Source organism: Triticum aestivum, chromosome 1A, assembly GCF_018294505.1.
Source record: "Triticum aestivum cultivar Chinese Spring chromosome 1A, IWGSC CS RefSeq v2.1, whole genome shotgun sequence".
In the NCBI taxonomy this organism is placed as follows: Eukaryota; Viridiplantae; Streptophyta; class Magnoliopsida; order Poales; family Poaceae; genus Triticum; species Triticum aestivum.
Window position 1 is genome coordinate 103,147,448 of NC_057794.1, and position 72,089 is coordinate 103,219,536.

The 72,089-nt window shown below is 46.1% G+C and overlaps 2 protein-coding genes across 2 annotated transcripts; one reads left to right on the plus strand and one right to left on the minus strand.

Moving 5' to 3' along the window:
• Positions 1-15,938: 15,938 nt before the first annotated feature.
• On the plus strand, positions 15,939-19,174 carry LOC123038853 (probable GTP diphosphokinase CRSH1, chloroplastic). Its single transcript, XM_044462280.1, has 4 exons — positions 15,939-16,431; positions 17,068-18,000; positions 18,417-18,695; positions 18,808-19,174. The coding sequence occupies exons 1-4, from the start codon at positions 16,030-16,032 to the stop codon at positions 18,943-18,945; spliced, it is 1,752 nt and encodes a 583-aa protein (XP_044318215.1). The 5' UTR covers positions 15,939-16,029; the 3' UTR covers positions 18,946-19,174.
• Positions 19,175-30,038: 10,864 nt separating this feature from the next.
• On the minus strand, positions 30,039-30,817 carry LOC123038864 (ubiquitin-40S ribosomal protein S27a). The gene has a single exon (XM_044462282.1). The coding sequence runs from the start codon at positions 30,713-30,715 to the stop codon at positions 30,248-30,250; it is 468 nt and encodes a 155-aa protein (XP_044318217.1). The 5' UTR covers positions 30,716-30,817; the 3' UTR covers positions 30,039-30,247.
• Positions 30,818-72,089: the final 41,272 nt, after the last annotated feature.

Below are 72,089 nucleotides of genomic sequence, written 5' to 3' on the forward strand. Positions count from 1 at the left end.
CAGAGGTAGCAGGACTGGGGATTGACGCAGTTGACTTGCGAGTTGCCCGCCACCCCGCAGTTGAAGCAAGGGGGGAGACCAGAGACGAGACCCGGAGCGGTAGAGGAGCCCAGGGCAAGCGAGGGGAGCACAGCCTGGTTGCCCCGGCCCTGGCCGTGACGCTTCTTCTTCTTGGCCGGACCTTGGCGGCCACAAGACGGGCCGCCACCCGGGGATGTAGAGCAGGCCGGGGCCGAAGGAGCAGCCGTGTGGGGCGGCACGTATTTCCGGGTCGAAGGAGCTGGTGGTGGAGCTTGAGGACAGGGAGAAGGGAGCGATCCGTGTGGGTTGGGGATGGGGAACGGCCATGGCGAGGGGCAAGGGAAGGGGAGCGGCACCGGGGGCGCCAATCACCCGACCCAGCCGGGAGGGGGGAGCAAGACCGGCCCCGACGGTCGTGGCGGTCCGTTGAGCGCCGGTCATCCCGGCGGCCGTCACGGAGCTCATGAAGCTCGCGTCGGAGCTCATCTTCGCGGCGAAGAGCATCCGGAGATGAGAGGGGAGGGTCGCGACGGTCCTCGACACGTCTTTTGCACCGGGCCTCGTCGTCATCCCATTCGCGGGGCATGGCTGGCCACGGCGAGGGAGGAGGGGGTGCGGCAGCGCCGAGCGGCCGGGCGGAAGGAGGAAGCACCGGTTCAGCCTAGAGAGCGGGAGAGGGGCTGGACGGGGTCGGGGTGGGTGCGAATGGAGGATGGAGCACTGCAGAGGCCGTGCGGTAGCCAAATCGATGGCACAGGCATGGGGGGCCTAGGGCACGGGAACAGCCCAGCCGTAGCAGGCCGATCCGGCCCAGGTGAGAAGGGCCCAACCGGCGCCATGGGCTGCTAGGCCGGGCAACGGCCCAGGATGCCACGCTCCAGCGGTGCGCAGCCTAGGGGGAGGGGCGGGATCGACACCCGTAGGGTTTCCCCACGCCGGGCGGGATCCGCCATAGCCGCCGCCGTCGGCAGGGCACCGCCCAAGGTGGCAGGCCAGGATCGTGGGAGGGATTGAGGCGCGTGGAAACGGAGGGAGGAGGACCCAAACGTTGCGATGAACAGTTGGAAAGGGGACGATCGTGCAATAGGAGCCGACACGGCGGAGGACGGGCGAGCCGACGGCGATGATAGGGCCAGCGGAGAGCAGAGCTCGGCCACCGGCCGACGCCACGATGCGCGGGCCCGTCCCAGGTCGGAGTGACCAACCACTCCCCAAGCCCGGTTGCAGCGGCGGCACACAGCACCGCCCCGCAAGGAGGGGCCTTGCAACCCAGCAGCCTGAGCGAAGCTCGAAGGCGGCGGCGGCGGCTGCTGCAGCCGCGAGCCGGTGGCAGAACCCCGCACACGGGGGGCTGAGCCACCTGCCACGGCAGGTCATGCCCAGCGGCGGGGAGCCGGGGAGCAGGGGAAGGGGCACGGCGGAGGGGGAAGCGGCATCGTCGGCGACAAGGTCCGCCCACCGGACCCTAACCGCACCGGCAGGGGTGGGCGAAGGGGGTGCAGGCAAGGCCGGCACGACCGGAGCGGGCGCCGCAGGCGGCGGGGGGAGGGGCGGGGTCTCCGGCACAGAGCATAGGGAGGCGGGTGCGGCGGTGGCGGCACACGCCGCGGGAGGGCGCGAGTCGCCCGCACCATCGTCAGAGCCTTCCATAGTTCCTCTTAATACTCATTAACCAAGACATGTTTTGCCCAACAAAAAACCAAGACATGTGTTGACCATGTGATCAGACTAAGAGGTGGGATCAATGCCTCCTCATCAAAGAGGAAAGGGTTTCATGGCTCATGTTTAGGTCAGAGGTTCTATTTTAAACTAGGTTTTGGAAATAAGACCGCCATGAGGCAACAAGGAAACAATTAGGTTGAAGCAGACATATAATTGTTGGCAACAAAGGTAGTGATGATGAGGCCCAATGAATAATGTCTAGTGATACCGGTGAGAAAGGTTAATGCTTCCGTATATGGCAATGGTAGCCATCGGAGAAGTCGGATGTGTTAAATAGGTCTAACGTGATATGTACATGTATTTGTACGTATGTAACTTGTATGTGCTGGTAATTATATATAGAAGGATGTGGAGAGGCTTTGTCCCATGGGAATCCCTAAACCTATTCTTTTAACTTGGTAACAGAGCCTACCTAGCCGCCTCCACCACCTCTCCCTCCGTCGCCGCAGGGCCATCTCGTTGTTGTCGTGATGTCGACTTCCACCACTTCCGCGCTCACCCTCATTGTCTCCGCCCCAGTCATCGCTCCATCCTTGGCGTCAGCACCCATCCCCGTCGTTCCACCCATCGTGGTCTCTCTGGATCACAGCAACTTCATGTCGTAGAGGGCTCCCACCCTCCCCAACTTCACCGGCGTGCGCCTCCACGGCTTTCTCAATGGCTCGGCAAAGGCGCCGGCCCCGACCATGACGACAGGCATCGGTGATGCCGCTCAGATCGTCTCCAACCCCGAGTACGAGTAGTGGTGGACTCTGGATTAGAAGGTCCTCGAGCATCTCCTCGGTTCAATGCACGTGGAGATCTCCTCGCAGCTGATCAGCTGCAAGACGGCTGTCGCGGCATGGGCAGCCGTGCACACCATGTTCGCCGCCAAGAACACCGCCGGCTTTCATAATCTCCAGCATCAAATCCAGATGTTGAGGAAAGGAGACAAGCCCGCCCCCGAGTACATGCAGAAGGTCAAGGCGCTCGCTGATGCCATGGCCGCTGATACATCTCCAACGTATCTATAATTTTTTATTGCTCCATGCTATTATATTATCTATTTTGGATGTTAATGGGCTTTATTTTACACTTTTATATCATTTTTGGGACTAACCTACTAACCGGAGGCCCAGCCCAAATTGCTGTTTTTTGCCTATTTTAGGGTTTCGAAGAAAAGGAATATCAAACGGAGTACAAATGGAATGAAACCTTCAGGAACGTGATTTTCTCAACAAACGTGATCCAGGAGACTTGGAGTGGCCGTCAAGAAACAAGGGAGGAAGGCACGAGGCAGGGGGCGCACCTACCCCCCTGGGCGCGCCCTCCACCCTCGTGAGACCTCTGTTGCTCCACCGACGTACTTCTTCCTCCTATATATATCCACGTACCCCCCAAACATCCAGGAGCACCACAAAAACCTAATTCCGTCGCCACAACCTTCTGTACTCGAGAGATCCCATCTCGGGGCCTTTTCTAGAGCTCCGCCGGAGGGGGCATTGATCACGGAGGGCCTCTACATCAACTCCATGGCCCCTCCGGTGATGCGAGTAGTTTACTTCAGACCTACGGGTCCATAGTTATTAGCTAGATGGCTTCTTCTCTCTCTTTGGATCTCAATACAAAGTTCTCCTCGATCTTCTTGGAGATCTATTCGATGTAATCTTCTTTTGCGGTGTGTTTGTCGAGATCCGATGAATTGTGGGTTTATGATCCAGATTATCTATGAACAATATTTGATTCTCCTCTGAATTCTTTTATGTATGATTGGTTTATCTTTGCAAGTCTCTTTGAATTATCAGTTTGGTTTGGCCTACTAGATTGATCCTTCTTGCAATGGGAGAAGTGCTTAGCTTTGGGTTCAATCTTGCGGTGTTCGATCCCAGTGACAGAAAGGGAATCGACACGTATTGTATTGTTGCCATCGAGGATAAAAAGATGGGGTTTATATCATATTGCATGAGTTTATCCATCTACATCATGTCATCTTCCTTAAAGCATTACTCCGTTCTTATGAACTTAATACTCTAGATGCATGTTGGATAGCGGTCGATGTGTGGAGTAATAGTAGTAGATGCAGAATCGTTTTTGTCTACTTGTCTCGGACATGATGTCTATATACATGATCATACATAGATATTATCATAATTATTCGTTTTTCTATCAATTGCTCGACAGTAATTCATTTACCCACCGTAGTACTTATACTCTTGAGAGAAGCCACTAGTGAAACCTATGGCCCCCGGGTCTATCTTCCATCATATTAATCTTCCAATACTTAGTTATTTCCTTTGTCATTTATTTTACTTTGCATCTTTATTTCTATTTATCATAAAAATACCAAAAAATATTATCTTATCATATCTATCAGATCTCACTCTCGTAACTGACCGAGAAGGGCTTGACAACCCCTTTATTGCATTGGTTGTGAGGTTCTTATTTGTTTGTGTAGGTGCGTGGGACCTGAGCGTGATCTCCTACTAGATTGATACCTTGGTTCTCAAAAACTGAGGAAATACTTACGCTACTTTGCTGCATCACCCTTTCCTCTTCAAGGGAAAACCAACGCAGTGCTCAAGAGGTAGCAAGAAGGATTTCTAGCGCCGTTGCCAGGGAGATTCGCGCCAAGTCAAGTCAAGATTTGACTCCCACAACGAGTCATTTCTGGCGTCGTTACCAAGTCAAAACATACCAAGTACCCATCACAAACTCTTATCCCTTGCATTACATTATTTGCCATTTGCCTCTCGTTTTACTCTCCCCCACTTCACCCTTACCGTTTTATTCACCCTCTCTTTCCATCCGCCTCTTTTTCCTTCCTACCTTATGTGTGCTTGTTCTTTTTGCAATCTATTGCCATCATGTCTGAAACTGGGGAGGTTGTCGTTGATAAGGATAACAATATGGGAAATTTTGATGCTTTTGATGACCCTCCTGAAAATCCTACTATTTTACACACTAAAAAGTTTGGGATTGGTAGCAGTAATATTATTGGGAAGGGAATTATCCAAGATTTCTTTAGTTGTGCCGGTGCTTTGCCTTCTATGGGTAGTTCTATTATTCATAAAACTAGTAGTCTTGCGGACGCTATCGCCATGCTTGTAGTTGAACTTGAAAGGCAATTTATGCACATCCATCCTTGCATATAAAGGATTTTCCTAGAATTTTCTAATATTGAGCATTCTTCTGTTAAGCATGCCGCTACTATCTTTTTGGCTCATGAGTTCAGATTTATAATAAAAGAGGCCAAAGAAATATTTGCGCACTATAGGATGGACGTTGGCCGTCCTCCCATAGAGGCAATCCTCTTTGATCAAGAGGAAACACTGTGTTTTCAATCTTTAGACTATGTTGCTTTTAATGAGAACCTTAGAAAAAAGGTCCCTGCCAATGTCCTAGTTGATAGAATTTCCGAACTTAATAATGATTTTGCTATTCGAAATAATGAGCTAGGATATTCTCTCGAGTATAGGCTCACGAAGTTTTGTCAAAAGAATGCTTATAATGATGAATTGGTTGTGCAATATGAAGGGCCAAAGGAAGAACCTATACCTCCCAAAATTGATCTTGGGGACTTCTGTCCCATTAAATTTAGACATTTTGATTACTTTTGCTTGCCTCGAAGAAAACTTGCTGCTGAACATAGAGAATATGAAATGAGTTTTCGTGATTTATCCTATTATTATGGCAATACCTAGATCTATCTTCGCTTTTATGCCTAGATAGGGGCGTTAAACGATAGCGCTTGTTGGGAGGCAACCCAAATTTATTTTTATTCCTTCTTTTTACTCCTGTTTAGTAATAAATAATTTATCTATCCTCTGTTTTGGTTGTGTTTTTTGTGTTTAATTAGTGTTTGTGCCAAGTAGAACCGTTGGGAAGACTTGGGGAAAGTCTCTTTGATCTTGCTGTAGAAAACAGAAACTTTAGCGCTCAAGAGAATTGCTGCCATTTTTATTTGGAAGGTGATATTTAGTTAATTCTTTTTGCAGATGATTAATAGATAAATTACTCATGTCCAGAAATTTATTTTAGAAATTTTGTGGTTCCAGAACTTGCGTTAGCTACAGATTACTACAGACTGTTCTGTTTTTAACAGATTCTGTTTTTCTTGCGTTGTTTGCTTATTTTGATGAATCTATGGCTAGTAAAAGAGTTTATAAACCATAGAGAAGTTGGAATACAGTAGGTATAACACCAATATAAATAAAGAATGAGTTCATTACAGTACCTTGAAGTAGTGTTTTGTTTTCTTTCGCTAACGGAGCTCACGAGATTTTCTATTTTGAGTTTTGTGTTGCGAAGTTTTCAAGTTTTGGGTAAAGATTTGATGGATTATGGAACAAAGAGTGGCAAGAACCTAATCTTAGGGATGCCCATCGCACCCCAAGGTAAAATTTAAGGACACCAAAAAGCCTAAGCTTGGGGATGCCCCGGAAGGCATCCCCTCTTTCGTCTTCGTCTATCGGTAACTTTACTTGGAGCTATATTTTTATTCACCACATGATATGTGTTTTGCTTGGAGCGTCTTGTATAATTTGAGTCTTTGATTTTTAGTTTACCACAATCATCCTTGCTGTACACACCTTTTGAGAGAGACTCACATGATTTGAAATTTATTAGAATACTCTATGTGCTTCACTTATATCTTTTGAGCTATATAGTTTTTGCTCTAGTGCTTCACTTATATCTTTTAGAGCACGGTGGTGGATTTGTTTTATAGAAACTATTGTTCTCTCATGCTTCACTTATATTATTTTGAGAGTCCTTTAGAACAACATGCCAATAATAAAAACTTTCATATAAGTGCATTGAATACTATGAGAAGTTTGATACTTGATAATTGTTTTGAGATATGGAGATGGTGATATTAGAGTCATGCTAGTTGAGTAGTTGTGAATTTGAGAAATACTTGTGTTGAAGTTTGTGATTCCCGTAGCATGCATATATGGTGAACCGTTATGTGATGAAGTCGGAGCATGATTTATTTATTGATTGTCTTCCTTATGAGTGGCTGTCGGGGACGAGCGATGGTCTTTTCCTACCAATCTATCCCCCTGGGAGCATGCGTGTAATACTTTGTTTCGATAACTAATAGATTTTTGCAATAAGTATGTGAGTTCTTCATGACTAATGTTGAGTCCATGGATTATACGCAGTCTCACCCTTCCACCATTGCTAGCCTCTCTAGTATTGCGCAACTTTCGCCGGTACCATAAACCCACCATATACCTTCCTCAAAACAGCCACCATACCTACCTATTATGGCATTTCCATAGTCATTCCGAGATATATTGCCATGCAACTTTCCACCGTTCTGTTATTATGACATGCTTCATCATTGTCATATTGCTTGCATGATCATGTAGTTGACATCGTATTTGTGGAAAATCCACCGTTCATAATTCTTTCATACATGTCACTCATGCATCATTGCACATCCCGGTACACCGCTGGAGGCATTCACATAGAGTCATATTTTGTTCTAAGTACTGAGTTGTAGTTCTTGAGTTGTAAGTAAATAAAGCGTGATGATCATCATTATTAGAGCATTGTCACAAGTGAGGAAAGGATTATGGAGACTATGATTCCCCCACAAGTCGGGATGAGACTCTAGATGAAAAAAAATAGAAAAAGAGAAAAGAGAAAGGCCATAAAAAAGGAAGGCCCCAGAAAATGAGAGAAAAAGAGAGAAGGGACAATGTTACTATCCTTTTTCCACACTTGTGCTTCAAAGTAGCACCATGTTCTTCATATAGAGAGTCTCCTATGATCTCACTTTCATATACTAGTGGGAATTTTTCATTATAGAACATGGCTTGTATATTCCAATGATGGGCTTCCTCAAAGTGCCCTAGGTCTTCGTGAGCAAGCAAGTTGGATTCACACCACTTAGTTTCTTTTGTTGAGCTTTCATATACTTATAGCTCTAGTGCATCTGTTGCATGGCAATCCCTACTCACTCACATTGGTATCTATTAATGGGCATCTCCATAGCTCGTTGATACGCCTAGTTGATGTGAGACTATCTTCTCCTTTTTGTCTTCTCCACAACCACCATTCTATTCCACCATAGTGCTATATCTATGGCTCACGCTCATATATTGCGTGAAGATTGAAAAAGTTTGAGAACATCAAAAGTATGAAACAATTGCTCGGCTTGTCATCGGGGTTGTGCAAGATTTAAATATTTTGTGTGGTGAAGATAGAGCATAGCCACACTATATGATTTTCTAGGGATAACTTTCTTTGACCATGTTATTTTAAAAAGACATGATTGCTTAGTTAGTATGCTTGAAGTATTATTATTTTTATGTCAATATTAAATTTTTATCTTGAATCTTTCGGATCTGAACATTCATGCCACAATAAAGAAAAATTACATTGAGAAATATGTTAGAAAGCCTTCCACATTAAAAATTCTTCTTTTATCATTTACTTACTCGAGGACGAGCACGAATTAAGCTTGGGGATGCTTGATACGTCTCCAACGTATCTATAATTTTTGATTGCTCCATGCTATTATATTATCTATTTTGGATGTTAATGGGATTTATTTTACACTTTTATATCATTTTTTGGACTGACCTACTAACTGGAGGCCCAGCCCAAATTGTTGTTTTTTGCCTATTTTAGGGTTTTGAAGAAAAGGAATATCAAACGGAGTCCAAACGGAATGAAACCTTCGGAAACGTGATTTTCTCAACAAACATGATCCAGGAGACTTGGAGTGGCCGTCAAGAAATAAGGGAGGAAGGCACGAGGCAGGGGGCATGCCTACCCCCCTGGGCGCGCCCTCAACCCTCGTGGGCCCTCTGTTGCTCCACCGATGTACTTCTTCCTCCTATATATATCCACGTACCCCCCAAACATCTGGGAGCACCATGAAAACCTAATTCCACCGCCTCAACCTTCTGTACTCGAGAGATCCCATCTCGGGGCCTTTTTCGGAGCTTCGTCGGAGGGGGAATTGATCACGGAGGGCCTCTACATCAACTCCATGGCCTCTCTAGTGATGTGTGAGTAGTTTACTTCAGACCTACGGGTCCATAGTTATTAGCTAGATGGCTTCTTCTCTCTCTTTGGATCTCAATACAAAGTTCTCCTCGATCTTCTTGGAGATCTATTCGATGTAATCTTCTTTTGCAGTGTGTTTGTCGAGATCCGATGAATAGTGGGTTTATGATCCGGATTATCTATGAACAATATTTGATTCTCCTCTGAATTCTTTTATGTATAATTGGTTTACCTTTGCAAGTCTCTTCGAATTATCAGTTTGGTTTGTCCTACTAGAATGATCTTTCTTGCAATGGGAGAAATGCTTAGCTTTGGGTTCAATCTTGCGGTGTCCTTTCCTAGTGACAGCGGGGGCAGCGAGGCACGTATTGTATTGTTGCCATCGAGGATAAAAAGATGGGGTTTATATCATATTGCATGAGTTTATCCCTCTACATCATGTCATCTTCCTTAAAGCATTACTCTGTTCTTATGAACTTAATACTCTAGATGCATGCTGGGTAGCGGTCGATGTGTGGAGTAATAGTAGTAGATGCGGAATCGTTTCGTTCTACTTGTCTCGGACGTGATGCATATATACATGATCATACCTAGATATTCTCATAACTATGCTCAATTCTATCAATTGCTCGACAGTAATTCGTTTACCCACTGTAATACTTATGCTATTGAGAGAAGCCACTAGTGAAACCTATAGCCCCCGGTTCTATCTTTCATCATATTAATCTTCCAACACTTAGTTATTTCTTTTGCCGTTTGTTTTACTTTGCGTCCTTATTTCTCTTTATCATAAAAATACCAAAAATATTATCTTATCATATCTATCAGATCTCACTCTCGTAAGTGACCGTGAAGGGCTTGACAGCCCCTTTATCGTGTTGGTTGCGAGGTTCTTATTTGTTTGTGTAGGTGCGTGGGACTTGAGCGTGATCTCCTACTAGATTGATACCTTGATTCTCAAAAACTGAGGGAAATACTTATGCTACTTTGCTGCATCACCCTTTCCTCATCAAGGGAAAACCAACGCAGTGCTCAAGAGGTAGCAGTTCACGAAGAAAATTCTTCTTCACGGTAGAAGTTATGGCGGCCTCTACCCCATCCCGCTTAGTCGTGCATCGTCTTCCTCCGCTCGCCAAGCGTCTCTCGACGTCAAGATCACCTCGTCCCGGTGGCATCAGCGTCTCGGTCACCCCTCCAATAATGTCGTTCGAAATATTGTCCAAAATAATGATTTAGTGTGTTCTTCTGAAAGTCAGACTTCAGTTTGTGATGCTTGTCAGCGTGCTAAGAGTCGACAATTGCCATATAATTTATCTCATCGTGTCTCCACAATGCCTCTTGAGTTGATTCATTCTAATGTGTGGGGGCCTGCTATTGCCTCTTCTGGAGGTTATAAGTATTATGTTAGCTTTGTCGATGATTACTCTCATTTTTGTTGGATATATCTCCTCAAGCACAAGTATGATGTTGAGCAAGTGTCTTATGCCTTTCAGGCTCATGTTGAGCGTCTTCTTCACACTAAAATCATAGCCGTTCAGTCGGACTGGGGTGGCGAGTATCACAAATTGCACCGTTATTTTCAGCGCACTAGGATTTCTCACCGTGTGTCCTGCCCACATACATCTCAGCAAAATGGGGTTGCTGAACGCAAACATTGTCATCTTGTAGAAACAGGTCTTGCCTTGCTGGCTCACTTTTCTCTCCCATTGTGTTTCTGGGATGAGGCGTTCCTTGCTGCGTGTTATCTCATTAATCGCATGCCCACACCTGTTCTCCAACAAGATACACCCATGTATCATCCTCTCAAGGTACAACCTGATTATAATTTCCTTCGCACGTTTGGTTGTGCCTGCTGGCCTAGTTTGTGCAAATATAACGCACACAAGTTAGCTTACTGCTCCACCATGTGCGTGTTCTTAGGGTACAGCCAGATGCATAAGGGGTATAAGTGCTTGGATCGCTCCACGGGGCGTGTGTGTGTATATATATATATATCGTGACATCGTCTTTGACGAGTCCGTTTTTCCCTACTCCACTCCAGGTGTCACCGTAGATGTCTCCACATTGGCTTATGTTCTCTCTTTTCCTTCCAATGAACCGGCTACATGTGACAATTTGCGCAAATATGACATGTCCTATTTGTCTACTCACTCGCCTGTTTCAGGCAGTTTTCCCGTTGTGCAGGAACCTCAGGTCACGTGTGCTGCCTCTCCGCCCCACGTGACCAACGACGTGATCGACGTGCATGGCGCATGCACATCTCCTGTGACCCGCTCTCCCGGCCTCTTGGTGCCCTCGCCTCACGCCTCTGGGCCGCCTCGCCCATCCCATCCTCCGCCCAGGTGCAGGCCGATGCTGGCCCATCCTCCACCAAGGTGCGGGCGGATGATGTTCCGTCCACGCCAGCTGCTTCGTTGACGCCAGTCGAACAACCCGCATCGCCTTCTATTGAGGGTACTCCTGCTTCCTCGACCGCGATGCCCCCGGCTGTTCCCAGTCACACTATGGTCACGCGCACCCGTGATCACACCCGGTGTGCGCTTGTTTCGACTAACAGGACCGTGCGCTATGACCCTCGCCAGCGCGCGTTTCATGCGATGCCCCTCTCTCATCGTGATGCTCTCCGTGAGACTGCCTGGCGTGCAGCGATGCTTGATGAGCTTGTTGCCCTTCATCGCACCAACACATGGGTCCTTGTGCCTCGTCCGCCTAGGGTTAACGTTGTTGGGAGTAAGTGGATCTTCAAGACCAAGCATCGACAGGATGGTACTATTGACAAATATAAGGCACGACTGGTAGCTCGTGGTTTCACCCAGCAGCTTGGCATTGACTATGGTGACACGTTCAGTCCGGTTGTCAAACCGGCCACCATTCGACTGGTTCTCGCTCTTGTTGTGTCTCGCGGATGGAGCCTTCGGCAGATTGATGTCGGTAATGCTTTTCTCCATGGTTACCTGTCTAAGGATGTTTATATGCAGCAGCAACCTGGTTTTGAGGACGCTCGGTATCCCTCACATGTGTGAAAGATGCAGTGGGCTCTCTATGGTCTCAAACAGTCTCCTCGTGTGTGGTATGCTTGGCTCAGTGCACGTCCTCTTGAACTGGGTTTTCACTCCTCCAAAGCAGACACGTCTTTGTTTTTCTTTCTCCACCGTGATGTTCAGATCTATATGCTTGTTTATGTGGATGATATTGTCATTGCCGGATCCTCTCAGAGAGTTGTTGATGGCCTTGTTCACTCCCTTGCGGCCAGTTTTCCTATCAAGAACCTTGGGTCGTTGGAGTATTTTCTCGGTTTGGAAGCGGCATACACTTCAGGGGGGCTGACATTGACTCAACGGAAGTATGCTTTGGATCTTTTACAACGTGTGAGTATGGAGAATTGTAAGCCCACTTCCACACCGTTGTCTACTTCGGATCAGCTTGCACGAGTGTCTGGTCAACCCCTTAGTGTCGCAGATTCTTTTCGATACCGTAGTGTCATTGGTGGACTGTAGTATTTGACACTCACTCATTCGGATATTTCGTTTGTAGTGGAGAAGGTATGCCAGTTCCTTTCACAGCCCACTGATGTTCATTGGGAAGCAGTTAAGCGTATTCTGCGCTATGTCAAAGGAACATTGCACACAGGACTGAAGTTTCATAAAGTTGTCTCCACTAGCATTAGTATTTTTATTGATGCAGATTGTGCAGGGTGCCCTGACGACCGCTGATCCACAGGAGGCTTTGCCATCTTTGTTGGACCGAACCTCATTTCCTGGAGTTCTAAGAAACAGCCGATAGTGTCACGAACCAGTACGGAGGCTGAGTACAAAGCGTTGGCAAATGGAGCTGCTGAAGCCATTTGGTTAGAGTCACTACTCAATGAGCTTGGTGTTTCTCGGCAGCGTGTCCCCGTTCTATGGTGTGATAATTTAGGAGCCACATACCTGACTGCCAACCTAGTTTTCCATGCACGCACCAAGCACATTGAGATCGATTTCCATTTTGTGCATGAGCATGTTGCCTCTGGAGCTCTTGAGGTCAGGTTCATTTCTTCAAATGATCAGCTGGCCGATGTGTTCACCAAACCAACTACTCGACGGATGCTAAACTGTTTTAGTACCAATCTAAACCTTGTACAGAGTAGAAGTTCAGATTGAGGGGGAGTGTTAAATAGGTCTAGCGTGACATGTACACGTATTTGTATGTATGTAACTTGTATGTGATGATCATTATATATAGAAGGACGTGGAGAGGCTTTGCCCCACGGGAAACCCTAAACCTATTCTTTTAACTGGGTGTGACAACACTGATATAAAGTGTTCGGATGTGGACATGTGGTACAGATTCAACATGAATTTTGCGATGATAGTCACCGAAGACGGGTTGGAAAGTTGCATACGAAATATGAGGATGCGAAGGAGAAGAGGAGGCAAAAGTGGCCAAAACATCAAAACAAATGTGATGAAGAATTATTTATACCAAATACTTTGGCACTCTACATATGTACTCCATTGAATGAAGTTAATTTTGTTTTCATGGCGAGAATAGCGAATAATATCTAGGGTCTCAACTAATCCTACATGGCAAAGTCGTCAAAATCCTACATGGTGTTGTGTTTTCCCTCTAAGTCACAGACGAAGTTCTTCTGGATGTTGAGAGAAAATCACATGCGGTAGAGTCAGCTTAACTTATTCCTTAAGTAAAGTTATCGCGTGAATTTGAAATTCGACTATTGGACAAATGTTAGATGACCATTGCATGAGGCAGGCCCCAATTGGTCATTTTGCACCTTGGAACTACTCCGGCTATAAATAGTCATCCCACCCCCAACCTTCATCGTTTGGCTGGTCCATTTGATCTGACAAGAGTTTGTCCGAGAAACCACTCTATAGTCATATTTCACCAAGAGAAAACCCCAGAGCCCACATTTAGTTAAGTGATTGAGCATCACGAAGAAACAGGTCTATACGAAGCTTGTGCCTATTATTGTTGTGAGCTGCAGACTCACTAGACGGTTAGGCGTCGGTCCGAGCAACCAAGAGTAATTGTGGTTTACCAGGGACAAAGTTTGTGAAGGTTTGGAGTTTACCTTGAAGAATGTGTCGAGAGTAAATCAACTAAAGTTCGAGGTTCTTCATGTTGAGGAGAATAGGATGAAAGAGATTTGTTCATGTGTTCAATCACAAGTCCCTCCAACCAGATGTGCCACTTTGGCAGAAGTGTGAACTGATAGAAAAAATCACTTGTCGCCATCAAGCACCACTGATTTCCTCTCTACTTGATTTAATTTCGGTATTTCTATCTGTTGGGTTATTCCTCTCTGTGATTGTTCACTTTGATCATTTCTTTGAAACTAAATAGCATTTCCCTCTATGTTAGTTCACAATGTTTCTGTTTGTATTCTCTCACACAGTACTTAATATAGTATGCATGTACCGCAGGTTATCCCTCTAGTGCTACTTAGTTATTCTTCTCACTTATGTTCGGATAGATATCTCTTAGTAGCCCGTTTTAGCTTTCCCTCTAAGTCGTTCATTTTCTCAGTTTTATCTCCATTAAGTTTCCGTCTTAGAATAGTTTTTCATTTGCTTGTTTGAAAGAAACCCTTCTTAATGAAGAATTTTTAAATATCCTATTCACCCCTCTCCCACCCATCTAGTCGATTCCTGATCCTACAAAAGGGTGGGAACAGGCTGGAGGGAGGCGTCGATCGGCTAGAGAGGATGGGAATGCACAGGGTTTGGCACGGAAACAATGCAGATGTGGCCAAATGCACAGGCTACGGGTGGGATTTTGGGTGAGCCGGGGTTGTCAGAGTCCTACTTGGCGGAGGTTTGAACTCCCGCAAACCTCCCCCAACTTTGATTCCGGTTTACGAGTCCATTGATGTATGTGGCACCGTGTTGGATGGCAAAAATGGTCCACACGCGCCAATCCAAATGTTTGCAGGCGTTTTGTGGCACGGCATTGGAGATGCGTTTAATCACGGGGTGGTTCCCTCCATACATGCCAAGAAGTCATGCAACGAGCATGCGGCAACTCTTGTTGACTCAAAGTTTCCTCATGGAGCTCCAAGGTTCCTCTCTCCTCAAACCTACAGATTTTGCCACAATTTTAACCTCTCCAAGAACAGTATATCCAGAGAAAAAACAGCCAGCAGACAGCAACCCAAATAACCAGGTGAATCAATCAATCACATATTTGGCGTGATAAAAAAAGACCAAATAACCAGTGTTGTCATTGGGGTCGCCCGCCAAGCAAAAGCACCTCATCTCGACACACGCATGCCCACGAACACTAGTGAGAGGATTATCTCGGTGTTGTTTGGGAGCTGGTTGTCGAACAACAAGAGATCGAAGGCGAGACAAATGGTAGAAAGAAGGACGATGGTTCGCAACATATATAAGGAACTGTCTGGAAAGAAGAGGCAAGTAACATCGCTGCACGTACAATGTACAGTTACGGTGTGACGAGCGACGAGCTTCATCCCGTCATTATGGTGTCGCCGATGGTTTTAGGTCGGATGCTGGAAGACGATTGAAACGTGCTGCAAGATTAATGAGAGGATGAACATTGCAGGCCTCTTATACATGCTTTCTCTCGATTCGTGTGGTGTTTCACAATTTTCAACCCGACTAGCGAGAGGGCATGCAGCTCAGCATCTGGAGCAGCAGCCCAGAAATTGGGCCGACCATGGCGTGCTGAGTACCGACTGGCGCGAAAACTAAAGAAAAAGTGACGATGAGGGTGAAAAGAACGATTTGGTGTGTTTGAGAGGACAGTCGTACAGCTGACTACCATTAATCACCGTGGAAAGATGTATGTATTGTAGTTTCACAGTTTTTTTTAATGAATCTAAGTATACATTTTATGTCAAAACTTTAACACTGAAAGTCTGACGCCCTCAAATATGTCGAGTCCAGATCGAACGCATTGCACCGTGACAAGTTTACTCATAACCTTTTGCATCACGTGGCCATTTTCATTTTAGACATGGCAAATCTTACACAACAACATTACAATTTTATCTAATTTCATATGACAAATGTAGACGTTCGCTCAGAAATGCTAACATTTGCTTTTTTTATTGATACGCATGTTTATGCGTATTGAACGAAGGACTTCCGGAGAAACTCAGTTTTCCGATCAAAACCCCGTCTCTTCCCGCGCGGAGATGGCAAATCCTACGTGGCAAGGCGCGAGCCAGTCGCCACCTCATCACAATCACCACATCACATATCCGCACAGCGGCTGCCACAGTGCCACGTCGCCTGCAATCCATCCCCGGAGCGGGCCCCACCCATGGCGACGGCAGCCACCACCGCCGCGGCCGTCCCCGCCGGCCGCCACCAGCACCGCCACCACCCAGGCCTGCGCTCACGCCCCAACCCGCGTCGCCTGCACCGACTGCGTCTCCCTGCCTCCGTTGCATTTTCTTCCCCATCCGCGCCGTCCACCTCCTCCTCCTCGTCGCTATCGGCCCCGGCGACGCCGCCGCCGGAGGGAGGAGGGCGGCTGGTGGCGGAGCTTGTGGGCGTGTTCAACGAGCTCACGGGTAGGATGGGAGAGGGCCTGGCGACCACCTCCTCGTCGCGCCTGCTCTTCCGCGCGCTCAAGCTGGCCCTCCCCGCCCTCCGCGACGGCGACGGCGGCCAGGCCCTCACGCGAGCCCTCGCGGTGGCCGCGACCTTAGCCGACCTCCAGGTGCTGAGCCAGAGCCTCCTCCCCTGTTCCGTTTGCGTAAATAGGATTATATCGTTCGATTTTGGAGACTGGGGGTGGGTTTTCGTGTTCGCATGAACAGGTAGAATTTAATAATTTTTGGCCTGTTACCTGTGGGTTCCTGGATCAAGTTCGCATCAACAAGAATTGCATCAATTAAGTAAACGATGAGTAGCTCAATATGCCGAATTCTGTTAAATGCGTAAGTTCAGCATTCCTCGTTTCACAGTCACACTTCAGTTACACAAACTATTAAGCTCAGGCTTAAATATGATTATTTAGTTTCATGTCACTGATCGCTACTCTTTGGTTCATACTTTCCATTGAATTTCTCATTTATACCATAAGTTGAAGGCAATATAATCTGACAGTATTGATGGCCAGAGCCTTTCTTGGACGAGTAAATCGTCAAAAACCATCAGAAGTTAACCCATGTTTACGATTAGGCTCTTTGACCAATTTCTAATCGCTCCATTTCCCTGCAAGGTTATGGTGATTCATAAGATATTTGCACTGCTTTGTATGATAACGCGGTTAAGCATCATTGGGCTTATTTATCCACTCTTAAGCTCTCATGTTAACAGGGATTTTGAATTCTTGTTGTATGCATGACGGCAGATGGATGCGGAAGTTATTTCAGCCGGCATATTGAGGAAAGCGCTTGATGCAGGGACTATAAGCATGAGCGATGTAGAAGCTCAAATTGGGACTGGCATAGCTGATTTACTGCACGAGAGCTTAAGGCTTAAGGTTGCTCCTTCAAAGGTCGACGTATTGGATGATGAAAGTGCGAGCTCATTGAGAAAGTTTTTCCTTTCGTACTATGACATCCGGGCAGTAATCTTGGAGCTTTCTCTGAAGCTCGATACGATGAGACACCTTCAGTACCTCCCCAAGCATCTTCAGCGAGTAAAATCTCTTGAAGTAATGAAGATATATGCTCCACTTGCTCATGCTGTCGGGGCTGGTAATCTGTCGCTAGAGTTGGAAGATCTTTCATTTAGGTACTTGTTTCCTCATTCCTATGACCATGTCGATCAATGGTTGAGGAACCGAGAAGCCGAGTGCAAGCTCTTGATAAATGCCTACAAGGCGCAGTTGCTTCAGGCACTGAAATCTGATGATGAGCTAACCGAGATTGTGCAGGACATCTCAATTGAAGGGCGGTACAAAAGCCGCTTCAGTACTATGAAGAAGCTAGTAAAAGATGGTCGGAAACCAGAAGAAGTAAATGACATACTTGGTTTACGGATAATCTTGGACCCTCGATGTGATGGTGGCTCAACTGATTGGGGCCCCAGGACCTGTCACAGGACACACGAAATCATTCGAGCTCTGTTGAAGGAAGTGCCAGGTAGGACAAAGGACTATGTGACACAGCCAAAAAGAAATGGCTATCAGAGCCTGCATGTGGCAATCGATGTAAGTGAACCTGGGAAGACGAGGCCACTAATGGAGATACAAATACGCACCAAGGAGATGCACAGAATTGCTATTGGTGGAGAAGCGTCTCACTCTCTCTACAAGGGTGGTCTTACGGATCCCGGAGAGGTGAGCCATCTACTTAATTCCAACTCTCTTTCTTCCTTTGAAGTACATTGAATCGTCTGGATTTATCAAGGCACTCGGGTATCTTTCAAAACATAGTAGGTAAGTTGTTTTATCGAACCAAGGGCCAAAACATGTACAGACATAAGTTATGTAAAATGCTGCTTGCTACAAGATACGCCTAAATTTCATCCAGCATGTGAGGCTTCTTACTGAAATTATCACTGGGTTATAACAGTTAGTTCAGAGCTCACAGCTGAGATGGTAGTGACCTAGTTTGGTTTATGTTCCTAATCTGCTGACTTCATCATGACATCGTTTTATCTTGAAATTAGCATTCTTATACCTTTTCTGAGACTGAACTGAAAGATTATTTTGGGGGCATGACTAAGAATCAGCATTCCTTGAATATTCTCCAGGCTAAAAGACTCAAGGCTATTATGTTGGCTGCGGCAGAACTAGCAGCTCATCGCCTTCGAGACCTCCCAGCCAGTGATCATCGAGGAGGTGAATGCAAGAACCAGGCTTTCTGCCTTATAGACAAAAATGGTGATGGGAGGATCAGCATCGAGGAGCTCACGGAGGTGATGGAAGATCTCGGTGCCGAGGGCGAGGATGCGATGGCGCTCATGCATCTCCTTGATGCAAACAGCGATGGTTCCCTGAGCTTCGATGAATTCGAGTCGTTCCAGAGACAGGTGGGTGCAAGTTATACATCCGCGACAAGTTATCCTAACACAGCCGCATTCTCAAAGTCGCCCTGCTGGGCACACAGCTTCTGATATATTCGAAGTGTTTCTGGCTTATCAGGTTGAATTGATGAGGAGCTTGGAGGACAGGGATGACCACTACACGAAGATACTGAAGGATAAGCTGCAGACAATCGACAGCGCTGGCCTCATTCACTTCTACCGCAAAGAGCTGGGAGACAAACTGCTTGTGAGCTGAAATATATGGGCCTTTCTTTTAAGGAACTGCGCTAAACTAAAATGGATCGCCAACTTGTAGTTTTGATGTTGGTGAATACTACATTGAGATGTGATTAACAGCATTGAATTGTACATACTTGCTGATTGTATGTGGAGCTATAGAGCAAGTCTGAGAAAGTAAAGGTTGTCCTCCCACGTTGTGCAGAGGCTAGATGTGGCACTTTGCAATATATTTCTAACTTTGTACATATGGTATGGCTTTGCTCATGTTACTTACAGCATGTTGTTGTTATGAAAACAACTTTTGACTAGGGGTATCCTTTGTAGCAGGGTTAGTGAAATGTAAGTAGCAGCGTGTGGCGGCCTTATAAAAAGTAACACAACAATGTTTTTTGAATAGTTGCAGTCGCCTTGTGGGAACATGACCTATGTCATATGAGTCCTCGGGAAAAGGGCTTGACATACTGTGGTTCAGAACGTTCCCGCTGCTGAAGCCCCACGACTCGTGACGGTCCAAGCCTTACAACATGCCTTGGACCGAAACCTAACCTCCTTTCAAACCTTGGTTCTGAGGAGAGGGAGAGGGAATGACTCTTCTCTTGAGTTTATTCAAGTGGGAGTGAGTGTGTTACAAGCTCATTGGGGCTATTTATAACCTAGGTGTGATTGACAAATGAACAAGGCTACCCTTAAGATGAGGAGGTGAGAGGGTAAAACTATCTTTAGTCCATGAGTCGTGCTCCCATTGGGCTGCAGAAAGTTTGCCACCCATGAAGGCTTCTCTTCATAGGCTTGAGCTTCTTTACTTCCTTGCCTTCATCTTTGACTTGGTCTTTTATTTGAGTCAATTACACCGGTGGTGCTAAAACTTGATATAAATGGTCACTTTGGTGCTAGAAGTTGCGGTGTACATCAAATGGGTGCAAAAACTTGGCTTGGGCGTGCAAATACAGTGCATATCCCGTTTTGTATATGTTAGAGTTGTGTCGAATATTGTGTACAAGGTAGGTTACAGTTGGACTCTCAGTAGTATTGTGTTTAGATAGGATATGGAGTCGTGTCCTAATAGGACACTTATATCCTAGGCCTCTCATATATAGCGGGGGTAGACACACGATGTAACATATGCCAACATAATAGCATCGGAACGCAGGGGAAGCCGGCGGCATGTGCCGGTGTCCAGGGCGACCGGGTGCGGTATTGTAGCGGTGTCATAGGGAGGAGCCCCATAGTCAGGCCCCGGGGATGTAGACATGTCGGTGAACCTCGTTAACAAATCTTGGTGTGGTGCTCGTATGATTGCTTGGTCCTCGGATGATTGACGGTATGTCTCGGATTTATTCTAACAAATGGTATCATGAGCTAGGTTGTTTTGAAGGCAGCGGATCGTTGATTAGAGGTGGGGCAGAATTCGTCGAATCGGTCGGCGGTCGAGGCCCATGACTGGAAAAGATCGATGGAGCGACCGAGTTATGTTCGTGTTGAAAGTAGTCGGAAAAAACAGATCAGCGGGAAGCACGTGTGATTATGTGTCAGCAGCAGACGACTTGACGTGCGGCGATCTTGGATTGATAGGGCGAGCGTACAGGCAGCGGCGATGCGTCGCGCAGGGCAGGGAGGCAGCAGGTCGATCGAACGATCGACGGGCGCTGTATACGGAGGCCCAAAGGCGCGTGCTGGGCACCGGCCTAGCTGGCGGAAGCCGCAAGGCTGCGGGCGGCGAGACACGGAAGAGGTGGATCGTGCTGGATACGGTCGCGTACAGCAAGAGCAGAGACCGAAGATTTGTTTTGAGAAAAAAAAAAAAGAGGACCGAGTCCTCACGTGCCACGCAAGGCAGCCAGATCGAATCGGCAAGCAGTAATTCCGTTGATACTTACGCGTCCATCAGGAAGCTTTGGAAGCAACTAGCCAGCATTGGAGATTGAGCCAAGAGACACCACGTGAAGGCCATTTTTTGGTTGGATTTGCTACCATGCACGCTCTGTGTACTTGTGCATCGTGGTAAGAATCTTAGTTATTTTTTCACAGCGTCAGGCATACAAAGAACCATAGCGTCAACGGATACTAGGTTTGAGGTGAAGATGTTCAACGGGACTGGAAACTTTGGGTTATGGCAGACAAGTGTGAAAATTTGTTGGCACGACAGTGATGATTGAAGGCGTTGCGGGAAGTCAATTCAGCTAGGATGGAGTTGTGATGTGATGGATGGAAATTTGCGGAAGACGATTTGGGAGCCTTGAAGCGTGTCGTTACAGTCGAACAAATTCGGCTGGGTCGGACTAGACAGTCTGATGGATCGACTTGGATGTCGGTTGGTACAGAAAACGGTGGTGGGATCGGCGACGACGAGATAGGAGCGTAATGCTGATGGTGACCGACTTCTGGGGCGTGGAAACACGCGGCACATGCCCGAGGCTTGTGTGGCTTCGACAAGACTATGGCGCAGGATCGATTCAAGACGGTGCACATGAGAGCTTGAAGTCGACGGGGCGCGGGGTGGACTGATCATCTACCATGGAGTCATGTTGAAGGTGGAGCTGGATTGAGGGGCTGCGATGTAATGATCCAGGGAATCAAAGCCTATTCAGCAAGGGGGAAAAGCGAGTGGCACGCAGTTCGAACTGGAGCCCAGTGGTCTGATGGAAGCGTGAAACTCGTCATCGGTCGGTGATGATCGATGGTACTATGCAGTGGGGTTGAGTGGTGTGGTTTCGCGACCCTTGAGACTCGACGGGGACAGCGGAGGTTCGACGCAGTAATAGCGGCGAGGCGTGCGGTACGCATGGGACATGGAGATGGGCCAGGGCTCTGGTGGTCATACATGTGGTGAGACAACTGCGAATTTGACTCGGGATGACTACAAGCAATGGTGAAATTCCTTCAAGTTTCAGACAGGCTGTCAAGAAAGGAGCGGTGATGTTGAGTTCAGGTAACTCTTATGTGTGACATCTAATATGTGAGTTGTTCACTTTCACACGGATCAGTGATTAATGTGTGATGGCGTTGGACGGATACTCTGGAAGTTGGGAGCGCAAACTAGAGTAATATGGAACTTAATTTCGTTCGAGTGTTGACTCTGGTCAAGAAAAAAAGGGACTACAAGTTGCAGGTGGAGTCATATGAAGTCTTTGGAGTAGCAGTGGTACTCATGGGATAAACTCAAATCCAATGTACATGAAAGTTTGACGCATTGACGAATTCAAGGTGATGGAGAATATTCGCCAAGGTGGAGTTTGTTAGAGTTGTGTCAAATATTGTGTACAGGGTAGGTTACAGTTGGACTCTGAGTAATATTGTGTTTAGATAGGATATGGAGTCGTGTCCTAATAGGACACTTGTATCCTAGGCCTCTCATATATAGCGGGGGTAAACACACGATATAACCTATATCAACATAATAGCACCGGAACGCAGGGGAAGCCAGCGGCATGTGCCGGTGTCCAGGGTAACCGGGTGCGGTATTGTAGCGGTGTCATGGGGAGGAGCGTCCATAGTCAGGCCCCGGGGATGTAGCCATATCGGTGAACCTCGTTAACAAATCTCGGTGTGGTGCTCGTGCGATTGCTTGGTCCTTGAATAATTAACGGTATGCCTCGTATTTATTCTAACAATACTAGTATGCGTGCACGCGCAATGCGCGTCTTTACGTTGCAAAGTGATTTCGGTGAAAATAAGTCATGAAAATGCCTGGAGAAATGATTCAAGACAAATGACCATTGTGCATGTATGAAAGCATAAAGAAAATAATAGAAATTAGCATAAGAAAGCTTGTCACGTTCTTACGACAGTAACTATCACATGAATATGTAATTTGCAAAAAAATTAAAGTCCCAATTGCGGAAAATATATAAATGAACCAGGGTATATATGAACTCGCCTTGGAAACACATTTCTAAATCCTCAAAAAAAATTAAAAAAGCTGCACGCGCACATCTCCATGTTCTATCCCTGCACAGAAACTTTCACGGAAAAACATTTTTTTTGCATATGCAAAAAAGACAAAACAACATGTCGTAAAATGTTACTTAGAAGCACTGAAATTTGTCTTTTATGCGGAGGCAAAATAAAAAAATATTTTTTCGTAAAACTTTGTATCGCGCATATATATTGCGAAGATGTATGCATGAAATTTTATTTGGTATTTTTTCACATTTTAACACACGTTCAAAATCCATTTTTTTAAAACAGGTTCATATGTATGTACGTACTTAGGTTTAGGTAGTGCCTCCTCTACCTATGGCTATGTTTTACTGTAACTTTCCACCCAAAATTGCACGTGAGACAGGTTCATATGTGCGCTATGCACTGGTTTGTTTTGTTTACCTTTTAATTTTTTATTCTTATTTTTCACCTTCTGTCAGACTTTTTTTAAGTTACCTCCTGTCAGACTTAGTGGTACAGATCCCACTTGTGTCTGCAACCACACGTGCCACGTAGCTCTGCGGGCATCTGTAGTAAAACAATTTGCACTGCTCTAGGCGACTCGACTATGGCATGGTGTGACTTTGTTAGCTCCAAAGAACTGACATGCAGTGGGGTCGCTACTCCGTGCTAATACAAACTCCTAGATGCTTATAGAGTGACGCAGACAACACTGATGCTACTGTAGCGGCGAATCCCTGCATTATAAGCCGTCGGATGGAGCCCAATGAACGGCCAGGAATGCATTTTGATGCATGAAATCAAACTTTCAAAACTGATACGCTATATAGTATAGTATAGATACATTATCTGTGTTGACTAGGTGCGTGGTTCCGCTGTCAGCGAGTGACCAAAAAGAATGTTTTTTTTCGAAAACCCCCTCAACAAAAAATATTATTTTGACAAAAAAAACATATGTATGTGGCATTTTACTTCTCTATGCCCAGGGGGTCCCGCCTGAAAATTTTAACAGAAAAAGATTCAGGGCAGGTTTTGAACCCGCGTCCACAGGCTACCAAAACAACTGGCCAACCACTTAACCCTGCGAGTCGTCAAGGAAACGATAACGGCAGCATAAATATTTAGCAATGACGCTTATGGAGCTTAAATGGGCTGGAGATATTGCAGCCCATTTTGCACAAGCTATACAACAACAACAACAACAACAAAGCCTTTAGTTCCAAACAAATTGGGGTAGGCTAGAGGTGAAACCCATAAGATCTCGCAACCAACTCATGGCTCTGGCACATGGATAGCAAGCTTCCACGCACCCCTGTCCATAGCTAGCTCTTTGTCGATACTCCAATCCTTCAGGTCTCTCTTAACGGACTCCTCCCATGTCAAAATCGGTCGACCCCGTCCTCTCTTGACATTCTCCGCACGCTTTAGCCGTCCGCTATGCACTGGAGCTTCTGGAGGCCTGCGCTGAATATGCCCAAACCATCTCAAACGATGTTGGACAAGCTTCTCCTCAATTGGTGCTACCCCAACTCTATCTCGTATATCATCATTCCGGATTCGATCCTTCCTCGTGTGGCCACACATCCATCTCAACATACGCATCTCCGCCACACCTAACTGTTGAACATGTCGCCTTTTAGTCGGCCAACACTCCGCGCCATACAACATTGCGGGTCGAACCGCCGTCCTGTAGAACTTGCCTTTTAGCTTTTGTGGCACTCTCTTGTCACAGAGAATGTCAGAAGCTTGGCGCCACTTCATCCATCCGGCTTTGTTTCGATGGTTCACATCTTCATCAATACCCCCATCCTCCTGCAACATTGACCCCAAATACCGAAAGGTGTCCTTCCGAGGTACCACCTGGCCATCAAGGCTAACCTCCTCCTCCTCACAGCTAGTAGTACTGAAACCGCACATCATGTACTTGATTTTAGTTCTACTAAGCCTAAACCCTTTCGATTCCAAGGTTTGTCTCCATAACTCTAACTTCTCATTTTGCACAAGCTATATTTATAAGATATTTTAAAACGGAAGTAATAAAAATTATGTTCCAATATTTGTGTATTATCAATATTATGTAAATGAAAACAATGAAATATATACCCATGTGTGTGTAAATTATTTAGTTAATACGGATATTAAAATGTATATTAGATACAATGTATAATGAATACAAAGAAAGTATAAACTCATGGCTTATATTTAATTTTAAAATGATGAATACAAACATTCACTTAATATCTATAATTATTCACATGTCTATATTTTTTACTCATGACCTATATTTGAAAGCAGTATATATTTTTATAATAGAATAATATTTTAAAATGTAATTTTAAAAGAAATTGTATCATTTTAATTTTGTTATACATTTTTATAATTCATAAATATTTTCAATATACCACTGTGTATTGAAATAATACACGAAGATAAGGTATTTCGTTTGTATGCTTGGTAGTTTTTAAAATAAATGTACCAACGTTTTGAAAATAATACATGAACGTTTTTATTTAATATACATTTTAAATTTCTGTATTAACTAAATATTTTATATAGTACATGGGTGTATATTTAAATGTTTTTATTTACTAGTCATGGTTTGATTGTATAAAGTTTATAGCACATTTAAACATAATTTTGATAACTTACATTTTATAAATATATCTTTAAAAAACAGCGCGTGCAAAATGGGCCGAAATATCTACAGCCCGTTTGAACTTTAGATGCGTACCTGCTAAATTCATGTTGCTAAAACAATTGGTGAATACATATAGGATAGTTATCCAATTAGAACGTCGTGACATGGACAGCGTACTTGTTGTACTGGTTTACTCTCTATACCTGGTTGCGTGTTCGAGTCTTGATCTTGCCTTTTTCCTGTTTATTTTGACCAGCGGGTACTTTTTTACAAAAAGATATATTCTGAGGGGGGTTTCGGAAAAAATCAGACCACCGGCCTTCTCCCTCAGGTCCAGTGGCTGACAGCCTGACCCACACGCCTAGTCAGCGCAGAATCCGTATATCAACCCGATTCGCACTGTATTTGCACCTCCGAGTCAAGTTTTTGCACCACTTCAATGTACAACACAACTTCTAGCACCAAAGTGGCCGTTTACGCCAAGTTCTAGCATCACCAACGTAATTGCCTCCTTTTATTTTCTCATTTCCTTTGACTCGCTGGCCATGAAGATTTGTTTGGACTTATGTTGAGCGAGATAGCTTGCTTGGGCGGTTGGGCCCTTGATAGCTTGCTTGGACTTATGTTAACCTCTTTGACTTGTGTTGACCGTCCATGTGGATGGCTAGGACAACCAGTATAATTTTAGCTATTCTCCCTACATGAGTGCTTTGTTGCTCACAACAATTTTGCCAAAATATTCTCTCTTTGTCACTCTCATCTATACATTTAGCTTGTTTTTCTATCTTGTGCATGTTGTTTGCCTATTTCGTGGGCCCATTTGTGGCAATGTGATTATTTGTAAGAAAGTGAGCCTAGTTCATGGGTGTATAGTGATCGCATAGTCTAATAATCTAGACAGTAATCACCGTGGACCTGCATTTATGTTCTTATTTATTACATTATGAGGGTCATTCTAAAGATTTCTATCAGAAATGTTGTATATTAATAGGAAATTTGAACACATTTCCTTTTTTCCGATTACTCGCATATTGTTTTGTTAGACTTGTATCTTTTATCACAACGGAAACGTTTATTGCATAGTACTTTATCACAACTAAAACCATTTCTTTTATTGCATCCTGGAACATTGTTTTGCTTCCTTGTCATGGTACAACCTATGCATGTATCACACTGGAACTGAGCCGCCAATCTTTCTTGCCAAGTGGCATGTATGTTTGTCACCAAGTTTTCATACATTTTTCCTATATTTTACAGTTTCATTGTTGCCTCTAGGTACCAGCCATGAACATTGCTAGTTAGTGCCAACTGAAGTATAATCTATTCATCATTGTCATATTCACGTTGGTGTACGCATGTTGACTTCATGGAAATTAGACGGTTTGTATTATTTCAATTTTATTTTACATTTAATTTTAGGTATCATTCACGCATGTATCACACTGGAATCAATCTGCCCATCTTTTGTTCCCAGTGTCATGCATTTGTGATTGATCCTTGGGAGGGTAACTCATGATCACCACTTCGCTCTTCTGAAGTTCATCTTGAGACCACACATAGCCTCAAAGTATACGGGGGAATTTGAGATAGACAATGACAGGTTTTGTTCCTTCTACCATGATCAAGTTGTTATCATGAACTTGAGGTGATACCCTTCTTGAGACAATTTTCCCAACCGCACCAAAGATGTAACTATATATCTTGGCCTTCTCCAAGATAACTGGACAACATCAACTACAAGGTTAACGATAAGGGTGCCTTCGTCTCCATGATAGCTCAAATAGCCTCCTCGGTTAAGAATGGGAAGGTGAGATTCGCATTCTCGGTGGCTAAGACCTTGCCCCCCTCATGCCAATAGTCGTTGACCACTGATCAAGGTTCTAAAATGTCCTTGGACTTCTCCAGGAGGAAATCGTCCAAACTAGATGTTGCACTTTCTTTCACCTTCTCCCATTCACAATGGCATGAAAGTAGGTGGTGTTGGCATCACCCTTCAGAAGACAATTCTGCCGGCTCTGCAGCTGCTAGAATATCTCCTCACCCTTGTAGATTTCCATAAGGGGGACCTCAAGGCACACTGCTGGAGCACTCTTCATTAGGAAGACCATAGGAGTCTAGGGGTTGATCAAGGGCCCGGATCTGACCAGGAATGTCATCCTTATAGTGACACGGCAACCCCAACTTTTGCCCCGCAACATCACATAAATTGACGTGAGACTTTAGAGCATTGATGCCATATATCCACTACGCTAAAAAAATACATTGACAATACACCTTCATGATAGAAGGTGCAGGTTTTTGTCATCGATTTGCGCTCATGACAAATCTATGTTTGAGTCAAGATGTCATACTATGGCCCAGTTCTTTTGCTAGAATCCCTAGATTCTCCCAGAATCCGGCCCCTACCCAGCTTCTCCCAAAATCTTTCAGCCTCATTTGTTTTACAATCCTATCTAATTAGACCCTAACTAGATAGGATTGTAAAACAAATGAGGCTCAAAGATTCTGAGAGAAGCTGGGTAGGGGTCGGATTCTGCGAGAATCCCCAGATTCTGGCAAAAGAACTGGGCCTATGTCGGTCATAGATCACTTCAATGACAAAACTCGGTTTTTGTTATTGAAGTGTGCTTTTCCATGAGAAAAATGTCTTGTCATGGAAGTGTTTTTGTCCCGGGTGACCGGTTGACATGGGAGAAGACTGGCACGTGGCAGCCGCTGTTAATGGCGTCGTGATTGTGTCGTTAGTCAACTTGTCATCCTATCCATCAAAGTGTTGGTCCAACAGAGGCCTATTAGAATTTACTGGGTCATCTCATGTCGTTTGGCCCATTTGTTCGGCCCATTTTGGGACCATATGTATTTGGGCAAATCAAGGTCTACTATGGTTGGCCTAAATTGTTAAGGGTCATACTGATTATATACAATTTTGGGACCAGACAATGTTGGAGAACATGGTACAAAACAAAAAAAAATACCATACTAACACACAAGAACATTATGAAGATGAATGGACAAGATGGATCTCACCAACACAAAGAGAGATGAAGATGTGCAAAGATGGATCCGAACTGGGTTTCTACGCTGCCGCTGATCACAGCTAATAATGAAATTGCACGACCACAACAACAACCTTAGGCTTGCGCGGAGACAAAGACGTGAAAATTCCAGTCACATGTTTCATCCGCAAACATCAGCAGTAAAAAGAATTGTTAAGAAAATCGATAGTCACATGTTTCATCCGCAAACAACATCAGCAGTAAAAAGCATTGTTAAGGAAATCGGTAACTGATAGTTTCTCGGCCGGCTTGGGAGTAGCGATTAATCAGTGAATCAGCCTATTATCTAGATTGGAGTAGCGATTAATCAGTGAATCAGCCTATTATCTAGATTAATCGGTAGATTAAATAGGAACCTACCAACATTTCCAGGTATTATATCATACTCTCCATTATGTAATATACCAAATATGTAATAATTTGGTCGAACCCTAGCTATTGAGTGAGAGGGGGATTGGAGGGGTTACGGGCCAAAACTTTGGGTTGTGTTTGCCCCTAAGTTAATGGGCCAACAACGATTAATCGATCTCACGGTCTCACAGGCCATCCTACGAGTAGCAATTAACTGGCCCGTTAACTGATTAATAGGACGAATTCTTGAACAGCGGTAAAAAGTACTCCCTCCATTCCTCTTTATAGTGCGCCTTTGGCTGGGGCACTTATACCAATGCATGAGCTGGCGTCTTTTGTTTGGACAAGAATTACCACTCCCCCTGCTTGGTCTGTCACGCACATGGGTACCTGCTGCTGCACTGCCGTGAACCAGTTGAGGGTTATTTCGTCCAAAACAGCTTCACAGCCCTTATGCGCACTACATATCGGAATCGAAGCCAAAAAACTATACGCACTAGAATCTGGAACGGAGGGAGTACTAAATCCCAGCTACAGGGCCATTGGCAGGGCATAAGCAGCAATGCCACTGTTGCCTAAACAGCGTTGGGCCAATTCTGAAATCAAATTGGCTAAACATACCTAGATACTGAACCAGCCCACTGATTACGTCGGCACTTGTAAAGTAATCCTATCACATCCCAAGAGAACAGCAAAACTCACCTACATCTACAATTTGTAAACCAATAGACATATGGCACGGTAGACCCAACCAATATTACCACCAAAGGTAGGCAATGGTGAATGCTGATCACACACAAAACTGATGGTTAAACCACAAGGCAGGACTATGCTCCACGCTAGCAATCATCGAACTGCCACCGTCTACAGCCAAGGTAACTGACTACATGTACTCACAGTTTCAGACACATCTATGTATGAACCAACAAATATATCTAGAACATACCAACCACACGATCGCTTGGAATGAACTGAATTCTAATTGCAAGTGACAAAGATCACACACCTCAAAGAATCAACACATAAGAGCAATAGCAAAATATTCATCAACATGTAAGACCTGCATAGCTATTGGCTAATCTAGAAACACCTGCAATAACATGTTATAAGCTCAAGAACACATGTATCAACAGGATACATCTCTCCGTGATCACACCACCTTATTAAGATCAACAAAGCATAGAATACGGACATGGAATAGATTAAAAGCATTTAGACTGATAGCATACGGACACCAAAATTTAAGCACGCATCGCGTTACAGCAGTAGGCGATGAAATATTCAGGAAACATAAGACTCAAGGTTTCAGTTTAAACGACAAACGGGACACATCTAAGTGAGTTCGACTCTCGATAGGTAGAGTAAAAGAGCAGAGCAATCGCAAGCAACCTCTAAGCCTTCTGGTTGTAGACGTAGGTGAGGCCGCACTTGCCGCAGTAGTGGCGGTCGAAGTGGTTGGCCATGAAGGTGCCCGCGCCGCAGTCGGCGTTGGGGCACTCCTTCCTGAGCCTGGTCACCTTGCCGGTGGCGTCGTCGACCTTGTAGAACTGGAGGACGGCGAGCTTCACCTTCTTGTGCTTGTGCTTTTGCTTCTTGGGCTTGGTGTAGGTCTTCTTCTTGCGCTTCTTGGCGCCGCCGCGGAGGCGGAGCACCAGGTGGAGGGTGGACTCCTTCTGGATGTTGTAGTCGGCGAGGGTGCGGCCGTCCTCGAGCTGCTTACCGGCGAAGATGAGGCGCTGCTGGTCCGGCGGGATGCCCTCCTTGTCCTGGATCTTGGCCTTGACGTTGTCGATGGTGTCCGAGGACTCCACCTCCAGCGTGATGGTCTTGCCCGTCAGGGTCTTCACGAAGATCTGCATCTTGGCGGCGGTGGGAGGTCGCCTCCGCGCGCTGCGGCGGCGACGGCGGCGGCGGGGTAGGGTTTGGGTTGGGGTGCGGAGTGGAGGCTAGGGTTTGGGAGGCCTGGAGCAGTCTGGCTTTATAAGGAGAATGGGCGTCTGGGCTCCCTCCGTGGACGGTACTTTTGGGCTGGGTGTGGATTGACTAGGCTTGGGTGGCCCATTTCATGTGGGCTTTGGCTCCAAGATTTCCACTGTCAATCAGTTCACTAAAAAAAAGTTCATTTTATTGTCCTCAAAGAAAAATATCTCCATTCTCAAAACAAGAAAGAAGAAAAATATCTCCGTACAGACGCCAAGAAGTTCACTAAAGGGGGATTCATTTCTACTGTATTTCCTAAAGGAAAAAAAAGGTATCATTTCTCGGACAGGAGTTGATTTCTCGCAATTGTGCTCCAACGCTGACCCGTAAACTGAACACTGCATTTGTCCGAGGAATGCATGGGGGGCTACCGTGGACATGGGTGGGGGAGCCAGTCATCCAATGCTAGCCACTATATGTCCACCAATAAAAGGCAATTTGAAATTCAAATATGTTTGATCCGTAGTGTGTGTCGGGTCACATCATCGGACGATCACTACCAAAAAAAGACTAAGGATGCTTAATTTTTACATGCCCGATCACGAAAGAATAATAGTATGGCAGTCCATGCATTTTGTCTTGCCGGATCGTCAATCCGAGCCTCTACGTTCAATTTGTCGTTGCCGCCATGTAGGCCGCCTCCGCTTCGGCATCCGCCTACTTCTCTACCGCCTCGATCTCCTCCTGCTCCGTCCTCTCCATATCATTCTTCTGCCGCTGCAACGTCTTGAAGCGGGCGGCTTGCACAATCATTCTTGCATCGTCATTCAATTATGTCACCTTGAAGGTGAGCATCTTCGTGTCCTCCAAAGCGGCCGCGGTCTCCACCTTCTTCTGCTGGAGTTTGGCCTTCTTCTATTCAATCATCGCCCTCTTCCGTTCAAGCTTGAATTTCTTCTCGATCGCCTTCATTGACAAGTCAAATTTCTCTGCTTTTTTCCACCTTAATGTCAGAGCGCTTGATGTATGCCTCCTCCTTGTTCATCAAGATGTCTTCAAACCTATTTATCATCTTGGCCGTCACACTTTCTCGCTTTGCCTTCTCCTGTTGGGGAACGTAGTAGAATTTTAAAATTTTCTACGCATCACCAAGATCAATCTATGGAGTTATCTAGCAACGAGGGAGAGAGGAGTGCATCTACATAACCTTGTAGATCACGAGCGGAAGCATTCAAGAGAACGGGGTTGATGGAGTCGTACTCGACGTGATTCAAATCACCGATGACCTAGTGCCGAACAGACGGCACCTCCGCGTTCAACACACATACGGTTGGGAGACGTCTCCTCCTTCTTGATCCAGCAAGGGGGAAGGAGAGGTTGATGAAGATCCGGCTGCACGACGACGTGGTGGTGGAAGCAACGGTGATCTCGGCAGGGCTTCGCCAAGCGCTGGGAGACGGAGGAGTGTCACGGGAGGGAGAGGAAGAGGCCAGGGGCTTGAGTGCGCAGCCCTCCCCCCCCCCCCACTATATATAGGGTGCCTAGGGGGGGCGGCCCTAGGAGATCCAATCTCCTAGGGGGGCGACGGCCAAGGGGGTGCCTTGCCCCCCAAGGCAAGGGCGGCGCCCCCACCCCTAGGGTTTCTAACCCTAGGCGCATGGGGAGGCCCAAGTGGGGGGGCGCACCAGCCCACTAGGGGCTGGTTCCCCTCCCACTTCAGCCCATGGGGCCCTCCGGGATAGGTGGCCCCACCCGGTGGACCCCCGGGACCCTTCCGGTGGTCCCGGTACAATACCGGTGACCCCGAAACCTTCCCGATGACCGAAATGGACTTCCTATATATAAATCTTTACCTCTGGACCATTCCGGAACTCCTCGTGACGTCCGGGATCTCATCCGGGACTCCGAACAACTTTTCGGGTTATCGTGTGCTAATATCTCTACAACCCTAGCGTCATCGAACCTTAAGTGTGTAGACCCTACGGGTTCGGGAGACATGCAGACATGACCGAGAAGCCTCTCCGGTCAATAACCAACAGCGGGATCTGGATACCCATGTTGGCTCCCACAAGCTCCACGATGATCTCATCGGATGAACCACGATGTCGAGGATTCAATCAATCCGTATACAATTCCCTTTGTCAATCGGTACGTTACTTGCCCGAGACTCGATCGTCGGTATCCCAATACCTAGTTCAGTCTCGTTACCGGCAAGTCACTTTACTCGTACCGTAATGCATGATCCCGTGATCAATCACTTGATCACTTTGAGCTCATTATGATGATGCATTACCGAGTGGGCCCAGAGATACCTCTCCGTCATACGGAGTGACAAATCCCAATCTCGATTCGTGCCAACCCAACAGACACTTTCGGAGATACCTGTAATGTACCTTTATAGTCACCCAGTTACGTTGTGACGTTTGGCACACCCAAGGCACTCCTACGGTATCCGGGAGTTGCACAATCTCATGGTCTAAGGAAATGATACTTGACATTCAGAAAAGCTACGGCAAACGAACTACACGATCTTTGAGCTAAGCTTAGGATTGGGTCTTGTCCATCACATCATTCTCCTAATGATGTGATCCCGTTATCAATGACATCTAATGTCCATAGTCAGGAAACCATGACTATCCTTTGATCAACGGGCTAGTCAACTAGAGGCTCACTAGGGGCGTGTTGTGGTCTATGTATTCACATATGTATTACGATTTCCGGATAACACAATTATAGCATGAACAATAGACAATTATCATGAACAAAGAAATATAATAATAACCATTTTATTATTGCCTCTAGGGCATATTTCCAACAGTCTCCCACTTGCACTAGAGTCAATATTCTAGTTACATTGTGATGAATCGAACACCCATGCAGTTCTAGTGTTGATCATGTTTTGCTCTAGGGAGTGGTTTAGTCAACGGATCGGCTACATTCAGGTCCGTATGTACTTTACAAATCTCTATGTCTCCATTTTGAACACTTTCACGAATGGAGTTGAAGCGACGCTTGATATGCCTGGTCTTCCTGTAAAACCTGGGCTCCTTGGCAAGGGCAATAGCTCCAGTGTTGTCACAGAAGAGAGTCATCGGGACCGACGCATTGGGTATGACTCCTAGGTCCGTAATGAACTCCTTCACCCAGACTGCTTCATGTGCTGCCTCCGAGGCTGCCATGTACTCCGCTTCACATGTAGATCCCGCCACAACGCTTTGCTTGCAACTGCACCAGCTTACTGCCCCACCATTCAAAATATACACGTATCCGGTTTGTGACTTAGAGTCATCCAGATCTGTGTCGAAGCTAGCATCGACGTAACCCTTTACGACGAGCTCTTCATCACCTCCATAAATGAGAAACATTTCCTTAGTCCTTTTTAGGTACTTCAGGATATTCTTGACCGCTGTCCAGTGTTCCATGCCGGGATTACTTTGGTACCTTCCTACCAAACTTACGGCAAGGTTTACATCAGGTCTGGTACACAGCATAGCATACATGATAGACCCTATGGCCGAGGCATAGGGGATGACACTCATCTTTTCTCTATCTTCTGCTGTGGTCGGGCATTGAGCCGTGCTCAATCTCGTACCTTGCAATACAGGAAAGAACCCCTTCTTTGACTGATTCATTTTGAACTTCTTCAATATCTTGTCAAGGTACGTACTCTGTGAAAGACCAATGAGGCGTCTCGATATATCTCTATAGATCTTGATGCCTAATATATAAGCAGCTTCTCCAAGGTCCTTCATTGAAAAACACTTGTTCAAGTAGGCCTTTATGCTTTCCAAGAATTCTATATCATTTCCCATCAACAGTATGTCATCCACATACAATATGAGAAATGCTACAGAGCTCCCACTCACTTTCTTGTAAATGCAGGCTTCTCCATAAGTCTGCATAAACCCAAACGCTTTGATCATCTCATCAAAGCGAATGTTCCAACTCCGAGATGCTTGCACCAGCCCATAAATCGAGCGTTGGAGCTTGCACACCTTGTCAGCATTCTTAGGATCGACAAAACCTTCTGGCTGCATCATATACAATTCTTCCTTAAGGAAACCATTAAGGAATGCCGTTTTGACGTCCATTTGCCATATCTCATAATCATAGAATGCGGCAATTGCTAACATGATTCGGACGGACTTCAGCTTCGCTACGGGTGAGAAAGTCTCATCGTAGTCAACCCCTTGAACTTGCCGATAACCCTTAGCGACAAGCCGAGCTTTATAGATGGTCACATTACCATCCGCGTCTGTCTTCTTCTTAAAGATCCATTTATTTTCTATGACTCGCCGATCAACGGGCAAGTCAGTCAAAGTCCATACTTCGTTTTCATACATGGATCCTATCTCGGATTTCATGGCTTCCAGCCATTTGTCGGAATCCGGGCCCGCCATCGCTTCTTCATAGTTCGAAGGTTCACCGTTGTCTAACAACATGATTTCCAAGACAGGGTTGCCGTACCACTCTGGTGCGGAACGTGTCCTTGTGGACCTACGAAGTTCAGTAGCAACTTGATCTGAAGTTTCATGATCATCATCATCAACTTCCTCTCTAGTCGGTGCAGGCACCTCAGGAACATTTTCTTGAGATGCGCCACTTACCGGTTCAAGAGGTAATACTTCATCAAGTTCTACCTTCCTCCCACTTATTTCTTTCGAGAGAAACTCTTTCCCTGGAAAGGACCCATTCTTGGCAACAAAGATCTTGCCTTCGGATCTGAGGTAGAAGGTATACCCAATAGTTTCTTTAGGGTATCCTATGAAGACGCATTTTTCCGACTTGGGTTCGAGCTTTTCAGGTTGAAGTTTCTTGACATAAGCATCGCATCCCCAAACTTTTAGAAACGACAGTTTAGGTTTCTTCCCAAACCATAATTCATACGGTGTCGTCTCAACGGATTTCGATGGAGCCCTATTTAAAGTGAATGCGGCAGTCTGTAAAGCATAGCCCCAAAATGATAGCGGTAAATCGGTAAGAGACATCATAGATCGCACCATATCTAATAGAGTGCGATTATGACGTACAGACACACCATTACGCTGAGGTGTTCCAGGCGGCATTAGTTGTGAAACTATTCCACATTTTCTTAAGTGTGTGCCAAATTCATGACTCAAGTATTCTCCCCCATGATCTGATCGCAAGAACTTGATTTTCCTGTCACGTTGATTCTCAACCTCACTCTGAAATTCCTTGAACTTTTCAAAGGTCTCAGACTTGTGTTTCACTAAGTAGAATTACCCATATCTAGTCAAGTCATCGGTGAGGGTGAGAACATAACGATAGCCACCGCGAGCCTCAACACTCATTGGACCGCATACATCAGTATGTATGATTTCCAATAAGTTGGTTGCTCGCTCCATTGTTCCTGAGAATGGAGTCTTGGTCATTTTACCCATGAGGCATGGTTCGCACGTGTCAAATGATTCGTAATCAAGAGACTCTAAAAGTCCATCTGCATGGAGCTTCTTCATGTGTTTGACACCTATGTGACCAAGGCGGCAGTGCCACAAGTATGTGGGACTATCATTATCAACCTTACATCTTTTGGTATTCACACTATGAATACGTGTAGCATTACGCTCGAGATCCATTAAGAATAAACCATTCACCATCGGAGCATGACCATAAAACATATCTCTCATATAAATAGAACAACCATTATTCTCGGATTTAAATGAGTAGCCATCTCGAATTAAACGAGATCCTGATACAATGTTCATGCTCAAAGCTGGCACTAAATAACAATTATTGAGGTTTAAAACTAATCCCGTAGGTAAATGTAGAGGTAGCGTGCCGACGGCGATCACATCGACCTTGGAACCATTCCCGACGCGCATCGTCACCTCGTCCTTCGCCAGTCTCCGCTTATTCCGCAGCTCCTGCTTTGAGTTACAAATGTGAGCAACCGCACCGGTATCAAATACCCAGGAGCTACTACGAGTACTGGTAAGGTACACATCAATTACATGTATATCACATATACCTTTCGTGATGCCGGCCTTCTTGTCCGCTAAGTATCTGGGGCAGTTCCGCTTCCAGTGACCACTTCCCTTGCAATAAAAATACTCAGTCTCGGGCTTGGGTCCATTCTTTGGCTTCTTCCCGGCAGCTTGCTTACCGGGCGCGGCAACTCCCTTGCCGTCCTTCTTGAAGTTCTTCTTACCCTTGCCTTTCTTGAACTTAGTGGTTTTATTCACCATCAACACTTGATGTTCCTTGTTGACTCCTATCTCTGCTGATTTCAGCATTGCAAATACTTCAGGAATGGTCTTTTCCATCCCCTGCATATTGAAGTTCATCACAAAGCTCTTGTAGCTCGGTGGAAGCGACTGAAGGATTCTGTCAATGACCGCGTCATCCGGGAGATTAACTCCCAGCTGAGTCAAGCGGTTATGCAACCCAGACATTTTAAGTATGTGCTCGCTGACAGAACTATTTTCCTCCATCTTACAGCTGAAGAACTTGTCGGAGACTTCATATCTCTCGACCCGGGCATGAGCTTGAAAAACCATTTTCAGCTCTTCGAACATCTCATATGCTCCGTGTCTCTCAAAACGCTTTTGGAGCCCCGGCTCTAAGCTGTAAAGCATGCCGCACTAAACGAGGGAGTAATCATTAGCACGTGTCTGCCAAGCGTTCATAACGTCTTGGTTCTATGGGACGGGTGCGTCACCTAGCGGTGCTTCTAGGACATAATCTTTCTTGGCAGCTATGAGGATGATCCTCAGGTTCCGGACCCAGTCCGTATAGTTGCTGCCATCGTCTTTCAGCTTGGTTTTCTCTAGGAACGCGTTGAAGTTGAGGACAACATGGGCCATTTGATCTACAAGACATATTGTAAAGATTTTAGACTAAGTTCATGATAATTAAGTTCATCTAATCAAATTATTAAATGAACTCCCACTCAGATAGACATCCCTCCAGTCATCTAAGTATAACATGATCCGAGTTAACTAGGCCGTGGCCGATCATCACGTGAGACGGACTAGTCAACATCGGTGAACATCTTCATGTTGATCGTATCTTCTATACGACTCATGCTCGACCTTTCGGTCTTCTGTGTTCCGAGGCCATTTCTGTACATGCTAGGCTCGTCAAGTCAACCTAAGTGTATTGCGTGTGTAAATCTGTCTTACACCCGTTGTATTCGAACGTTAGAATCTATCACACCCGATCATCACGTGGTGCTTCGAAACAACGAACCTTTGCAACGGTGCACAGTTAGGGGGAACACTTTCTTGAAATTATTACGAGGGATCATCTTATTTAAGCTACCGTCATTCTAAGCAAATAAGATGTAAAACATGATAAACATCACATGCAATCAAATAGTGACATGATATGGCCAATATCATTTGCTCCTTTGATCTCCATCTTCGGGGCTCCATGATCATCGTTGTCACCGGCATGACACCATGATCTCCATCATCATGATCTCCATCATCGTGTCTTCTTGAAGTTGTCTCGTCATCTATTACTTCTACTACTATGGCTAACGCTTTAGCAATAAAGTAAAGTAATTACATGACGTTTATGTTGACACGCAGGTCATAAATAAATTAAGACAACTCCTATGGCTCCTGCCGGTTGTCATACTCATCGACATGCAAGTCGTGATTCCTATTACAAGAACATGATCAATCTCATACATCACATATATCATTCATCATTCATCACAACCTTTGGCCATATCACATCACAAAACACTTGCTGCAAAAACAAGTTAGACGTCCTCTAATTGTTATTGCAAGTTTTTACGTGGCTGCTATAGGTTTCTAGCAAGAACGTTTCTTACCTACGCCGAAACCACAATGTGAATTGCCAATTTCTATTTACCCTTCATAAGGACCCTGTTCATCGAATCCGATCCGACTAAAGTGGGAGAGGCAGACACCCGTCGGCCACCTTATGCAACTAGTGCATGTCAGTCGGTGGAATCGGTCTCACGTAAGCGTACGTGTAAGGTTGGTCCAGGCCGCTTCATCCCACGATGTCGCCGAATCAAGATAAGACTAGTGACGGCAAGCAAATTGACAATATCGACGCCCACAACTACTTTGTGTTCTACTCGTGCATAGTAACTACGCATAGACCTAGCTCATGATGCCACTGTTGGGGAACGTAGCAGAATTTTAAAATTTTCTACGCATCACCAAGATCAATCTATGGAGTCATCTAGCAATGAGGGAGAGAGGAGTCCATCTACATACCCTTGTAGATCACGAGCAGAAGCGTTCAAGAGAACGGGGTTGATGGAGTCGTACTGGATGTGATTCAAATCACCGATGACCTAGTGCCGAACGGACGGCACCTCCGCGTTCAACACACGCACGGTTGGGAGACATCTCCTCCTTCTTGATCCAGCAAGGGGGAGGAGAGGATGAAGATCCAGCAGCACGACGACGTGGTGGTGGAAGCAACAGTGATCTCGGTAGGGCTTCGCCAAGCGCTGGGAGACGGAGGAGTGTCACGGGAGGGAGAGGGAGAGGCCAGGGGCTTGGGTGCGGAGCCCTCCCTCCCCCCCACTATATATAGGGTGCCTAGGGGGGGCGCCGACCCTAGGAGATCCAATCTCCTAGGGGGGGCGACGGCCAAGGGGGTGCCTTGCCCCCCAAGGCAAGGGTGGCGCCCCCACCCCTAGGGTTTCTAACCTTGGCGCAGGGGGTGTTGGAAATATGCCCTAGAGGCAATAATAAAAGTGTTATTATTATATTTCTTTGTTCATAATAATAGTCTTTTAGTCATGCTATAACTGTATTATCCGGAAATCGTAATACACGTGTGAATACATAGACCACAATATGTCCCTAGTGAGCCTCTAGTTGACTAGCTCGTTGTGATCAACAGATAGTCATGGTTTCCTGGCTATGGACATTGGATGTCGTTGATAACGGGATCACATCATTAGGAGAATGATGTGATGGACAAGACCCAATCCTAAGCCTAGCACAAAGATCGTGTAGTTCGTATGCTAAAGCTTTTCTAATGTCAAGTATCTTTTCCTTAGACCATGAGATTGTGCAACTCCCGGATACCGTAGGAATGCTTTGGGTGTACCAAACGTCACAACGTAACTGGGTGGCTATAAAGGTGCATTACAGGTATCTCCGAAAGTGTCTGTTGGGTTGGCACGAATCGAGACTGGGATTTGTCACTCCGTGTAAACGGAGAGGTATCTCTGGGCCCACTCGGTAGGACATCATCATAATGTACACAATGTGACCAAGGGGTTGATCACGGGATGATGTGTTGCGGAACGAGTAAAGAGACTTGCCAGTAACGAGATTGAACAAGGTATCGGTATACCGACCATTGAATCTCGGGCAGGTAAAATACCGCTAGACAAAGGGAATTGTATACGGGATCGATTGAGTCCTTGACATAGTGGTTCATCCGATGAGATCATCGTGGAACATGTGGGAGCCAACATGGGTATCCAGATCCCGCTGTTGGTTATTGACCGGAGAACGTCTCGGTCATGTCTACATGTCTCCCGAACCCGTATGGTTTACACACTTAAGGTTCGATGACGCTAGGGTTATAAAGGAAGCTTGTATGTGATTACTGAATGTTGTTCGGAGTCCCGGATGAGATCCCGGACGTCACGAGGAGTTCCGGAATGGTCCGGAGGTAAAGATTTATATATGGGAAGTCCTGTTTTGGTTACCGGAAAAGTTTCGGGCGATATCGGTAATGTACCGGGACCACCGGGAGGGTCCCGGGGTCCACCAAGTGGGGCCACCGGCCCCGGAGGCTTGCATGGGCCTAGAGTGGAAAGGGACCAGCCCCAGAGTGGGCTGGTGCGCCTCCCACCCTTGCCCAAGGCGCAACTAGGAGGGGAGAGGGCAAACCCTAGGGCAGATGGGCCCTAAGGCCCACCCCAGGCGCGCCTCCCCTCTCTCCCCCTCTTGGCCGCCCCCCCAAGTCCCATCTAGGGCTGGCCGCACCCCTTGGGGTGGGAAACCCTAAAGGGGGCGCAGCCCCCCCTTCCCCCTATATATAGTTGAGGTTTGGGGCTGCTAAAGAAATGAGTTCTCTCCCTCTTGGTGCAGCCCTACCTCTCTCCCTACTCCTCCTCTCCCATGGTGCTTGGCGAAGCCCTGCGGGATTGCCATGCTCCTCCACCACCACCACGCTGTTGTGCTGCTGTTGGATGGAGTCTTCCTCAACCTCTCCCTCTCTCCTTGCTGGATCAAGGCGTGGGAGACGTCACCGGGCTGTACGTGTGTTGAACGCGGAGGTGCCGTCCGTTCGGCACTAGGATCTCCGGTAATCTGGATCACGACGAGTACGACTCCTTCAACCCCGTTCTCTTGAACGCTTCCGCTTAGCGATCTACAAGGGTATGCAGATGCACTCTCCTTCCCCTCGTTGTTGGTTTCTCCATAGATAGATCTTGGTGACACGTAGGAAAATTTTGAATTTCTGCTACGTTACCAACAGTGGCATCATGAGCTAGGTCTATTGCGTAGATTCTTTGCACGAGTAGAACACAAATTAGTTGTGGGCGTTGATGTTGTTCAATATGCTTACCGTTACTAGTCCAATCTTGTTTCGACGGTATTGTGGGATGAAGCGGCCTGGACCGACCTTACACGTACTCTTACGTGAGACAGGTTCCACCGATTGACATGCACTTGGTGCATAAGGTGGCTAGCGGGTGCCAGTCTCTCCCACTTTAGTCGGAACGGATTCGATGAAAAGGGTCCTTATGAAGGGTAAATAGCAATTGGCATATCACGTTGTGGTCTTGCGTAGGTAAGAAACGTTCTTGCTAGAAACCCATAGCAGCCACGTAAAACATGCAAACAACAATTAGAGGACGTCTAACTTGTTTTTGCATGGTATGCTATGTGATGTGATATGGCCAAGAAGAATGTGATGAATGATATGTGATGTATGAGATTGATCATGTTCTTGTAATAGGATTCACGACTTGCATGTCGATGAGTATGACAACCGGCAGGAGCCATAGGAGTTGTCTTAATTTATCGTATGACCTGCGTGTCATTGAAGAATGCCATGTAAACTACTTTACTTTATTGCTAAACGCGTTAGTCATAGAAGTAGAAGTAGTCGTTGGCGTGACAACTTCATGAAGACACGATGATGGAGATCATGATGATGGAGAGCATGGTGTCATGCCAGTGACGATGATGATCATGGAGCCCCGAAGATGGAGATCAAAAGGAGCAAAATGATATTGGCCATATCATGTCACTATTTGATTGCATGTGATGTTTATCATGTTTATGCATCTTGTTTACTTAGAACGACGGTAGTAAATAAGATGATCCCTTACAACAATTTCAAGAAGTGTTCTCCCCTAACTGTGCACCGTTGCTACAGTTCGTCGCTTCTAAGCACCACGTGATGATCGGGTGTGATGGATTCTTACGTTCACATACAACGGGTGTAAGACAGATTTACACACGCGAAAACACTTAGGGTTAACTTGACGAGCCTAGCATGTACAGACATGGCCTCGGAACACGGAGGCCGAAAGGTCGAGCATGAGTCGTATAGTAGATACGATCAACATGAAGATGTTCACCGATGATGACTAGTCCGTCTCACGTGATGATCGGACACGGCCTAGTTGACTCGGATCATGTAATCACTTAGATGACCAGAGGGATGTCTATCTGAGTGGGAGTTCATAAGATGAACTTAATTATCCTGAACATAGTCAAAATATCTTTGCAAATTATGTCGTAAGCTCGCACTTTAGTTCCACTTTTTAGATATGTTCCTAGAGAAAATATAGTTGAAAGTTGATAGTAGCAATTATGCGGACAGTAGAAAGCTTATGTCCTTAATGCACTGCTCAGTGTGCTGAACCCCAAACGTCGTTTGTGGATGTTTCGAACATCGAACATACACGTTTTGATAACTACGTGATAGTTCAGTTAAATGGTTTAAGTAGAGGCACCAAAGACGTTTTCGAAATGTCGCGGGACATATGAGATGTTTCAAGGGCTGAAATTGGGATTTCAGGCTCGTGCCCACGAAGAGGTATGAGACCTCCGACGATTTTCTTAGCCTGCAAACTAAGGGAGAAAAGCTCAATCGTTGAGCTTGTGCTCAGATTGTCTGAGTGCAACAATCACTTGAATCGAGAGGGAGTTGATCTTCCAGATGAGATAGTGATGTTTCCCCAAAGTCATTGCCACCAAGCTGCTAGAGCTTCGTGATGAACTATAACATATCAGGGATAGATATGATGATCCTTGAAATATTCGCGATGTTTGACACCGCGAAAGTAGAAATCAAGAAGGAGCATCAATTGTTGATGGTTGGTGAAACCACTAGTTTCAAGAAGGGCAAGGGAACAAAGGGATACTTCATGAAACGGCAATTCAGCTGCTGCTCTAGTGAAGAAACCCAAGGTTGAACCCAAACCCGAGACTAAGTGCTTCTGTAATAAAGGGAACAGCCACTGGAGCAGAATTACCCTAGATACTTGGTAGATGAGAAGGCAGGCAAGGTCGATAGAAGTATATTGGATATACATTGTGTTGATGTGTACTTTACTAGTACTCCTAGTAGCACCAGGGTATTAGATACCGGTTCGGTTGCTGAGTGTTAGTAACTTGAAATAAAAGCTACGGAATAAACAGAGACTAGCTAAAGGTGAGCTGACGATATGTGTTGGAAGTATTTCCAATGTTGATATGATCAAGCATCGCACGCTCCCTCTACCATCGAGATTGGTGTTTGCGTTGAGCATAGACATGATTGGATTATGACTATCGCAATATGGTTATTCATTTAAAGAGAATAATGGTTACTCTATTTATTTGAATAATACCTTCAATGGTCTTGCACCTAAAATGAATGGTTCATTGAAATCTCGATCGTAGTGATACACATGTTCATGCCAAAAGATAGTAATGATAATACCACCTACTTGTGGCACTGCCATGTAAGTCATAATGGTATAAAACGCATGAAGAAGCTCCATATTGATGGATCTTTGGACTCACTCGTTTTTGAAAAGTTTGAGACATGCGAACCATGTCTATTGGTGTATACGCATGAAGAAACTCCATGCAGATGGACCGTTTGAACTCACTTGATTTTGAATCACTTGAGACATGCAAATCATACCACATGGGCAAGATGACTGAAAGCCTCGTTTTAGTAAGACGGAACAAGATAGCAACTTGTTGGAAGTAACACATTTTGATGTGTCCAGTCCAATGAGTGCTGAGGCATGCAGTGAATATCGTTATGTTCTTACTTCACAGATGATTCGAGTAGATGTTGAGAATATTTACTTGATGAAACACAAGTCTGAATTATTGAATGGTTCAAGTAATTTCAGAGTGAAGTAGAAGATCATTGTGACAAGAGGATAAAATGTCTGTGATATGATCATAGAGATGAATATCTGAGTTACGAGTTTTGGCACACAATTAAGACATTGTGGAAATTGTTTTACAATTAATACCGCCTGGAACACCACAGTGTGATGGTGTGTCCGAACATCATAGTTGCACCCTATTGGATATGGTGGGTACCATGATGTCTCTTATCGAATTACCACTATCGTTTATGGGTTAGGCATTAGAGAAAACCACATTCACTTTAAATAGGGCACCACGTAATTCCGTCGAGATGACACCATATGAACTATGGTTTAGAGAAACCTAAGCTGTCATTTCTTAAAGGTTTGGGGCTGTGACGCTTATGTGAAAAAAGTTTCAGGTTGATAAGCTCGAACCCAAAGCGGATAAAATGCATCTTCATAGGACACCCAAAACAGTTGGGTATACCTCCTAATTCAGATCCGAAAGCAATAGGGATTGTTTCTTGAATCGGGTCCTTTCTCGAGGAAAAGTTTGTCTCGGAAAGTTGAGTGGGAGGATGGTGGAGACTTGATATGGTTATTGAACCGTCACTACAACTAGTGTGTAGCAGGGCACAGGAAGTTGTTCCTGTGGCACCTACACCAATTGAAGTAGAAGCTTATGATAGTGATCATGAAACTTCGGATCAAGTCACTACCGTACCTCGTAGGGTGACAAGGATGCGTACTGCTTCAGAGTGGTACAGTAATCTTGTCTTGAAGGTCATGTTGCTAGACAACAATGAACCTATGAGCTATGGAGAAGCGATGGTGGGCCCAAATTCTGACAAATGGTTAGAAGCCATGAAATCCGAGATAGGATCCATGTATCAGAACAAAGCATGGACTTTGGTCGACTTGCCCAATGATCGGCAAGCCATTGAGATAAATGGACCTTTAAGAAGAAGACGGACGTGGATGGTAATGTCACCATCTATGAAGCTCGACTTGTGGCGAAAAGTTTTTCACAAGTTCAAGGAGTTGACTACGATGAGATTTTCTCATCCGTAGCGATGGTTAAGTCCGTTGGAATCATGTTAGCATTAGCTGCATTTATGAAATCTAGCAGGTGGATGTCAAAACGAGTTTCCTTACCAATTTTCGTAAGGAAAGGTTGTATGTGATACAATCAGAAAGGTTTTGTCGATCCTAAGGATGCTAAAAGGTATGCTAGCTCCAGCGATCCTTCCATGGACTGGAGTAAGCATCTCGGAGTTGGAATGTGCACTTTGATGAGATGATCAAAGATTTTGGGTTTATACAAAGTTTATGAGAAACTTGTATTTCCAAAGAAGTGAGTGGGAGCACTACAGAATTTCTGATGAGTATATGTTGTTGACATATTGATGATCAGAAATGATGTAGAATTTCTGTAAAGCATATATGGTTGTTTGAAAAGTGTTTTTCAATGGAAAGCCTGGATTAAGCTACTTGAGCATTGAGCATCAAGATCTATAAGGATAGATCAAAATGCTTAATGGTACTTTCAAATGAGCACATACCTTGACATGATCTTGAAGGTGTTCAAGATGGACCAGTCAAAGAAGGAGTTCTTGCCTGAGTTGTAAGGTACGAAGTTAAGACTTAAAGCTCGACCTCGGCAGAAAAGAGAGAAAGGACGAAGGTCGTCCCCTATGCTTTAGACGTAGGCTCTACAGTATGCTATGCTGTGTACCGCACCTGAAGTGTGCCTTGCCATGAGTCAGTCAAGGGGTACAAGAGTGATCCAAGAATAGATCACAGTACAGCGGTCAAAGTTATCCTTAGTAACTAGTGGACTAAGGAATTTTCTCGGTTATGGAGGTGATAAAGAGTTCGACGTAAAGAGTTACGACGATGCAAGCTTAACACCTATCCGGATAGCTCTGAGTAGAGATACTGGATACGTATAATGGAGCAACAATTTAGAATAGCTCCAAGTAGAACAGTTATTTGGAATAGCTCCAAATAGAGCGTGGTAGCTGCATCTAGGAGATGACATAAAGATTTGTAAAGCACACACGGATCTGAAAGGTTCAGACCCATTGACTAAAACCTCTCTCACAAGCAACATGATCAAACCCAGAACTCATTGAGTGTTAATCACATAGTAATGTGAACTAGATTATTGACTCTAGTAAACTCTTTGGATGTTGGTCACATGGTGATGTGACCTGTCAGTGTTAATCACATGGTGATGTGAACTAGATTATTGACTCTAGTGCAAGTGGGAGACTGTTGGAAATATGCCCTAGAGGCAATAATAAAAGTGTTATTATTATATTTCTTTGTTCATGATAATAGTCTTTTATTCATGCTATAACTGTATTATCCGGAAATCGTAATACACGTGTGAATACATAGACCACAATATGTCCCTAGTGAGCCTCTAGTTGACTAGCTCGTTGTGATCAATAGATAGTCATCGTTTCCTGGCTATGGACATTGGATGTCGTTGATAACGGGATCACATCATTAGGAGAATGATGTGATGGACAAGACCCAATCCTAAGCCTAGCACAAAGATCGTGTAGTTCGTATGCTAAAGCTTTTCTAATGTCAAGTATATTTTCCTTAGACCATGAGATTGTGCAAGTCCCGGATACCGTAGGAATGCTTTGGGTGTACCAAACGTCACAACGTAACTGGGTGGCTATAAAGGTGCATTACAGGTATCTCCGAAAGTGTCTGTTGGGTTGGCACGAATCGAGACTGGGATTTGTCACTCCGTGTAAACGGAGAGGTATCTCTGGGCCCACTCGGTAGGACATCATCATAATGTGCACAATGTGACCAAGGGGTTGATCACGGGATGATGTGTTGCGGAACGAGTAAAGAGACTTGCCAGTAACGAGATTGAACAAGGTATCGGTATACCGACGATCGAATCTCGGGCAGGTAAAATACAAGGTATCGGAATTGTATACGGGATCGATTGAGTCCTTGACATCGTGGTTCATCCGATGAGATCATCGTGGAACATGTGGGAGCCAACATGGGTATCCAGATCCCGCTGTTGGTTATTGACCGGAGAACGTCTCGGTCATGTCTACATGTCTCCCGAACCTGTAGGGTCTACACACTTAAGGTTCGATGACGCTAGGGTTATAAAGGAAGCTTGTATGTGGTTACCGAATGTTGTTCAGAGTCCCGGATGAGATCCCGAATGTCACGAGGAGTTCCGGAATGGTCCGGAGGTAAAGATTTATATATGGGAAGTCCTGTTTTGGTTACCGGAAAAGTTTCGGGCGATATCGGTAATGTACCGGGACCACCGGGAGGGTCCCGGGGGTCCACCAAGTGGGGCCACCGGCCCCGGAGGCTTGCATGGGCCTAGAGTGGAAAGGGACCAGCCCCAGAGTGGGCTGGTGCGCCTCCCACCCTTGCCCAAGGCGCAACTAGGAGGGGAGAGGGCAAACCCTAGGGCAGATGGGCCCTAAGGCCCACCCCAGGCGCGCCTCCCCTCTCTCCCCCTCTTGGCCGCCCCCCCAAGTCCCATCTAGGGCTGGCCGCACCCCTTGGGGTGGGAAACCCTAAAGGGGGCGCAGCCCCCCTTCCCCCTATATATAGTTGAGGTTTGGGGCTGCTAAAGAAATGAGTTCTCTCCCTCTTGGTGCAGCCCTACCTCTCTCCCTACTCCTCCTCTCCCATGGTGCTTGGCGAAGCCCTGCGGGATTGCCACGCTCCTCCTCCACCACCACGCCGTTGTGCTGCTGTTGGATGGAGTCTTCCTCAACCTCTCCCTCTCTCCTTGCTGGATCAAGGCGTGGGAGACGTCACCGGGCTGTACGTGTGTTGAACGCGGAGGTGCCGTCCGTTCGGCACTAGGATCTCTGGTGATCTGGATCACGACGAGTACGACTCCTTCAACCCCGTTCTCTTGAACGCTTCCGCTTAGCGATCTACAAGGGTATGCAGATGCACTCTCCTTCCCCTCGTTGCTGGTTTCTCCATAGATAGATCTTGGTGACACGTAGGAAAATTTTGAATTTCTGCTACGTTACCAACAGGGGGAGGCCGAAGGGGGTGCACCAGCCCACTAGGGGCTGGTTCCCCTCCCATTTCATCCCATGGGGCCCTCCGGGATAGGTGGCCCCACCCGGTGGACCCCCGGGACCCTTCCGGTGGTCCCGGTACAATACCGGTGACCCCGAAACCTTCCCGATGGCTGAAACTGGACTTCCTATATATAAATCTTTACCTGCGGACCATTCGAGAACTCCTTGTGACGTCCGGGATCTCATCCGGGACTCCGAACAACTTTCGGGTTACCGTGTGCTAATATCTCTACAACCCTAGCGTCATCGAACCTTAAGTGTGTAGACCCTACGGGTTCGGGAGACATGCAGACATGACCGAGAAGCCTCTCCGGTCAATAACCAACAGCGGGATCTGGATACCCATGTTGGCTCCCACAAGCTCCACGATGATCTCATCGAATGAACCACGATGTCGAGGATTCAATCAATCCATATACAATTCCCTTTGTCAATCGGTACATTACTTGCCCGAGACTCGATCGTCGGTATCCCAATACCTTGTTCAGTCTCGTTACCGGCAAGTCACTTTACTCGTACCGTAATGCATGATCCCGTGATCAATCACTTGATCACTTTGAGCTCATTATGATGATGCATTATCGAGTGGGCCCAGAGATACCTCTCCGTCATACGGAGTGACAAATCCCAGTCTCGATTCGTGCCAACCCAACAGATACTTTCGGAGATACCTGTAATGTACTTTTATAGTCACCCAGTTACGTTGTGACGTTTGGCACACCCAAGGCACTCCTACGGTATCCGGGAGTTGCACAATCTCATGGTCTAAGGAAATGATACTTGACATTCAGAAAAGCTACAGCAAACGAACTACACGATCTTTGAGCTAAGCTTAGGATTGGGTCTTGTCCATCACATCATTCTCCTAATGATGTGATCCCGTTATCAATGACATCTAATGTCCATAGTCAGGAAACCATGACTATCCTTTGATCAACGAGCTAGTCAACTAGAGGCTCACTAGGGACGTGTTGTGGTCTATGTATTCACACATGTATTACGATTTCCGGATAACACAATTATAGCATGAACAATAGACAATTATCATGAACAAAGAAATATAATAATAACCATTTTATTATTGCCTCTAGGGCATATTTCCAACATCTCCTCCTCCCATTTCTTTCTCTGGAACCCTCTTATAACCTTCATAGGTGGTTCATTTGTTGGGTTGGTTGGGTCATCAGTTTCTTCCTCGGTGCGTTGGGCGACTGAAAGTGCAATGGCACTTAAGCTATATTTTGGTGTGATGACAATGTGGTTAGTGTTGGGAACGTAGCACAATTTTAAAATTTTCTACACATCACCAAGATCAATCTATGGAGTCATCTAGCAACGAGGGAGAGGGGAGTGCATCTACATACCCTTGTAGATCGCGCGCGGAAGCGTTCAAGAGAACGGGGTTGATGGAGTCATACTCGCCGTGATCCAAATCACCGATGACCTAGCGCCGAACGGACGGCACCTCCGCGTTCAACACACGTACGGTTGGGAAGACGTCTTCTCCAACTTGATCCAGCAAGGGGGGAGGAGAGGTTGATGGAGATCCAGCAGCACGACGGCGTGGTGGTGGAAGCAACGACGATCTCGGCAGGGCTTCGCCAAGCTTAGCGAGAGGAAGAGGTGTCACGGGAGGGAGAGGGAGGCGCCAGGGGCTAGGGTGCGGCTGCCCTCCCTCCCCCCACTATATATAGGACCCCTAGGGGGGCGCCGGCCCTAGGAGATGGGATCTCCAAGGGGGCGGCGGCCAAGGGGGGTGGCTTGCCCCCCAAGCCAAGTGGGCGCCCCCCACCCCTAGGGTTTCCAACCCTAGGCGCGGGGGAGGCCCAAGGGGGCGCACCAGCCCACCAGGGGCTGGTTCCCTTCCCACTTCAGCCCATGGGGCCCTCTGGGATAGGTGGCCCCACCCGGTGGACCCCTGGGACCCTTCCGGTGGTCCCGGTAAAATACCGATTAGCCCCGAAACTTTCCAGATGGCCGAAACTTGACTTACTATATATAAATCTTCACCTCCGGACCATTCTGGAACTCCTCGTGACGTCTGGGATCTCATCCGGGACTCCGAACAACTTTCGGGTTACCATATACTAATATCTCAACAGCCCTAGCGTCATCGAACCTTAAGTGTGTAGACCCTACGGGTTCGGGAGACACGCAGACATGACCGAGACGACTCTCCGGTCAATAACCAACAGCGGGATCTGGATACCCATGTTGGCTCCCACATGCTCCTCGAGGATCTCATCGGATGAACCATGATGTCGAGGATTCAATCAATCCTGTATACAATTCCCTTTGTCGATCGGTACGTTACTTGCCCGAGACTCGATCGTCGGTATCCCAATACCTCGTTCAATCTCGTTACCGGCAAGTCACTTTACTCGTACCGTAATGCATGATCCCGTGATCAACCACTTGGTCACATTGAGCTCATTATGATGATGCATTGCCGAGTGGGCCCAGAGATACCTCTCCGTCATACAGAGTGACAAATCCCAGTCTCGATTCGTGCCAACCCAACAGACACTTTTGGAGATACCCGTAGTGCACCTTTATAGTCACCCAGTTACGTTGTGACTTTGGCACACCCAAAGCACTCCTACGGTATCTGGGAGTTGCACAATCTCATGGTCTAAGGAGATGATACTTGACATTCGGAAAAGCTATAGCAAACGAACTACACGATCTTTGAGCTATGCTTAGGATTGGGTCTTGTCCATCACATCATTCTCCTAATGATGTGATCTCGTTATCAATGACATCTAATGTCCATAGTCAGGGAACCATGACTATCTTTTGATCAACAAGCTAGTTAACTAGAGGCTTACTAGGGACGTGATGTGATCTATGTATTCACACGTGTATTACGATTTCCGGATAACACAATTATAGCATGAACAATAGACAATTATCATGAACAAGGAAATATAATGATAACCATTTTATTATTGCCTCTAGGGCATATTTCCAATAGTCTCCCACTTGCACTAGAGTCAATAATCTAGTTACATTGTGATGAATCGAACACCCATAGAGTTCTGGTGTTGATCATGTTTTGCTCTAGTTACATTGTGATGAATCGAACACCCATAGAGTTCCGTATGTACTTTACAAATATCTATGTCTCCATTTTGAACACTTTCACGAATGGAGTTGAAGCGATGCTTGATATGCCTGGTCTTCCTGTGAAACCTGGGCTCCTTGGCAAGGGCAATAGCTCCAGTGTTGTCACAGAAGAGAGTCATCGGGCCCGACGCATTGGGTATGACTCCTAGGTCCGTAATGAACTCCTTCACCCAGACTGCTTCCTGTGCTACCTCCGAGGCTGCCATGTACTCTGCTTCACATGTAGATCCTGCCACAACGCTTTGCTTGCAACTGCACCAGCTTACTGCCCCACCATTCAAAATACACACGTATCCGGTTTGTGACTTAGAGTCATCCAGATCTGTGTCGAAGCTAGCATCGACGTAACCCTTTACGACGAGCTCTTCGTCACCTCCATAAACGAGAAACATTTCCTTAGTCCTTTTTAGGTACTTCAGGATATTCTTGACCGCCTGCCAGTGTTCCATGCCGGGATTACTTTGGTACCTTCCTACCAAACTTACGGCAAGGTTCACATCAGGTCTGGTACACAGCATAGCATACATGATAGACCCTATGGCCGAGGCATAGGGGACGACACTCATCTTTTCTCTATCTTCTGCCGTGGTCGGGCATTGAGTCGTGCTCAATCTCGTACCTTGCAATACAGGCAAGAACCCCTTCTTTGACTGATCCATATTGAACTTCTTCAATATCTTGTCAAGGTACGTACTCTGTGAAAGATCAATGAAGCGTCTCGATCTATCTCTATAGATCTTGATGCCTAATATGTAAGCAGCTTCTCCAAGATCCTTCATTGAAAAACACTTGTTCAAGTAGGCCTTTATGCTTTCCAAGAATTCTATATCATTTCCCATCAATAGTATGTCATCCACATACAATACGAGAAATGCTACAGAGCTCCTACTCACTTTCTTATAAATGCAGGCTTCTCCATAAGTCTGCGTAAACCCAAACACTTTGATCATCTCATCAAAACTAATGTTCCAACTCCAAGATGCTTGCACCAGCCCATAGATCGAGCGTTGGAGCTTGCACACCTTGTCAGCATTCTTAGGATCGACAAAACCTTCCGGCTGCATCATATACAATTCTTCCTTAAGGAAACCATTAAGGAATGCCGTTTTGACGTCCATTTGCCATATCTCATAATCATAGAATGCGGCAATTGCTAACATGATTCGGGCGGACTTCAGCTTCGCTACGGGTGAGAAAGTCTCATCGTAGTCAACCCCTTGAACTTGTCGATAACCCTTAGCGACAAGCCGAGCTTTATAGATGGTTACATTACCATCCGCGTCTGTCTTATTCTTAAAGATCCATTTATTTTCTATGGCTCGCCGATCATCAGGCAAGTCAGTCAAAGTCCATACTTCGTTTTCATACATGGATCCTATCTCGGATTTCATGGATTCCAGCCATTTGTCAGAATCTGGGCCCGCCATCGCTTCTTCATAATTCGAAGGTTCACCATTGTCTAACAACATGATTTTCAAGACAGGGTTGCCATACCACTCTGGTGCGGAACGTGTCCTTGTGGACCTATGAAGTTCAGTAGCAACTTGATCTGAAGTTTCATGATCATCATCATTAACTTCCTCTCTAGTCGGTGCAGGCACCTCAGGAACAATTTCCTGAGTTGTGCCACTCTCCGGTTCAAGAGGCAATACTTCATCAAGTTCTACTTTCCTCCCACTTACTTCTTTCAAGAGAAACTCTTTCTCTAGAAAGGATCCATTCTTGGCAACAAAGATCTTGCCTTCGGATCTGAGGTTGAAGGTATACCCAATAGTTTCTTTAGGGTATCCTATGAAGACGCATTTTTTTGATTTGGGTTCGTGCTTTTCAGGTTAAAGTTTCTTGACATAAGCATCGCATCCCCAAACTTTTAGAAATGACAGCTTAGGTTTCTTCCCAAACCATAATTCATACGGTGTCGTCTCAACGGATTTCGACGGAGCCCTATTTAAAGTGAATGCGGCAGTCTCTAAAGCATAGCCCCAAAATGACAGTGGTAGATCAGTAAGAGACATCATAGATCGCACCATATCCAATAGAGTGCGATTATGACATTCGGACACACCATTACGCTGAGGTGTTCCAGGCGGCGTGAGTTGTGAAACTATTCCACATTTCCTTAAGTGCGTGCCAAATTCATGACTCAAGTATTCTCCCCCACGATCTGATCGCAAGAACTTGATTTTCCTATCACGTTGATTCTCAACCTCACTCTGAAATTCCTTGAACTTTTCAAAGGTCTCAGACTTGTGTTTCATTAAGTAGACATATCCATATCTACTCAAGTCATCAGTGAGGGTGAGAACATAACGATAGCCACCGCGAGCCTCAACGCTCATTGGACCGCACACATTAGTATGTATGATTTCCAATAAGTTGGTTGCTTGCTCCATTGTTCCTGAGAACGGAGTCTTGGTCATTTTACCCATGAGGCATGGTTCGCACGTGTCAAATGATTTGTAATCAAGAGACTCCAAAAGTCCATCTGCATGGAGCTTCTTCATGCGTTCGACACCTATGTGACCAAGGCGGCAGTGCCACAAGTATGTGGGACTATCATTATCAACCTTACATCTTTTGGTATTCACACTATGAATATGTGTAACATTACGCTCGAGATTCATTAAGAATAAACCATTCACCAGCGGGGCATGACCATAAAACATATCTCTCATATAAATAGAACAACCATTATTCTCGGATTTAAATGAGTAGCCATCTCGAATTAAACGAGATCCTGATACAATGTTCATGCTCAAAGCTAGCACTAAATAACAATTATTGAGGTTTAAAACTAATCCCGTAGGTAAATGTAGAGATAGTGTGCCGATGGCGATCACATCGACCTTGGAACCATTCCCGACGCGCATCGTCACCTCGTCCTTCGCCAGTCTCCTCTTATTCCGCAGCTCCTGCTTTGAGTTACAAATGTGAGCAACCGCACCAATATCAAATACCCAGGAGCTACTACGAGTACTGGTAAGGTACACATCAATTACATGTATATCACATATACCTTTAGTGTTGCCATCCTTCTTGTCCGCGAAGTATTTGGGGCAGTTCCGCTTCCAGTGACCACTTCCCTTGCAATAAAAACACTCAGTCTCGGCTTGGGTCCATTCTTTGGCTTCTTCCCGGTAGCTTGCTTACCGGGCGCGGCAACCCCCTTGCTGTCCTTCTTGAAGTTCTTCTTACCCCTGCCTTTCTTAAACTTAGTGGTTTTATTCACCATCAACACTTGATGTTCCTTTTTGATCTCCACCTCTGCTGATTTCAGCATTGAATATACTTCAGGAAAGGTCTTTTCCATCCCCTGCATATTGAAGTTCATCACAAAGCTCTTGTAGCTCGGTGGAAGCGACTGAAGGATTCTGTCAATGACCGCATCGTCCGGGAGATTAACTCCCAGCTGAGTCAAGTGGTTATGCAACCCAAACATTTTGAGTATGTGCTCACTGACAGAACTATTTTCCTCCATCTTACAACTGAAGAACTTGTCGAAGACTTCATATCTCTCGACCCGGGCATGAGCTTGGAAAACCATTTTCAGCTCTTCGAACATCTCATATGCTCCGTGTTGCTCAAAACGCTTTTGTAGCCCCGGTTCTAAGTTGTAAAGCATGCCGCACTGAACGAGGGAGTAATCATCAGCACGTGACTGCCAAGCGTTCATAACGTCTTGGTTCTCTGGGATGGGTGCGTCACCTAGCGGTGCTTCTAGGACATAATCTTTCTTGACAGCTATGAGGATGATCCTCAGGTTCCAGACCCAGTCCGTATAGTTGCTGCTATCATCTTTCAGCTTGGTTTTCTTTAGGAACGCGTTGAAGTTGAGGACAACGTGGGCCATTTGATCTACAAGACATATTGTAAAGATTTTAGACTAAGTTCATGATAATTAAGTTCATCTAATCAAATTATTCAATGAACTCCTACTCAGATAGACATCCCTCTAGTCATCTAAGTGAAACATGATCCGAGTCAACTAGGCTGCGCCCGATCATCACGTGAGACGGACTAGTCAACATCGGTGAACATCTTCATGTTGATCGTATCTTCTATACGACTCATGCTCGACCTTTAGGTCTTCCGTGTTCCGAGGCCATGTCTGTACATGCTAGGCTCGTCAAGTCAACCTAAGTGTATTGCATGTGTAAATCTGGCTTACACCCGTTGTATTCGAATGTTAGAATCTATCACACCCGATCATCACGTGGTGCTTTGAAACAACGAACCTTCGCAACGGTGCACAGTTAGGGGGAACACTTTCTTGAAATTATTACGAGGGGTCATCTTATTTAAGCTACCGTCGTTCTAAGCAAATAAGATGTAAAACATGATAAACATCACATGTAATCAAATAGTGACATGATATGGCCAATATCATTTGCTCCTTTTGATCTCCATCTTCGGGGCTCCATGATCATCGTTGTCACCGGCATGACACCATGATCTCCATTATCATGATCTTTATCATCGTGTCTTCTTGAAGTTGTCTCGTCATCTATTACTTCTACTACTATGGCTAACGCTTTAGCAATAAAGTAAAGTAATTACATGATGTTTATGTTGACACGCAGGTCATAAATAAATTAAGACAACTCCTATGGCTCCTGCCGGTTGTCATACTCATCGACATGCAAGTCGTGATTCCTATTACAAGAACATGATCAATCTCATACATCACATATATCATTCATCACATCCTTTTGGCCATATCACATCACACGGCACATGCTGCAAAAACAAGTTAGACGTCCTCTAATTGTTGTTGCAAGTTTTTACGTGGCTGCTATAGGTTCTAGCAAGAACGTTTCTTACCTACACCAAAACCACAACATGATATGATAATTTCTATTTACCCTTCATAAGGACCCTTTTCATCGAATCCGATCCGACTAAAGTGGGAGAGACAGACACCCGCTAGCCACCTTATGCAACTAGTGCATGTCAGTCGGTGGAACCAGTCTCACGTAAGCGTACGTGTAAGGTCGGTCTAGGGCGCTTCATCCCACGATGCCGCCGAATTAAGATAAGACTAGTAACGACAAGTAAATTGACAATATCGACGCCCACAACTGCTTTGTGTTCTACTCGTGCATAGAAACTACGCATAGACCTAGCTCATGATGCCACTGTTGGGAACGTAGCAGAATTTTAAAATTTTCTATGCATCACCAAGATCAATCTATGGAGTTATCTAGCAATGAGGGAGAGGGGAGTGCATCTACATACCCTTGTAGATCGCGCGCGGAAGCGTTCAAGAGAACGGGGTTGATAGAGTCGTACTCGTCGTGATCCAAATCGCCGATGACCTAGCGCTGAACGGACAGCACCTCTGCGTTCAACACACGTACGGTTGGGAAGACGTCTCCTCCAACTTGATCCAGCAAGGGGGAAGGAGAGGTTGATGGAGATCCAGCAGCACGATGGCGTGGTGGTGGAAGCAATGGCAATCTCGGCAGGGCTTCACCAAGCTTAGCGAGAGGGAGAGGTGTCACGGGAGGGAGAGGGAGGCGCCAGGGGCTAGGGTGCGGCTGCCCTCCCTCCCCCCACTATATATAGGACCCCTAGGGGGGCGCCGGCCCTAGGAGATGGGATATCCAAGGGGGGCGGCGGCCAAGGGGGGTGGCTTGCCCCCCAAGCCAAGTGGGGCGCCCCCACCCCTAGGGTTTCCAACCCTAGGCGCAGGGGGAGGCCCAAGGGGGTGCACCAGCCCACCAGGGGCTAGTTCCCTTCCCACTTCAGCCCATGGGGCCCTCCGGGATAGGTGGCCCCACCCGGTGGACCTCCGGGACCCTTCCGGTGGTCCCGGTATAATACCGATTACCCCCGAAACTTTCCCGATGGCCGAAACTTGACTTCCTAAATATAAATCTCCACCTACGGACCATTCTGGAACTCCTCGTGACGTCTGGGATCTCATCCGGGACTCCGAACAACTTTCGGGTTACCGTATACTAATATCTCAACAACCCTAGCGTCACCGAACCTTAAGTGTGTAGACCCTACGGGTTCGGGAGACACACAGACATGACCGAGACGACTCTCCGGTCAATAACCAACAGCGGGATCTGGATACCCATGTTGGCTCCCACATGCTCCTCGATGATCTCATCGGATGAACCACGATGTCGAGGATTCAATCAATCCCGTATACAATTCCCTTTGTCAATCAGTACGTTACTTGCCCGAGACTCGATCGTCGGTATCCCAATACCTCGTTCAATCTCGTTACCGGCAAGTCACTTTACTCGTACCGTAATGCATGATCCCGTCATCAACCACTTGGTCACATTGAGCTCATTATGATGATGCATTACCGAGTGGGCCCAGAGATACCTCTCCGTCATACGGAGTGACAAATCCCAGTCTCGATTCGTGCCAACCCAACAGACACTTTCGGAGATACCCATAGTCCACCTTTATAGTCACCTAGTTACGTTGTGACTTTGGCACACCCAAAGCACTCCTACGGTATCCGAGAGTTGCACAATCTCATGGTCTAAGGAGATGATACTTGACATTCAGAAAAGTATAGCAAACGAACTACACGGTCTTTGAGCTATGCTTAGTATTGGGTCTTGTCCATCACATCATTCTCCTAATGATGTGATCCCGTTATCAATGACATCTAATGTCCATAGTCAGGAAACCATGACTATCTTTTGATCAACGAGCTAGTCAACTAGAGGCTTACTAGGGACGTGTTGTGGTCTATGTATTCACACATGTATTACGATTTCCGGATAACACAATTATAGCATGAACAATAGACAATTATCATGAACAAGGAAATATAATAATAACTATTTTATTATTACCTCTAGGGCATATTTCTAACAGTTAGTTGAACTAATATCGGTTGCTAAAGTTTATCTCAGGTTGTTGGTTCTAAGCGCCCGCGATGGAGATGTGCGACCCCCCATTTCAAAAAGGACAAAGGCGTGGTCTTTCGACGCTTCGAGGGTTTATTTTTGGTTTGCTTCAAGTCGTAGGAAAGACCGCACTATTAAGAGGGGTCTGTGTGGACAAATGTTGTGTGGGAATGCCTTTGCCGAGCCTTACTCTCTTACCCTTCCCACTCCAACCACCTCATATGTTTCTAGTGTGTGTGCTGTGGTACTCAGAAAGTTGCAACAGTAAGTTACTGGGTACCCCGTGCGCACGGGGTCTTTTGACCCCTGTGCGCACGGGGTACTGGGTAACTCTCTGGGTACCCCGTGCGCACAGGGTCTTTTGACCCCCGTGCGCACGGGGTATTGTGTAACTCTCTGGGTACCCCGTGCGCACGGGGTCTTTTGACCCTCGTGCGCACGGGGTGGTGCGTTTGTCTCTGGACACCCCGTGCGCACGGGGCTGACTTAGCCCATGAGCACGGGGTCCAACGGGTAGAAATGCCCACCCTCACATAAACACTATAAATAGGCCCTTCTTCCTCCTCCAACCTCTAACCCTAATGTCTTGTTGAGCTCCACCATTGCTACACCCCATTTTGCTCAATACTCTCAATCCCTCCACCCAAACTTGTTGAAACTTTGGGGATTGGGAGAGCAAGAACCGATCTACAACTTGACCAGACCAAATCGTGTTCCCCCCAACATTTCTTCCCCATTGACTTGTTACTCTTGGAGCTTGGGCTCCTAGGCGGTTAGAGGTTCCTCTGGAAGCTTCCTTGCTTGTGGTGTGCACCGGAGAAGTTGTAAAGGTGTGGTGGTCGCCTTCAAGACCAACATCGAGTGGTTCGAGGCTCATCCGTTGGGGGTGACTCGAAGGAGAATACGGTGAGCCTTTGGTGGCATTCTGCAAGCTTTGGCTCCGGCACCGCTCCAAACGGAGATTAGCTCTTCCCCAAGGAAGAGTGAACTTTGGGTTAAAATCCGCGTCCTCGTCTCACTTGTGGTTAATCCTTTCCGGCACCTTTCTTAGTTGTTGTATGCTTGTTGGCTTGCTAAGTAGTTTGTTGCCTAGCCTTTCTTCTTGGAGCTTGCTTGTCATATAGGTTGCATTCACCTAGTTGCATATATAGTGAACTCTTTTATCCGCTAAGCCTTAAAATCTACAAGAAAGATTAAAATTTGTAATCTCCTATTCACCCCCCTCTAGTCGACTGTATTGATCCTTTCAATTGGTATCAGAGCCTCGTGCTCTAATATAAGGTTTTACAACCTTAGAGGATATGGTTGATCTAGGGAATGAGGGAGGTGGCCTACCCGTTGCGGGGGATGGTCAAAACCAACCCCCCGCCGCGACTGAGACACTTGATGCTCCGGTCGTTGCTCCTGCCGCTACTACTAACCCGAATGTCCCCTTGACCGCGGCCGATCTTCTTTCAATGTTTGCGGACCTCAAAGTCTCTATGTTGAAAGAGGTTCGTGCCTCGGTCAAGGAGGAAATTGATGCTCGCCTAAAGCCATCAACGTCCGCATCAAACTAGTTTAACCCAAATGAGGTTCATGATGCGGATGACTCGAGGGAACCTCTTGCTTCCCCGGCTCGTACTCAAGTTCCCCAGTACAATGCCGTGGAATCTTTTTACTCTCCTCAACCCTTGCAACATCCCCGCATTAATCCTGTTGGGCCTCCGTCTCCTTTGAAAGCTAATGAGTTTGCTAAGTGGAAGCTAGATATGGAGTCTCACATGCGCAGTGCTTCAACTCAATTGTGGTGGATTGTGGTCAATGGATTCAACCCCAAGGACCCAATGAATCTCACTCCAAGGGAAGCAATTGACGATCAACTCAATGCTACCGCACACAACATGCTTCGCAATGCAGTGACTGAAGACTATAGTGATTCCATTGCTCTTCTCAAAAGCGCAAAGGAAATTTGGGATTGCCTTGAGGAGGCTCTTGAAGGAGATGAAGCAATTTGAAGATCTTGGTTGGCCTTGCTCAAACAAGAAGTCAATCTCTTTGTGAGGAATGAGGGTGAATCCGCTGAAGAGGTTTACCGAAGGTTGAAGTCCCTTGTGCTCAACTTGAGAACCTTTGGGTGCACTTGGGCAAATGATGAATTGATCAAGGACAAGTTCATAGATGCTATGGTTCTCACAGAACATACCATGGTCATGATGGTTCATCAACGTCCGGACTATCACAAGTTGACTTCGGCTCAAGTTGTTTCCACTTTCTCTACCCATGTTCTTTTGGAGACCAAGTCCAAGAAAACATTTGCAATAGCTCAAGCAACCAAGAACTCCAATCTTGCCTTGAAGGCCAAGAAAGTGATGAGCCAACCCTCAAGGGAGGAAGAAGTTAGTGAAGAGATATGTGAGGAGGATAATGATACCTCGTGCCCAGCAAATGATTTTGCAGAAGACTTGGCTCTCTTAGTCAAGAAGTACTCTGGGACCATGGCAAACAAAGGAATAAATCTTCAAGGAAGATCTTTTGGACGAAGGAAATGCTACAATTGTGATAGCCCAAGACACTTTGTTCATGATTGTCCTTATGAGAGACGTGAAGACAAGTCCAAGAAGCTTGTGCTTAAGAAGAAGAAGTTCACCAAGTTTGCAAAGAGGAAGGACGACAAGGCTCTTGTTCATGAAGAATACATGTCTGGAGATGAAGATGACGGTGATGATGATCAAGTGGGCACGGCCGCCTTCGCCATGCATGCCACTACCTCCACCTCCACCACCAGCCTCTTCGACTCTCCAAACGAGGACAAGCCATTCACTCATCGATGCCTCATGGCCAAAGAGGTAAAAACAAAGTCCAAACCCAAGAGACCCGACAACTACACTCCCAATGTCTCATGTGAGATAGTGGAGGATGAGTGTGATGAGGGTGTGGATAATGATGAGGAATCCTTAATGGCTTTCATGAAAACTCTTCATGGTGAAGCTCGTGCTCGTTTTGGTGTTCTCCTTAAGTCACTCGCCGAACGCGGTGACTTTATTGAGAATGTTGAGAACCTCCTTATAGAGGAAAAAGAGAGAGTTGATCTCCTCGAGCACGAACTTAATGAAGAGAGTGTCATGAGAGCATCACTTGAGGAATCCTTATATGCTCATCAAATTGACTTTGTTAAAACCAACGATGCTTTGCAACTTGCTCTTGAGAATAAAGATGCTCTTAACGTTAGAGTTGAAAAACTTCTAGTTGACCATACAAGACTTGTTGAGGAGCATGAGTTCCTTGTGATTAGTTCCAAGGTTGTCAAAGGTGACCTCATTGCTCTCATCGAGTCTTATGCTCAATTAAAAGCTACAACCATTAAGGCGCTCACTTCCGTACCTCATATTGATTTAAATGATGATGCTTGTACGGCTAACTTTGCTCATGATTGCACCTCCCTTCAAGAGGAAAATAAGAAGTTGAAAGCTCAAATTGAGAAAGGGCTTGTATCATGCATCCAAGGGGAGAAAAACCTAAACGATCTCTTGAGCAACCAAAAGGAGTGTGTTGCCAAGGAGGGAGTTGGGTTTAATCCCGCATCTAAGAGTGGTAAGAACAACAAGAAGAAGAACAACAAGAAGACCGGTCCGACTCCTTCCCCTCCCCAAAAGGTAGTGTTTGTGCAAGAATGGCACAATGAGAAGGAGAAGGAAATGAAGGGTGTTGGGAATGGTAAGGTCATTAGGGACAAGGCTATTCCCAAGAATTTTGCCGGCAAGAACAATCCATCATATGTTCTCATGAGAGGAGATGATGGCTATACCTTTGCAAAATTTGTTGGAACTAACTATGATGATTATGCTTGGACTATTTGGGTTCCCAAGACCCTTGTTGCTAACTCACCAGGACCCATTGCAAAATGGGTACCTATAACCAAAGCTTGATTATTGTAGGACTATGTCTCCGGTGGAACTCAATGGGTGATCGACAGTGGATGCACCAATCATATTACCGGAGAAAGGGAGATGCTTGTGGAGTTCGTTGATTCACTCAAGGCCTCTTCGAACATCTCCTTCAGTGACAATAGTAAGGGAAAGGTATTGGGTTTGGGCAAGGTGGTAATCTCTGATGATTCATCTCTTTCAAATGTCATGCTTGTCCAATCCCTTCACTACAATTTATTTTCAACTATTCAATTGGCTCGTGCCGGATATGATTCACATTTTGGTGAATTCCATGTGACCGTCTTTAAGAGGAGCAATCTCAAAGTGGTCTTTGTTGGGCATGTTGAAGACAACCTTTACGTGGTTGATTTCTCGAAAGAGAAAACTCATCTTGCAACATGCCTAATGGCCAAGGCCGACGTGGGGTGGCTTTGGCACTGTAGGCTAGCCCACGTGGGCATGAGAAATTTACAAGCTCTCTTAAAGGGGGAGCACATTCTTGGACTAACCAATGTGTCTTTTGCCAAAGATCGTCCTTGTAGTGCTTGCATTGCCGGAAAGCTTCATGAAAAAGCTCATAAAGTGAAGACTATCATCACCACCTTGAGGCCCCTCGAGCTTATCCATTTGGATCTATTTGGGCCTCCAACATATGATAGTTTGGGAGGAAGGAGATATTGCCTTGTCATTGTTGATGACTTCACAAGATATACTTGGGTGTTCTTTCTCAAGACTAAAGATGAAACTCAAGAAACCTTCATCAACTTTGCCAAAGAAGCTCAACGTCAACATAACTGTGAGATCAAGGCAATCCGAAGTGACAATGGCACCGAGTTCAAAAACTATACAATGGATGAATTCTTGAGTGAAGAGGGGATAAAGCACCAATATGCCGCACCTTATACTCCCCAACAAAATGGTGTTGCGGAGAGGAAGAATCGGACTCTTATTGAGATGGCTAGGACCATGCTTGATGAGTACAAATCACCATACAAGCTTTGGGCAGAAGCCACCAACACTGCGTGCCATGCCTCAAACCAGCTTTATCTTCGCAAGCTCAAGAACAAGACCCCTTATGAGCTCCTAATTGGGAGAAAGCCCAACGTCAAATACTTTCGGGTATTCAGTTGTAAGTGTTTCATTTTAAACAAAAAATCCCGGTTAGCTAAATTTGAGTCTAGAACTTATGAGGGCATATTTGTTGGATATGCATCAAACTCTCATGCTTACCGAGTTCTCAATAAATCCACCGGATGCATTGAGGAAACGGTAAATGTGGAGTTTGATGAAGATAACGGCTCCCGCATGGAGCAAATTGTTCCTAGTGTTGTAGGTGATGAGGCTCCTTCACAAGCTATAAGGACAATGGGGACAGGCCACATCTCCCACAAGAAACACCCCATGTCCAAGTAGAAGAAGAAGGAGTAAGAGCCCCTCTTAAGGATTTTCCACAAGGGAAGTCATCACCGACACCACTTGTACAAGATGCCTTGGGAAGTAATCAACCTATCCAAGAACAAGATCAAAACCCTCATATTCCTGAGCAAGATCAAGAGCAAACTCTTCCGAACAATGAAGAACCAATCGTTGAGGCTCAAGATCAAGCTCAAAGTCATGATCAAGATCTAGATCAACCCCAACCACAAGTGTCTTCATCGTCATCACTTCCTACTGAGCAAGAACCTGTGGTTGCAAAGAGAAGAGTGTCTCCAAGGCTAAAGCAATCTCAAGGGCAAGCTTCTTCATCAAGTCCAAAACCAAGTGAAGAAGAGCTTGACTACAAAGAGCAAAAAGTATCCACCAAGCTAAAACATCTTCAACACCTCACTGAGAATATCTATGGAAGCATCAAAAAGGGGGTAACTACTCGTAGACGTTTGGCAAACTTTTGTGAACATCACTCGTTTGTCTCTTGTGTTGAACCCCTTAAGGTGGAAGATGCCCTTGACAATCCGGATTGGATAGATGCCATGCATGAAGAACTCAACAACTTCACACGCAACAAAGTGTGGACCCTTGTAGAAAGACCCAAGGAGTTTCATAATGTCATTGGAACAAAGTGGATTTTCAAGAACAAACAAGATGAATATGGACAAGTAATAAGGAACAAGGCAAGGTTAGTGGCACAAGGTTTCACCCAAGTTGAAGGTTTGGACTTTGGTGAAACTTTTGCCCCCGTTGCCTGTCTCGAATCCATTCGCATCTTACTTGATTATGCCTCTCATCATGATTTAAAATTATATCAAATGGATGTTAAGAGTGCATTCCTTAATGGTCCTCTTAAGGAGTTGGTGTATGTCAAGCAACCTCCCGGTTTTGAAGACCCCGATCATCCCTCTCACATTTATGAACTCCATAAGGCACTCTATGGACTCAAACAAACACCTCGTGCTTGGTATGATCACCTTACGACGTTCCTAAGCGAGAAGGGGTTCCAGATTGGGTAATAGATTCCACTCTCTTTACGAAGAGGGTAAGAGGAGAGTTGTTTGTCTGCCAAATATATGTTGATGATATTATCTTTGGGTCAACTAACCATGCTATTAACGTTGAGTTTGAGAATCTTATGACTAAGGAATTTGCGATGAGCATGATGGGAGAGTTGAAGTTCTTTCTCGGTTTTCAAGTGAAGCAATTGAGAGGCGGAACCTTCATCAATCAATCTCGTTATATCCAAGACATGCTCAAGAGATTCAAAATGCAAGATGTCAAGCCAATGAAGACACCCATGGCCACAAATGGTCAACTTCATCTTGATCCAAATGGTAAAAAAGTGGATCAAAAGGTATATCGCTCCATGATCGGTTCCTTGCTTTACCTTTGTGCATCTAGGCCAGATATTATGTTGAGTGTGTGTATGTGTGCAAGATTTCAATCCGCTCCTAAGGAGAGCCATTATTCGGCAGTGAAAGGATCCTTCGATATTTGGTTCATACCCCAAACTTGGGCCTTTGGTATCCCAAGGGATCATCATTTGAGTTAATGGGTTACTCGGATTCGGATTGGGCCGGAGACAAGGTTGATCGCAAGTCTACATCCGGCTCATGTCAATTCCTAGGGAGATCGTTGGTAAGTTGGTCTTCAAAGAAGCAAAATTGTATACCTCTCTCCACAGCCGAAGCCGAGTATATTGCTGTCGTAAGTTGTTGTGCCCAATTACTATGGATGAGGCAAACTTTGATGGATTACACTGTCAAATGTGACAAAGTGCCTCTTTGGTGTGACAATGAAAGTGCCATCAAGATCGCCGAGAATCCGGTTCAACATAGCAAGACCAAGCATATTGAGATTCGTCATCATTTCATTAGAGATCATGTGGCCAAGGGAAACATTGAGTTACTCCATGTCAACACCGAGAATCAACTAGCAGACATTTTCACCAAGCCCCTTGACGAAGCAAGATTCTGCGAGTTAAGGCATGAGCTAAATATCGTGGATATTAGTAACTTCGGATGAAACTCTTGCTCGCACACACATACTCATGTACTATCTTGCTTAGATGTAGGCACATGTCTAGGGGGAGCTAGCTCAACTCATGAGCTATCTTATCCTAGAAGTGCATAAAACAAACACAATCTTTCACATAAGCCACTTTAGGTGGTACTTGTGCTTCAAAGATGAGTATTGGTCTTGGGCCCAAGGTTCATATCTTCGCGGTGCCATACCAAGTAAACTCAAACATGGTGGCCCTGGCCATCGCCCTCGCTTGAGGGTTTTGTCCGTGTTTGTTTCGTGTGTGTGTGATGTGGTGTTTCTTTTCTTTTTTCTTAGTTGGTTCTCCTCGCTTCGTTTTGGTACAAGTGCTCCACATATACCCTTTCCATAGTGATAGGACTTTCCTCGCTGCGTGTTCAGAAACGTAGACCGAGTGCCCTGTGAAGTAGGGGTAAGAGTATTCACTCAGCCCTACATTTAAAAGATCCACTCATGTCAGGTTCCTGAATACCCCATGCGCACGAGCCTGTACCGTGCCCACGGGGCCCCCGTTCCCACGGGCTCTATACCGTGCGCACGGGGCTCACTTAGCCCGTGCGCACGGGGTCTGCAGTTTCTGACCCTAAAAAGGTGGGGCGTGGGGGGCCTCGGGTTCATTCCCACCCATTCGCCCCCTCCACTCCCCAGGAAGCCTCCAGCGCCGCCGCCGCCTCCACTCGCCGGAGCTCCTCCGGGCCTTATCGGAGTTCTTCCTCCGTGGATCCGGATCCTGATGGGGTCCTCCTCTGGTTGGTCCTCTCCTCTGGTTCCATCTCCTTGAGTTCCCTCTTTTGTTCTAGCCTTAGGGTTTCTTTGCTCCCTAGATTCGTTTGGCCTCATCTAAGTTTGTAGATAGTAGTCTATTGTGTAGATCTGTTGGTCTCTCTGCTGCATTCACTCCCAAATTTCGATCTGGAAGTGGTTGCCGCTGGGAGACCCCCGTGTCCACGGGGTGTTTGACCCCCATGCACACGGGGCCCCGTGCCCACGGGGTCTAAACCCCCGTGCGCACGGGCTCTCCAGGAACTATTGCATAGACTTTTGTCTATCTCCTTGCCTTTTTTCTAGCACTTGTACTCATTTGTGTCTCGCGCTTTGTGTTGTTGGGTTTTTGTGTGTGTTTCAGACTCCGCTGACAAGAGGTCCGAGCTTCGTCGCAAGCGTGCAAAAGGAGGATCAAAGGACTTCATCATTGCTCGTCGTCAGCTGTCTAAAGGCATGGGTCAGGGGTCTGGGACAGGTCAAGGTCGTGCTCACCGTGCAGCCTCAAAGCGGCCCGTTGTTGAGGCTTCCGATGAATCTGAGGAAGAATATGAATCACAAGATGATGAGATAGAAGAAGAAGATGAGCGTGATGAGGAAGATGATCGTGATGAGGAAGATGAAGAAGAGGGAGAGGAGTCTAGTCCGGAGGAAGCCACTCCGGGCAGGCGTGACCTCCGGAATATGCCTCTTGTCAAGTGGACCAAGCCAGAGATCTGGGCTGAGAGACAGAACCATCCGTATGTTAAGGCCACGAGTATGGGAATGGATCCCCGGTTCAAGAATGGATTTCAGCAAAGAATCTATCATGAGCTTCTTATGACCAAGTCAAAGAAGTTTGCTCCTCACAAGCAAGTCAACACTGAGAGTTTGCGCGACAATGATCATCTGTATCCCGGTGTGTACTCCGCTCTTGGACGATTGGGTCTGATTCCGTTTGTCACCTTCAACCACCCCTACAATGAAGATCTTGTGATGCAGTTTTTTGCCACTCTGTACTTCTCCAATGATTCTACTTGCACCCTCACATGGATGTCCGGAACGTATCAGTGTTCAGCTCCTATGGCAAAGTTCTCCGAGATCATTCCCTACCCATTCATGGATGAAGAGACTGTTTCTGATGAGTTTGGCATTGTCCGGGAAAGTGGGCAGCGCACTAAGGATGAGATTGCCTTTGCTTACAAACAAGAGAAGCCATTTGTCACTGGGTCAATCAAAGACCTCTTGCTCCTCTATGACACCATGCGCCATATCCTGCGGTATACCCTCACTCCAAAGGCGGGGGATTCTCATAACATTCGGAGCTCCATGCTTGATGTCTTTGTGTATCTTCATCAGAAGAAGAAAGTGGATGTTCTGGATTTCATGTACTACGAGCTGCGTCAGTGTGTACAAGAGAACAAGTCCTTGATCTATGCTCCGTTCATACAGGAGTTGATTGAGACCGCCTGTCCAGCAAAGTACATTGCTAGCTTCAAGACTGTCGTTCCCGAGCGCAACTCCAACTGGACCCCAGCTGCTCCTGCTCCCTATGTGCCCATCAAGAAGGGGCGCAACCCTAGGCCTGAGGATCGTGCTACTTACACTCCAGGCATGTCCTCTACTGCACGGATCCCTCGTGGTAAGGCCAAGTCTGTTGGCTCTGAGGCCATTTTTGCCAAGGGAGAGAAGAAGTCGTTGTTCAAGACCTTGAGCAACATGTTCAAGATGTGTCAGTCGATTCAACATCGTCAGATCAAGGAAATCAACAAGGAGAAGCTTCTTCGGCGTGAGCAGAAGGCAGTAAGGGCTGCTGCTGGTGAGGAGGTCGGTCCAGGTTCTGAGGACGTCGACAGTGAGGCCACTGCTCGGTCTTTCCCAATGGCCGGGTGGCGTTTTGATGATGATGATGATGCCTCGAGTGCTCCTCCTCTTGTCTAGTGGGTCTCGTGTCGCCATTTGTCTCCTTTTTGTTGTCTTGATGACAAAGGGGGAGAAATGGTGTGTGTGGTGTGTGTGTTCGTGGGTGTGTTGAGATCTCAAGCCTCGTGTTTCTGGCTGTTGGTTGGTTTTAGTCGGCTTGAGATACTCTTATTTCCTTTCCATTTGTGTGTTTGTGAGATTCTAGCTTTATTATTGTACCTTGCTATTATCCTCGTATGCTTATGCTTATTGGGTCTCACATTATGTGCTCACCACACTGTGTCATGAGATCTAGGCACTGTTATAGGTTTATTTTGATGTATCTCATGACTTATCAATAGTGATCTTGGTCGAACCTCCTATGAGTGTACTAGATGCATTCTTGTTTTCGGGCACACATATAAGGGGATCTATCATGATCATTATTTGTTCCATGGCTTTCTATCTGTTTATTCTCTTTGCCATGCTCTAACCACGTTGTCATCAATGCACCAAAAAGGGGGAGATTGAAAGTGCAATGGCACTTAAGCTATATTTTGGTGTGATGACAATGTGGTTAGTTGAACTAATATCGGTTGCTAAAGTTTATCTCAGGTTGTTGGTTCTAAGCGCCCGCGATGGAGATGTGCGATCCCCCATTTCAAAAAGGACAAAGGCGTGGTCTTTCGACGCTTCGAAGGTTTATTTTTGGTTTGCTTCGAGTTGTAGGAAAGACCGCACTATTAAGAGGGGTCTGTGTGGACAAATGTTGTGTGGGAATGCCTTTGCCGAGCCTTACTCTCTTACCCTTCCCACTCCAACCACCTCATATGTTTCTAGTGTGTGTGTTGTGGTACTCAGAAAGTTGCAACAGTAAGTTACTGGGTACCCCGTGCGCACGGGGTCTTTTGACCCTCGTGCGCACGGGGTACTCGGTTTTGACCCCCGTGCGCACGGGGTACTGGGTAACTCTCTGGGTACCCCGTGCGCATGGGGTCTTTTGACCCCCGTGCGCACGGGGTACCGCGTAACTCTCTGGGTACCCCGTGCGCACGGGGTCTTTTGACCCCCGTGCGCACGGGGTACCGCGTAACTCTCTGGGTACCCCATGCGCACGGGGTCTTTTGACCCCCGTGCGCACGGGGTACCGCGTAACTCTCTGGGTACCCCATGCGCACGGGGTGGTACGTTTGTCTCTGGACACCCCGTGCGCACGGGGCTGACTTAGCCCGTGCGCACGGGGTCCAACGGGCAGAAATGCCCACCCTCACATAAACACTATAAATAGGCCCTTCTTCCTCCTCCAACATCTAACCCTAATGTCTTGTTGAGCTCCACCATTGCTACACCCCATTTTTCTCAATACTCTCAATCCCTCCACCCAAATTTGTTGAAACTTTGGGGATTGGGAGAGCAAGACCCGATCTACAACTTGACCAAGCCAAATCGCGTTCCCCGCAACATTTCTTCCCCATTGACTTGTTACTCTTGGAGCTTGGGCTCCTAGGCGGTTAGAGGTTCCTCCGGAAGCTTCCTTGCTTGTGGTGTGCTCCAGAGAAGTTGTAAAGGTGTGGTGGTCGCCTTCAAGACCAACCTCGAGTGGTTCGAGGCTCATCCGTTGGGGGTGACTCGAAGGAGAATACGGTGAGCCTTTGGTGGCATTCCGCAAGCTTTGGCTCCGGCACCGCTCCAAACGGAGATTAGCTCTTCCCCAAGGAAGAGTGAACTTCGGGTTAAAATCCGCGTCCTCGTCTCACTTGTGGTTAATCCTTTCCCCCACCTTTCTTAGTTGGTGTATGCTTGTTGGCTTGCTAAGTAGTTTGTTGCCTAGCCTTTCTTCTTGGAGCTTGCTTGTCACATAGGTTGCATTCACCTAGTTGCATATCTAGTGAACTCTTTTATCCGCTAAGCCTTAAAATCTACAAGAAAGATTAAAATTTGTAGTCTCCTATTCACCCCCCCCCCCTCTAGTCGATCGTATCGATCCTTTCAGCAGCGGTCTTGGCAATATATAGATTTCACTTGGGTTGTTCATTCAACTTCAATCAATAATGCATGATGGTAAAAAAAATCTTCTCCAACTTCTTGAACACACTACACGCATGAGAAGACTATAAAATAAAACATTGTCAACTATGCTTATCCGGCTATAGAACTATGCATATCCGGCTACAAATGATCTACACAACAATGAATACATATCTGACCGCAAAACTATGCATATCCAGTTACAAATGATCTACACAACAATACATACATATCCGGCTACAAAACTATGCAGATCCGGCTACAAGTGATCTACAAAACTATGCATATCCTGCTACAAAATGACCTACACAACAATGCATACATATCCGACTACAAAATTATGCATATCCAGTTACAAATAATCTACTCTCTCCATTTCATAATGTATTGCATATAAATTCTCAGGAAAGTCAAACTTTACAAACTTTGACCAAGTTTGTAGAGAAAGCTATTTATATCAACAATACCAAATATACAATATGAAAGTACGTCTTGTGATGTATCTAAGGATATATATTTAGTATTCTACATATATATGTTTTACTCTACAAACTTGGTCAAAGTCTACAAAGTTGGACTTTCCAAAAAACCTATATGCACTATATTGTGGAATGGAGAAAGTATAAAATTATGCATATCCGGCTACGAATGACCTACACAACAATGCATGCATATCCGCTACAAAATGACCTACACAACAATGCATACATATCCGGCTACACAATTATGCATATCCGGCTACAAATGATCTACACAACAACGCATACGTATATGGCTACAAAACTATGCATATCCGGTTACAAATGATCTATAAAATAATGCATATCCGGCAAGTGTTGTACACATATTAACAACTTACTTGCTTGGTGATCTGCGCACCACTAGGCCACCGCACCATGAATCGCCTCAAGTGGCCGCAATACTTTGACGCGGCTCTTGGATGGTGTATCATTGATGGTTCAGGGACTTTAATTCACGGTTGGGGATGACCGCGTCGGAGTAGGGCGCAAAATGTTTGTGTTCATGGAACCAAGTATGAATGTTGGCCCAAAAGATTGTGCCCTTTCGCTTTTGTGCCATGGATCAAGCTGAGGCTAGTAGCCAACCATGCATCGCACAACAGCTCGTCCTCCCGCATGTTGAAGCTTTCTCCTCTACCCCTTTTATTTGAATCGCCACCGAAATCATGTGGATCATCATCGTCGCGCGTCCTCCTCCTCCTACTATTCGATGGCCCAATCATGTTTGTTGTGTGTCCATGCCTAGCTGGTTGTAGTCCTGATGCGTGCTCGGGTGGGTGTAGGTGTCAGACTGGGTGTACTGTTGCGTACCCGGCTGGTTGTAGGTGCCAGACTGGGTGGGCTCCGAGTCATCCACCTATCCGCCCTCATAGGAACCTCCTTCGTCGCATCCCTTGTGGATCATCCCGTACATCGCCCTGTTCATGTTGTCGTACGCCGGCTCTCTCGCTTTTGGCATACTAGCGAACAACGTGCGGGCACCCATCTGCTCCACACCAATCGTCCGCATCCGGACAAGCGGCAGGGACGAACACTCGGAGGAAAGCACCGGCGCCGCGTTGATATCAATGATGAACGACACGGCGGGGGATGCCGGGGACTGCCTACCAAGCTGCTTGGCAGCGTAGAAGTACGCGGCCTTGTAATGTTCCGCCCGTGGCGGCGTCTACACGGTTGACGAGGCCCCGCCGCCCATGCCGCCCCGACCTCCACCACGTCCGCGACCACATGCACACCGCCTCGTCCGCCACCAGCACGCCCTCCGTCGACCTTCCGCTTCTTGAGTTTTTTCTCCTTTGCGGCCTTCGCTTTGACGCGATGATTTTGCTGTGTCGCCGAGTT

Bases quoted from the DNA above. Each gene is read 5' to 3' on its own strand.
- LOC123038853 (XM_044462280.1), top strand. From the start codon at position 16,030: ATGGCGACGGCAGCCACCACCGCCGCGGCCGTCCCCGCCGGCCGCCAC. The intron at 16,432-17,067 runs GTGCTGAGCCAG...GCATGACGGCAG, and splicing joins CGACCTTAGCCGACCTCCAG to ATGGATGCGGAAGTTATTTC. The intron at 18,696-18,807 runs GTGGGTGCAAGT...CTGGCTTATCAG, and splicing joins TCGAGTCGTTCCAGAGACAG to GTTGAATTGATGAGGAGCTT.
- LOC123038864 (XM_044462282.1), bottom strand. From the start codon at position 30,715: ATGCAGATCTTCGTGAAGACCCTGACGGGCAAGACCATCACGCTGGAG.